Source organism: Lutjanus erythropterus, chromosome 21, assembly GCF_056507025.1.
Source record: "Lutjanus erythropterus isolate fLutEry1 chromosome 21, fLutEry1.hap2, whole genome shotgun sequence".
Classification (NCBI taxonomy): Eukaryota; Metazoa; Chordata; class Actinopteri; order Lutjaniformes; family Lutjanidae; genus Lutjanus; species Lutjanus erythropterus.
The window spans coordinates 32939634-32999633 of NC_139337.1; the positions used below are offsets into that span (position 1 = coordinate 32939634).

At 43.4% G+C, this 60000-nt stretch overlaps 3 protein-coding genes across 3 annotated transcripts in view; 2 read left to right on the top strand and 1 right to left on the bottom strand.

The window, feature by feature from the left end:
• LOC146307951 (uncharacterized) overlaps nucleotides 1-2253 on the top strand; it is a 6984-nt gene extending 4731 nt beyond the window's left edge. Inside the window, exon 5 of the mRNA XM_084747566.1 lies at nucleotides 867-2253. Within this exon, the coding sequence (XP_084603692.1) occupies nucleotides 867-2052 (1186 nt within the window). The 3' untranslated portion in view covers nucleotides 2053-2253. The remainder of the gene's footprint in view (nucleotides 1-866) is intronic.
• Nucleotides 2254-11856: 9603 nt separating this feature from the next.
• On the top strand, nucleotides 11857-40728 carry LOC146307952 (band 4.1-like protein 3). Its single transcript, XM_084747565.1, has 24 exons — nucleotides 11857-11931; nucleotides 12360-12521; nucleotides 13506-13610; nucleotides 14106-14148; nucleotides 14277-14352; nucleotides 14454-14575; nucleotides 16313-16409; nucleotides 16503-16590; nucleotides 22119-22163; nucleotides 22588-22740; nucleotides 22908-23005; nucleotides 24056-24231; nucleotides 25741-25845; nucleotides 25947-26089; nucleotides 26601-26648; nucleotides 26750-26779; nucleotides 27303-27476; nucleotides 27589-28020; nucleotides 31949-32044; nucleotides 34066-34785; nucleotides 35824-35868; nucleotides 36144-36242; nucleotides 37593-37673; nucleotides 39965-40728. The coding sequence occupies exons 1-24, from the start codon at nucleotides 11857-11859 to the stop codon at nucleotides 40073-40075; spliced, it is 3324 nt and encodes a 1107-aa protein (XP_084603691.1). The 3' UTR covers nucleotides 40076-40728.
• Nucleotides 40729-43452: 2724 nt separating this feature from the next.
• The window catches only part of lama1 (laminin, alpha 1), a 39429-nt gene continuing 22881 nt past the window's right edge, over nucleotides 43453-60000 (bottom strand). The window contains exons 36-64 of the mRNA XM_084746908.1: nucleotides 59552-59663; nucleotides 59298-59454; nucleotides 58966-59176; nucleotides 58510-58626; nucleotides 58195-58358; nucleotides 57975-58113; nucleotides 57709-57811; nucleotides 57042-57158; nucleotides 56331-56513; nucleotides 56097-56251; nucleotides 55306-55449; nucleotides 54345-54478; nucleotides 53892-54045; nucleotides 52549-52673; nucleotides 51925-52075; nucleotides 51677-51821; nucleotides 51147-51288; nucleotides 50936-51050; nucleotides 50584-50736; nucleotides 50349-50500; nucleotides 50071-50265; nucleotides 49766-49949; nucleotides 48887-48993; nucleotides 48606-48795; nucleotides 47566-47715; nucleotides 47235-47388; nucleotides 46979-47112; nucleotides 43749-43962; nucleotides 43453-43648 (exon numbers count right to left, since the gene is read on the bottom strand). Coding sequence (XP_084603034.1) covers nucleotides 43494-43648; nucleotides 43749-43962; nucleotides 46979-47112; nucleotides 47235-47388; nucleotides 47566-47715; nucleotides 48606-48795; nucleotides 48887-48993; nucleotides 49766-49949; nucleotides 50071-50265; nucleotides 50349-50500; nucleotides 50584-50736; nucleotides 50936-51050; nucleotides 51147-51288; nucleotides 51677-51821; nucleotides 51925-52075; nucleotides 52549-52673; nucleotides 53892-54045; nucleotides 54345-54478; nucleotides 55306-55449; nucleotides 56097-56251; nucleotides 56331-56513; nucleotides 57042-57158; nucleotides 57709-57811; nucleotides 57975-58113; nucleotides 58195-58358; nucleotides 58510-58626; nucleotides 58966-59176; nucleotides 59298-59454; nucleotides 59552-59663 — 4356 coding nt within the window. The 3' untranslated portion in view covers nucleotides 43453-43493. The remainder of the gene's footprint in view (nucleotides 43649-43748; nucleotides 43963-46978; nucleotides 47113-47234; nucleotides 47389-47565; nucleotides 47716-48605; nucleotides 48796-48886; nucleotides 48994-49765; nucleotides 49950-50070; nucleotides 50266-50348; nucleotides 50501-50583; nucleotides 50737-50935; nucleotides 51051-51146; nucleotides 51289-51676; nucleotides 51822-51924; nucleotides 52076-52548; nucleotides 52674-53891; nucleotides 54046-54344; nucleotides 54479-55305; nucleotides 55450-56096; nucleotides 56252-56330; nucleotides 56514-57041; nucleotides 57159-57708; nucleotides 57812-57974; nucleotides 58114-58194; nucleotides 58359-58509; nucleotides 58627-58965; nucleotides 59177-59297; nucleotides 59455-59551; nucleotides 59664-60000) is intronic.

The window sequence follows — 60000 nt, forward strand, 5'->3', positions numbered from 1 at the left end:
ATTATTACTCTGATATGTAGTTCTAAAGGTCAGCAAGGAGGTTGTAGGGGTCCTTGAGGAGAATACGCTTATGTGGTTCTTGTAGTTTTCTGGAAGGTTCATTCCGCAGTTCTAAAATTCCTTCCTGGGGAATTCTTGTGGCAAATGAAGTGGCCTGTAGGAGGTTGTAATGGTCACTGTGGAAGTCCTAGTAATCCTTTAAGAGGATCTAGCAGTCCTTCAGGAAGTTAAAATGGTCCTAATGGTTGTAGAGGCCTTAAGAAGGTTCCACTGGGCCTCTAGGGGGTTCTAGGGGTTGTTTAGAAAGCTGTACTTGTCCTTCGAGTAGGTTCTAGTGGTCCTTGAGAATGTTGTATTGGTCATTAGGGTGGTTTTAGAGGTCCTTAAGGAGGTTATAGTGGTCTATTAAGTTCCTGGGGTAAATTAAGTGGTTCCAATCTTCTCATGGGTGTTTGTTGTGGTCAGTGGGGAGATTAACAGGTTCTGGTTGTCCTTTAGGAGGTTTTTTTGGCTGTATTGGTTCTTAGGGAGTTGTAGGGGCCCTTTAGGGGGTTGTTGTGAATCATAAGGGTGTAGGGGTTGTTTGGGTGTTTCTAGAGGTAATTTCCGGTTGTTGCTGATCATTTGAATCAGGTGTGTTGGAGCAGGGAAACATCTAAAACATGCAGGACAGGGTTCTCCGGGGACCAGGGTTGGGAAACACTGTCATAGAGGGTTGTAGTGGTCCTTCTAGATGTCACAGGCTCTAAGTGTCTTTTATTAGGTTGCGGTGATCTTTTATGAGGTTCTGATAAAACAGCCTGCTGTTGGAACATTTAGCAGCTGAGGATCTGTACTCTGATTGGTTGTATTAAATGTCTCTGCAGGTATCTGTACTCTGATAGGCTGAAGGTCTTCGGTCCTCTCATCATGGGCATAGGGATCTTCCTCTTCATCTGTGCAAATGCTGTCCTGCACGAGAACCGTGACAAGAAGACCAAAGTGATCAACCTGCGGGACATTTACTCCACTGTCATCGACCTCCACAGTCTCCGCAAACCCAACGCCTCCTCCTCCTCCTCTGCCCGCCGCTCCTCAGTCAACCCCCTCAACGGCCTTGTCAACTACGTCCAATCAAAGAGTCTGGAGACCAAACCTAAGGCATACCCTGCCTCACTGCTGAGCAGGAAGCAGGGAGGAGGAGGAGGAGGAGGAGAGGGAGGAGGAGGAGGAGGAGGAGGAGGAGGAGGAGGAGGAGGAGAGGGAGGAGGAGGAGGAGAGGGAGGAGGTGGGACTTTGTTTAGGCAACCGTTGCCCAGCAGCAGCAGAGGAGGAGGAGGTGATGGAAAAGGAAGCAGCATGGTGTTTAGTATCTACCAGGAGCAGCCACATGCTCCTCTCACCCCTTCTTTCTCCTCCCACAGACTCTCCCTGCCTCCCAGCTTCAGCCCCCCCCACCGCTCCACCTGCTGGACCTCCCCACAGAAGGAGGTGCTCAGCTCCTTCACCTTACCCCTGCGCCGCCCACGACCACCTGCTCCCCGCAGGAGCCACTCGGCTCGGGCCGAAGTGGGCTGTGCTGGGGCCGTAGGAGCAGAGGACGAGAGGGGGAGGGAGTGGGGAGACCGCAGACAGGAGGAGGAGGAGGGGGAGGAGACATATGTATGTCCTCCTCTGTGCTCTTCCACTCCCCCCCGACTCAGCAGCTCCTCCAGTCTCCACCAGGAGGCACCAGGAGGCTCCCAGGCCCTACTCCTCCTTTCCTCCTCCTCCCTCACCCCCTCCCACCTGTCACTCTCTTCCCTGTCTCACCTCCTGTCCTCCTCCTCATCCACGCCCGCCGCCCCTGGTAGGAGGCGGAGCCTGCCAACCACCAGCAGCGGAGCAACAGGCTACTGTAAACTGATGCACGGCGAGGACGAATCATTTGAGTCGACTGACATGACATCATCACGTCATGTGGCATCGAGGAGTGGGGAAGTGACATCATACAGGAAGTACTCCAACAGGGAGAAGCTGAGGATGATCTCACAGGTGGAGTCTGGTCTGAGGCAGGAGGAGGAAGAGATCTGAGGATCAGGAAAACCAATCAGGAAGCTGACTTATTGATTGATCGCACAACTCTGAAGCAGGGCTGCAACCAACAATTACTTTCATTGTCACTTAATCTATCAATTATTTTCTCAATTAATCAATCAATTAATCCTGTCATCATCTTGTCAGTCGAACAATAGGTCCAAACATTTGGAGCACATGGACGTACGTCCACGTTTGGACGTACGTCCACGTTTGGACGTATTATTCAAGTCCTTCCTGTAATGATGGTCAGATTAAGAAAAGAGCCTGATGAATATAAAACTGCATCATCTGCATAAAAATGTTTATTAAAAGAGGTGATGATAAAGTTAAAGGTGATTAAAAGAAGACAAAGCCTTTAATAACCTTTCAGGTGTCACAAAATCACAACTAACAATTATTTTCATTATCGATTAATCACTTATTTTTTTTAATTACACAGTTCTACATTTATTTTCTCCAGTGTTTCCCAAAGTCCAAGACGACGTCCTCAAATGTCTTGTTTTGTCCACAACTCAAAGACAAAAAACTGACTCAAACCAATTAATCAATTATGACAATAGTTGTCAATTGATTTTAAAAATCGATTAAGAATTGATAAATCGTTACAGCTCTATTCTGAAGTCATGTGACTGTTTAATGACATCAGTGTCACATCAAGAAGGACGTGTTCTGGATGTAAAGTGACAAACAGTTGAAATGATTGTTTCCATGGAAACGACGGATCGTCTCTGCTGCAGAACGACTGTTGTTGTAGCAATAAGGAGTCTTCCAGATGAATGAATGACGACACAACATGAAATGAACTGATGAACTTTGTTTTATCTCCATTAATCAGCTGGTTGACTGACTTCCTGCTTATTAAGACACATGGGAATGTTTTTATACTAAACGATCACGTGTCGCTGTTTCACCTGTTCGTGTCGTGGTTCATATCCACAGACAAACTCTGTTTTCAAATGTTCAGAAAATGTTCCTTCAGTTTATGCTTCTGTAACTTTAACCATATAAAATGCTTGTTACCATTAATATATGTTAATAAGATAATAGAAGTGTTAATAAGAGAATAGGAAATATGTTTTTACTGTGAGGATACAAGACATTTAGAAAAGAAACTTAACAGTTATAGACTCCTTAATAATGTTAACAAACCTTACGAGTTTCTTATAAATGATAATTACAAACACAAACACACAAAACATTGGTTGAATTTACTAACTTACCCATAATGTCGTTATTAAACCCTAACTAAGCTTTTGTTGTTGCTTTATTAAGATTTCTACACACTTTATTATGCATTATTAGCAGTTCTTTGCAAAGGAAAAAGGCCTTAAAATAGTAATAATTAAAAAAGAAGATTTAAAACACTTTAGATTCATCATTCATTCATTCATCATTCATTCATTCATCATTCATTCATTGTTCAGTGTTTAAAGAGTTGATCCAGTCCACAGTGAACTGTCAGTGAGTGTAATAAAGCATTAATTAACCTTAATAAACACTGTTCACACTTTAGATCTGATGCTCTGTATGTATGTAGAAATCAACAAAAGCTTAGAAAAGGTTCATCAATGGCATGATCAATATGTTTATAATGCTTTTATAAACAATTATAAGAAACTCACAAGGTTTTCATGAACATTGTCAAACAGTCTTTAAACTGTAAATAAGTGTCTGTTTATAAATGTCTCATAATCTACCAGTAAACATCTTAATTCTTTTATTATAAACACTTATATCATCATAGTCACATATATTGATGTTAATAAACACCCTCTTATGACAGTCATATTACCTATTAAGTCAACTCAATATAAAGTGTTTCTCTTTAACCCTTTAGCTCCCACCGTTAGCACAATGTGAATATAACGTTTATTTATTTGTTTGTTTGTTTGTTTGTTTGTTTGTTTGTTTGTTTATTTTAAGATGCAGTCTCATAGAGATCAGGATCCATTTCAGAACAGAAACCAGAGAACAAACGTATAGAGTTTAAATCTGGACAGACAGATGATGTCACACGCGTCACGTTTCAGTTTCACATTAAGGAAAAAGAAAAAGGTAGAATTACAAACATTTGTTGAGGATTTCATGAAGTTCACAGCGAGATTTTAGTTTGTTTGTTGTTTCTGCTGTTTGTTTGTTGTTTCTTTTGTACAGGCGGTTCTGTCTGTAGGGTCTTCAGTGTTTGGAACGTGGAACAGCTGATGAAAACTCACAAGTGAAAATATTTTTAAAGCAGACTGAAGATTTGAGATGTCAGACGAGACAAAAGCTGGAGGCGAATCCACTGCCTGAAAATGTAGATTAGAGTTTGGAGTGGCAGTGAATTATAAAAGGATTATTGTTGTTGATTATTCCTTCAAATAATTGCTTAATTTTTTTGTCCATGAAATGTAAGAAAATAGTGAAAAATATTGATAATTGTTTCCCAAAGTCCTCAAAGATCTTCAGTTTCCTGTCAGAGAGGAAAGAAACCAGTAAATATTCACATTTAAGAAGCTGAAATCAGAGAATTTGGACTTTTTTTAAACTAAAAAATGACTCAGAATGATTCATGAATTCCTCCTGTCACAACCTTTTCACTTGAAAAAGACGCCCGCATGTTTGATCAATGATAAAATCATAATGAAGTAAAACTTTACGTCTACATTCAGTAACTATCAGTTTGTTTTAGTTCAGACTGGCTGTTAAAGGGTTAAATGACTGAACCCATTTCATTTGTACCCTGCAATGAATAAAGTGTGACCCTGAACGTTACGTGACTTGTATCTGTCAGCGTGAACCTGATGACTCTGATATAATCTGAGGTGTTAAACTGTGATGAACTGTTTGTTGTTGTAGATGAAACATGAGCAGGACTTTGACTGATTTCCTCTTGAAGTGAAAGTTGTAGCTTCACGACGTCTTCCACCGAAAACTAAACCTGCTTCAACTAAACAGCACAGAGTCCAAACAGCTGATGACTTTTTCCTGAAGGTTCTACAGTCGGCAGGTTTTCACTCTCTGCTTTCTTCAAGTGTATCTGTGATATTTTTCATCAATAAATCAAAATAAAGCACATGAAGTTCAGCTTTGTTGTCACATCTTTGTCCTGTCGTTCTCAGTCTGGTCCAACACTCATCACTGACCTCCAGCTTAAATCAACCTCAAACTGAACCGCCATATTGCACGCCAACATTTGGCGTCGCCTGTTTGACCCAAACCATATGACCTCCTCTCTACCTGGGACACCATGGAGACCTGCAGGTGAACACAATCACATTAACTGCAAAAATGTTTCTGATACATTAAATAATGGAATATATTAAATAAATATTTAGAGGGATGTGGATCCAGAACAACAGTTAAACCACTTCGGACAGACGAACAGTCGCACAGACAACCTCCATGTCCACCATGCAGGTCTGTAGACAAAGAAGAAGAGGACGTGAGACAGTAATCTAAAGTATTAATCTAAAGTATTAATCTAAAGTATTAATCTAAAGTATTAATTTAAAGTATTAATCTAAAGTATTAATTTAAAGTATTAATCTAAAGTATTAATCTAAAGTATTAATTTAAAGTATTAATCTAAAGTATTAATCTAAAGTATTAATTTAAAGTATTAATCTAAAGTATTAATCTAAAGTATTAATCTAAAGTATTAATCTAAAGTATTAATCTAAAGTATTAATCTAACCCTGCAGCGAAATGTGTCCAAACGTGGAACACACACCACATGTTTGGACACATTTTCCAAGTGACAAGATTGTGGCCAATTTAATGGATCAATAAATCTATTTGAGTAATTTTTCCATTTTAAAAAGTCAGAAGTCAAACTGAACATTTAGAAATTAAATATATTAAAAATATATTTCTGAGGAGCTCAGTGACAATGTTCTCCTCATCCTGTCTGTCTGTCCACCTCTGCTAATCTAAACACAACAAGTCCCACAATCCTCTGCAGGGGGAGCCTGTCATAAGCAGCCGAATACCCCCCCCGCCCCCCCCCCCCCGCCCCGCCCATGATTGACAGCTGTGATGATGTTGAGGCAGGCGTGTGTGTGTGTGTGTGTGTATGGGGGGGGTTTAATCTCTGTGGGCGGGGCTTGATGTGTCAGAGTAAAGATCACTAATCCATCCAGACAACAGAGTGGACGAGAGACACAGACAGACAGAAAGAGGAATAAAACTACAGACGTCTTCATCATCATCTTAATCATCTTCATCACTGACAGCTCAACACCTGCACAGGTAAAACATGTTTCTGTATCCCGTCAGCTCAGTGTGTGTGCAGTGATGGTCCAGGTTGTCTGATTTGATCTGTCCTCCATCATCATCATCTTCATCATCATCATCCTCACATGTTAAATCTGTCATGTGTGTCACGTTTAAACCAAAATAAGAATCAGTGAACTTATTTAAGGATCACGATTTTACAAAACTGTGAATCAGCACTTTGGAGCTTCAGTTCAAACAAACAGGAACGTCACTGATATGTTCATGTGTCGTTACACTGTGTCTCTGTCGTGTTACACACAGTGTTTAGTGTTTTTGTCGTGTTACACACAGTGTTTAGTGTTTTTGTCGTGTTACACACAGTGTTTAGTGTTTTTGTCGTGTTACACACTGTGTTTAGTGTTTTTGTCGTGTTACACACAGTGTTTACAGTGTTTTTGTCGTGTTACACACTGTGTTTAGTGTTTTTGTCGTGTTACACACAGTGTTTACAGTGTTTTTGTCGTGTTACACACTGTGTTTAGTGTTTTTGTCGTGTTACACACAGTGTTTTTGTCGTGTTACACACAGTGTTTACAGTGTTTTTGTTGTGTTACACACAGTGTTTTTGTCGTGTTACACAGTGTTTACAGTGTTTTTGTCGTGTTACACAGTGTTTACAGTGTTTTTGTCGTGTTACACAGTGTTTACAGTGTTTTTGTCGTGTTACACACAGTGTTTACAGTGTTTTTGTTGTGTTACACACAGTGTTTTTGTCGTGTTACACACAGTGTTTATAGTGTTTTTGTCGTGTTACACACAGTGTTTACAGTGTTTTTGTCGTGTTACACACAGTGTTTTTGTCGTGTTACACAGTGTTTACAGTGTTTCTGTCGTGTTACACACAGTGTTTACAGTGTTTTTGTCGTGTTACACACAGTGTTTATAGTGTTTTTGTCGTGTTACACACAGTGTTTACAGTGTTTTTGTCGTGTTACACACAGTGTTTACAGTGTTTTTGTCGTGTTACACACAGTGTTTACAGTGTTTTTGTCGTGTTACACACAGTGTTTTTGTCGTGTTACACAGTGTTTACAGTGTTTCTGTCGTGTTACACACAGTGTTTTTGTCGTGTTACACAGTGTTTACAGTGTTTTTGTCGTGTTACACACAGTGGTTTTGTCGTGTTACACACTGTATACACTGGATTTGTGTTACAAACTGACCTCTGTCCTCTCCTTTGTGTTGGTTTGTGTCTCATGTTTGGACACTGTCACGTCTCATGTCCATAAAAAGCTGTTAATTTACAAATGAAAAATGAAATGAATATCATGTCTTCTTCTTCTTCTGCTGTCTGGATCAATCACTTCCTGTCTCCACTATACCGGTGAGTAACACACACACACACACACACACACACACACACACACACACACACACACACACACACACACACTCGATGCATTTCCAACCTCTAATCCTAACCTGATTATGCACTCATAGAAATAAAGGTTCCAAATTGGTTCTTCCTGAAGGTCTGAGCTTCTAATCCAAACCATTTCCTTTGGAAGAACACTTTTTTGAAGGAATGGTTCTCCAAGGGTTCTGGGTATGACTAAGGGTTCAAATAGAACGCCTTTTCCATAAAACAGTTCTTCAAGCATTGTAACAGTCCTTGAAGAACATTTTCAACTTTGTACCAAAATATGAACTCTTCTCGGTGGAACCTGGATTGTGGGTTCTAGATGAACCCTTGCAATATAATTGGGTTTTCAATAGAACACTTTGGTGGGTCCTACTAGGGAGAACTCTCCTTTAGACCCTGTCACCGGGGGTTCTGGGTAAAACCATTCATAGATGTTTCTAGGTATAACCCTATTATTTTGGTGGAACCTTCATAAAAAGTTTTAGTTAGCCCCTTTATTTAAATTAACGTAACCCTAAACTAAACCTAATCCTACACCCTAATACTAAAACCACAGAAGTCTTTATTTGATTTTATTTGTGTATTAATTTATTTATTTTGAACATTTAAAATAAAGTAAAATATTTATGTATGTATAAAAACAAACATAAGCATCTGAAGCCTGAACAACAACAACAACAACAACAACAACAACAACAACAAACATCACAGAATATTAGTTTTTATTTAAATATCAATATAAATGATTGTGAAGAGGCAGCTGTTAGTGGACTGAACTGGATTACTGTGGTCTAAACCAGTGTTCCACTGTCCTGTTCCTCAGGTTCCCCTGTCCTGTTCCTCAGGTTCCACTGTCCTGGTCCTCAGGTTCCACTGTCCTGTTCCTCAGGTTCCACTGTCCTGGTCCTCAGGTTCCACTGTCCTGCATGTTTCAGATGTTTCTGCTCCAACACACCTCAAATGATCAGCTCATCATCAATGATCAGCTCGTCGCCTGATAACAACCTGATCATGTGACTCAGGTGTGTTGGAGCAGAAACATGCAGGACAGTGGAACCTGAGGAACAGGACAGTGGAACCTGAGGACCAGAGTTCAGAAACACTGGATTAAACATCAGTCAATAGATTTCTAATTGGCAATAAATCGATGAATGATTAATCATTAATGTTTGCTGCTGCACCATTTTGTTTTTGTATGTCTTTGTTTTCATTGGCTTGTTTCTGATCAGATCACCTGATTGGCTACTAAAATGCAGATGAAAGGTTGGGATATTAATTCAAATTGTACTCAGTACTCAACTATGATTTTGAAAGTAACTAAGTAGATTACATGCTGAAATGAATACTTAAGTACAAGTAAAAGTACAGACTTGAAAATCTACTCATAAAAGGACACGTACCCCAAAAAAACTACTTAATTACAGTAATTTGAGTATTTGTAATTAGTTACTTCCACCCTGAACTCCAGTATGACCAGTAATCAGTAATCCTCCCACAACAGCTGTGCCTGTGTACTTTACCACACACAGTACTACATGTACTGCAGTATTTAATACTTCATTCATTACAGTACGTCTGTGGCTTTAACACAGACAGCTGTCTCCGCGCCGTGCGTGATGACGTCATCGCCCGGCCTCCGCCGTGTCGTAGAGCGAGATGACGTAGTAAAAAAAAAAGTGGGGGTCTGTCACAGGGAGGAAGAGCGCGAGCGTCCTGCACGAGGACAGGTAAAGATCAGAGCTGATGTTTGATTATTGATCAGTGATCAGACTGATGATCAGTGTGAGTCTGTCGATCAGCAGAGATTCTCTCTCTCTCTCTCTCTCTCTCTCTCTCTCACACACACACACACACACACAAAATGATGCTGTGTGTGTGTCTGTTGCAGCGGGGTGTTTCCTGCTGCAGGACGACAAAGACTCACACTCACACTCACACACACACACGCTGCTGCTGCAGTGTGTGTGTGTGTGTGTGTGTGTGTGTGTGTGTGTGTGTGTGTGTGTGTTCGGTCTTCATCTGATAGAAACTAATATTGATCTTTGAATGTTACTATATTATTTATTTATGACTGAATTTTCCTGTGACGTCGGGTTAACTGTCACCTCACGGTTTGAGACTGATAAAGATCACGTGATCAGATCAATATTATTATTATTATTATTATTATTATTATTATTATTACAGGTTAAATGTTTTAGAAGAAGTTCTGAGGTGATCACATGACTGATAGGTGAATAAAACAGTTCAGTATTTTGATCTTCATGTAAAAATAATTTCATATTAATGTTGAATTTATGATGTTAGATTATAATTATTATTAATAACGATCAGATCGGCTCGGTGCCTTTTATCTGCAAAATGAGCAAAAGTGTCATTTTTATTGCAGCTTCATATCTTCAGTAAAAACTTTGTGTTGCCGTGGAAACAATTTCAAGTCAAAGAAACAGACAATCTAATCAAACTATTTTAGTGATAAATTAGTTTTAATAACCTTTTTAAGAAAATTCCGAAATTCTCTGATTTCAGCTTCTTAAATGTGTTAAACATTTTCTGTCATTCTATGGACCAAATAACTAATCAATTATTTTATGAGCCAAATAATCAATCAATTATTTTATGAGCCAAATAACTAATAAATTATTGGAGAAAATTATGGACAGATGGATCAATACGTCTTTCCTGTAACAGTTATTTTACAGGAAAGACTTACAGACAGGATCAATACATCAGTTAATCAAGAAAATAATCAAGAGATCAATCAACAATGAAAATTATAATAATCATCATCCTGTCTGAATCCAAACCAGATTACATTAGATTGTCTCTCAACCCTAATCCCCCCCCCACTCCACCCTCTCTGTTACTATGGGAACCCTTCACCTGACAGCTGGAGAGGTCAGTGGTGATGACATCATCAGACTGTGACAGTTGCTCACAGAGGATTTTAAAACTGATGCTGTGTTCAAGTACGACTGTGAAATCTGAGTTTTGTGAGTGTGGCTCGTCCTCAGTGACGATCTGCTGTGATGTTTCTCACTGGAGAACCGATCAATAATTAATAAGCTAATGTTAGCTTGTTAACATTACAGTTAAGTTTGAGAGGTGAACGAACTGAAGTTAAGTGAGCTAATGTTGCTACATTTATGTTAACAAGCTAAACTAATGTTAACTTGACTTAACTCAACTTTAAACAGATGAGTTGTTTACTGCAACGCCAGGATCACATGACTGAGGCCACTAGCAAACATGCTAGCAAGTTAATCTGCTAGCATGTTTGCTGTTGACACACTTCCAACAGAACTCAGTGGTCACGCTGGCATAAGGCTGTTTTAGCGGGGTAACATGAATGCTATCAGCTCGGTCATCTTGCTAGCTGGCGAGGTATGCTGGGCGTCCCGTTAGCAGGACGACACATCTCCGAAAAGTTCGGAGTAAAATCTGAAACTACGCGCTACGTGATGAATCGACCACAGATTCTAAGTTTTAACGTCGACATTCTCATAAAATAATCTTAAATTTACATTCTGTGATATTAAACAGTAGTATTTCGACACTTGTGGGTTTCCTCCTCTGCCATTGTTGTTATGAAATGCATTCTGGGATACGTGGCTGCCACAAGTCCACACAAGTCACCACCCGATCCATCCTCGATAAAATGGGCGGGGCAACAACACATCCGGGTATTTGACTGTAGTTGGCGAGATGCAAACTTTTGAACTGGAACAGTACTTGGACTGAGACTGATGACGTTTCTCAAGAACACAAGAACAGAGAAGAACACAAGAACACAAGAACAGAGAAGAACACAAGAACACAAGAACAGAGAAGAACACAAGAACACAAGAACAGAGAAGAACACAAGAACAGAGAAGAACACAAGAACACAAGAACAGAGAAGAACACAAGAAAACAAGAACAGAGAAGAACACAAGAACAGAGAAGAACACAAGAACACAAGAACAGAGAAGAACACAAGAACACAAGAACAGAGAAGAACACAAGAACACAAGAACAGAGAAGAACACAAGAACAGAGAAGAACACAAGAACACAAGAACAGAGAAGAACACAAGAACAGAGAAGAACACATACTGAGGAAGAGTTTTCCACTTCAGGAGACAATCATCATTAATCTCCATGGTAACTGTGTTGTCACTGTCTCTCAGGTGCATCACCATGATGACAGAGCCAGGTGAGCCACAGGAGGCCCAGTGTTTCCCTGAAGCCGCCGCCCACTCCACACCTAAACAGGTAAACAAATCAACATGTGACATCACATCCTGCAGCCTGACCACCATCAAACAATAGAAGAAAAAGAAACAATAGAGGGAAGACGTGTCGTTCATAGACTTTCCTATAATTAGTTTAGCAGCTGCAACAATTAATCAATCAAGAGATGATTAATCAATCCTTAAATTAATGAATTAATGAACTATTTCAATAATCAATAATTCATGTTGAGTCACGTTTTAATAAAAAAGATCAAAATTGGATCTTATGACAGTCATTAACAGTCATTAAGAGTTCTTAACAGTTGGTGACGTTGACTGTCGTTAACTAATAATTAATCCACATCCACAACTAACTGATGAATCAAGAGAATAATCAACAGATTGATCGACAATGTAAATAATCATTAATTGCAGCACTAGTTTTTATTATGATTCCTCCGTCCTCAGGGAGGGGAGGGCGGGCCATCCTCATTGGCTGAGGACTCGACGAGTCACCTGTCGTCAAGCAGTCGGATCGCTCGCTCTCCGGCCAGAAACCCACTGAGCTTCAGGACGATGCAGACCAGAGTGTCTCTGCTGGATGGCTCGTTGTTCACCTGCACCATTGAGGTGAGACGGGTGGAGACGAGTGGAGACGGGTGGGGACGGGTGGGGACGGGTGGTGACTGGTCGGGACAGGTGGAGACGGGTGGGGACGGGTGGAGACGGGTGGAGACGGGTGGGGACAGGCGGGGACGGGTGGAGAAGCGTGGAAACAGGTGGAGAAGCGTGGAAACAGGTGGAGACGGGTGGGGACGGGTCGGGACAGGTGGGGACGGGTGGGGACAGGCGGTGACGGGTGGGGACAGGCGGTGACGGGTGGGGACGGGTCGGGACGGGCGGTGACGGGTGGGGACAGGCGGTGACGGGTGGGGACAGGTGGTGACGGGTGGAGACGGGTGGTGACGGGTGGAGATGGGTGGGGACGGGTGAAAACAGGTGGAGAAGCGTGGAAACAGGTGGAGACGGGTGGGGACGGGTCGGGACAGGCGGTGACGGGTGGGGACAGGCGGTGACGGGTGGGGACAGGCGGGGACGGGTTGGGACAGGCGGTGACGGGTGGGGACGGGTGGAGACGGGTGGAGACGGGTGGTGACGGGTGGGGACGGGTGGGGACTGGTCGGGACAGGTGGAGACGGGTGGGGATGGGTGGAGACGGGTGGAGACGGGTGGTGACGGGTGGGGACGGGTGGAGACAGGTGGTGACGGGTGGTGACGGGTGGGGACGGGTGGGGATGGGTGGTGACGGGTGGGGACGGGTGGAGACAGGTGGTGACGGGTGGGGATGGGTGGTGACGGGTGGGGACGGGTGGAGACAGGTGGTGACGGGTGGGGACAGGTGGGGACAGGTGGAGACGGGTGGAGACGGGTGGGGACAGGTCAGGACAGGTGGAGACGGGTGGAGACGGGTGGGGACAGGTGGAGACAGGTGGAGACGGGTGGAGACGGGTGGGGACAGGTGGTGACGGGTGGAGACAGGTGGGGACAGGTGGTGACGGGTGGAGACGGGTGGAGACGGGTGTGACAGTTTAACCTTTTCTTTTGGTGTGATAGAAACGAGCACGAGGTCTTCAGCTGTTTGAGACGGTCTGTGAACACATCAACCTGCTGGAGAGAGACTACTTCGCTCTGTCCTTCAAAGATGCAGACAACAACAAGGTACCTGTCTGTCTCTACACCTGTCTGTCTGTACCTCACCTGTCTGTCTGTACCTCACCTGTCTGTCTGTATCTTCACCTGTCTGTCTGTACCTCACCTGTCTGTCTGTATCTTCACCTGTCTGTCTGTACCTCACCTGTCTGTCTGTATCTTCACCTGTCTATCTGTACCTCACCTGTCTGTCTGTCTCTTCACCTGTCTGTCTGTCTCTTCACCTGTCTGTCTGTACCTCACCTGTCTGTCTGTCTCTTCACCTGTCTGTCTGTATCTTCACCTGTCTGTCTGTCTCTTCACCTGTCTGTCTGTCTCTTCACCTGTCTGTCTGTACCTCACCTGTCTGTCTGTATCTTCACCTGTCTGTCTGTCTCTTCACCTGTCTGTCTGTCTCTTCACCTGTCTGTCTGTACCTCACCTGTCTGTCTGTCTCTTCACCTGTCTGTCTGTCTCTTCACCTGTCTGTCTCTTCACCTGTCTGTCTGTCTCTTTGTTTTGTAGAACTGGTTGGATCCAGCCAAGGAGATGAAGAAGCAGGTCAGAGGTTAGTAGCCCCACCCCCCTCTCTCTGGGGGTGGGGAATTAAAATTTGGATCCTGATTGGTCCATTTTGGACAGTAGATTGTGGTCGTCAGGTAAACTGGTTAAATGAACGGATGAACTGTCTGACAGGTGTTCCCTGGAGTTTCTCGTTTAATGTGAAGTTTTACCCTCCTGATCCCGCCCAACTCTCTGAGGACATCACCAGGTAGTTTCTCTCACCTGTCAATCAAAGCTTAAGACAGCTGTTTTCACTCATCTGTACACTAAAAACAGGTGATGTCTTTCTGTCTGTCTGTCTGTCTGCAGGTACTTCCTGTGTCTCCAGCTCAGACAGGACATCGTTTCAGGTCGTCTTCCATGTTCGTTTGCAACTCACACGATCCTCGGCTCCTACACCGTCCAATCAGAACTGGGAGACTATGATCCCGGTACTGAAACCTCGCTACACCCTGCAGAACTCTGTCATATCCTACACCTACTCTACTCTACTGTACTCTACTCTACTGTACTCTACTGTACTCTGCTGTACTCTACTGTACTCTACTGTACTCTACTGTATGTTACTCTACTCTACTCTGCTGTACTCTGCTGTACTCTACTCTACTCTACTCTACTCTACTGTACTCTACTCTACTGTACTCTACTGTACTGTACTCTACTGTACTCTGCTGTACTCTACTGTACTCTACTGTACTCTACTCTACTGTACTCTACTGTACTCTGCTGTACTCTACTGTACTCTACTGTACTCTACTCTACTCTACTGTACTCTACTCTACTGTACTCTACTCTACTGTACTCTACTGTATGTTACTCTACTCTACTCTGCTGTACTCTGCTGTACTCTACTCTACTCTACTCTACTGTACTCTGCTGTACTCTGCTGTACTCTACTGTACTGTACTCTGCTGTACTCTACTGTACTCTACTGTACTCTACTGTACTGTACTCTACTGTACTCTACTCTACTCTACTCTACTGTACTCTACTGTACTCTGCTGTACTCTGCTGTACTGTACTCTACTCTACTGTACTCTACTGTACTCTGCTGTACTCTACTCTACTGTACTCTACTCTACTGTACTCTACTGTACTCTGCTGTACTCTACTGTACTCTACTGTACTCTACTGTATGTTACTCTACTCTACTCTGCTGTACTCTGCTGTACTCTACTCTACTCTACTCTACTGTACTCTGCTGTACTCTACTCTGCTGTACTCTGCTGTACTCTACTCTACTGTACTCTGCTGTACTCTACTGTACTCTACTGTACTGTACTCTACTGTACTCTGCTGTACTCTACTGTACTCTACTGTACTCTACTCTGCTGTACTCTGCTGTACTCTACTGTACTCTACTGTACTCTACTGTATGTTACTCTACTCTACTGTACTCTGCTGTACTCTGCTGTACTCTACTCTACTCTACTCTACTCTACTGTACTCTGCTGTACTCTGCTGTACTCTACTGTACTCTACTCTACTGTACTCTGCTGTACTCTACTGTACTCTACTGTACTCTGCTGTACTCTACTGTACTATACTCTACTCTGCTGTACTCTACTCTACTGTACTCTACTGTACTCTACTGTACTCTACTGTACTCTGCTGTACTCTACTGTACTGTACTCTACTCTACTCTACTCTACTGTACTCTGCTGTACTCTGCTGTACTCTACTGTACTGTACTGTACTCTACTCTACTCTACTGTACTCTACTCTACTCTACTGTACTCTACTGTACTCTGCTGTACTCTACTGTACTCTACTGTATGTTACTCTACTCTGATCTCTGAAGTTCACTCAGGTTTTGTCTGCAGTGTCTCATCCTAACTAGAATAAACAGGGTTCTTCAGCAAAGGAGAAACCTTGTCAGTTCTGGGTAGAACATTTTACAACCACCTGTCTGTCTTCCTGTATATAACCTGTGTGTCTCTGACCACCTGTCTGTCTTCCTGTATATAACCTGTGTGTCTCTGACCACCTGTCTGTCTTCCTGTATATAACCTGTGTGTCTCTGACCACCTGTCTGTCTTCCTGTATATAACCTGTCTGTCTCTGACCACCTGTCTGTCTTCCTGTATATAACCTGTGTGTCTCTGACCACCTGTCTGTCTTCCTGTATATAACCTGTCTGTCTCTGACCACCTGTCTGTCTGTTGCAGATGACTGTGGCTCAGAATATGTCAGTGAACTTTGTTTTGCTCCAAATCAAACCAAAGAGTTGGAGGAGAAAATCATGGAGCTGCACAAAACATACAGGTTCTCATTATTAAACAGTACAGAAGCTGACATGTTCTAAACGTTCTAATGAATGAAACCAAACTGAATGACTGGTTGTGATTGGTTGTTTAGAGGGATGACACCAGCTGATGCAGAGATGCACTTCCTGGAAAATGTAAAGAAACTTTCCATGTATGGAGTCGATCTTCATCACGCAAAGGTAAAAAAACACAGAACACAAAGATACACAGAAAATTAAAGTAATAAACATTCAGAAACACACATAAATACACAGTATACACACACACACACACACACACACACACACACACACACACACACACACACACACAGTTTAAAGCAGGATTTCAGTGTAAATATTCAGTGTTTAGTTTAATTGTTTTGATCATTCAGATATTTTCTAGTAAAACATTTAATAGCTTGACTGGATATTTTTATCTGTACTTCAGTTCATCCTGTAGTCAATAAGAACATTTCACATAAAATATTTGAAACATTCACACTGATATTCGGTTGAGGACAAATCGTGTCAACTTTGTTATTCATGAAAATAATATAAATCTACAGGTGAACATTTTGTCTGTCAGCAATAAAACTGCAGACGGTTCAGTTGTTTCTGGCCATAATTTTAATTTGCGATATCTGAAATAGTATTTTATTGGTATAATATGATTTATATTTCTAAAATTACATGATGAATACGTGTTGGAACAGTTAGATTGTAGAAGAATCCAGAATGTTCATCAGAAATATAAATGTAGATAAATGAAAAGTTTCTGACTAAACCGTAAAGATCCAGTCGACATGTTGAACATTAAATCACTTGTAGTGTTTAATGTAGTTTTTTTTACACGTGTGGCTTCATTAAATGTTACATGAAGATGTTGAGTTGTATTTCTTCATCATCATCCTCATCGTGTTTGTTTGGGTCTGGTCTGTATTCTTATTCCTGTTAAATTAACAGCCTTTTGTTAGTTGGTTTTTGGGTTTATTGGTGGTTGTGTTGATGCTGCAGTTATGGTTTGTTTCCTTTTTTCATAAATTATCACTTCTGCCCGACAGTCTTTGTGTTGGTTTGTGTTTTTAGTGCTGCATTAAGTCCAAATTCTCTGATTTCAGCTTCTTAGACGTGAATATTTTCTGGTTTCTTTCCTCTCTGACAGTAAACTGAATATATTTGAGTTATGGACAAAACAAGACGTTTGAGGACGTCATCTTGGACTTTGATCAACATTTTCTGGCATTTTTGTGGATCAAACAACTAATCAATTAGTGGAAAAAATATTGCCAGATTGATCACTGGTGTTATGGCCTCCATCCAAAAAGAAATATGGTCACTAGGGGCAGGAGGCTGCAACATATAAAATGAGGATGCTGCACCAAAAAGGTTCTGATTTAACCCACAAGCTTTATTACAAAACAACAACACAACTTAACTAAAGGGAAACAAAAGGGCTGGAGGTCCAGGACAAAAGGAACAAAAGAAGGGGAGACGCTGGGACGACAACGCAACGGACCGTCGCTCCCCGCGTCTCCCAAAATCTACCTACGACAAACGTAAACTCAAAGTAAACAAGAGATGGATAACTAAACTACCAGCAGTCTCCAGCACAAACTAACTCAAACTAACACAAACTAACACAAACTAACACAAACTAACTCAAACTAACACAAACACAAACTAAAACAAACTAAAACAAACTAAAACAAACTAAAACAAACTAAAACAAACTAAAACAACAAACTCCCAACACCTAAATGTACAAGGAGAAAAAAAAGAGGATAAAAGTCTCCTCACTATCTGTTCTGTTGTTTGACAGACTCGTCTCTACTCTCTGTCCCTCGTCTCTACTCTCTGTCCCTCGTCTCTACTCTCTGTCCCTCGTCTCCCTCGTCCTCTCTCTACCTGACTGCTGACTGCACTCAGGTAGAGAGAGAGAGAGAGAGAGAGAGAGAGAGAGAGAGAGAGAGAGAGAGACTGCAATCAATCAAGAAAATAACTAACAGATTAATTGACAGTGAAAATAATTGTTAGTTGCAGCCCTAGATTTCAATAAATACGTTTATTATCCCCACAGACCTGCAGAACTCCTCTGGAAAATATATTTATTGATGAATAACTTGCAGTTGTTTATTAATGGATCCGTTAAAACTTAATTTATCCTCTAACAGTTTTTAAATTTGGTAGGTTTTTACTTTGATCACGTAGTTAACAGAGACAGAGAGCTCAGAGTGTATCAGCTGATGTCCTGCTTTCTGATCAATCACCAATACATGACCCACTTCCAGCCCACGATCAATCATCTGTGTGCGTGTGTGTGTGTTTGTGTGTGTGTGTGTGTGTGTGTGTGTGTGTGTGTGTGTGTGCGTGCGTGTGTGTGTGTGTGTGCGTGCGTGTGTGTGTGTGTGTGTGTGTGTGTGTGTGTTTGTGTGTGTGTGTTTGTGTGTCTGTGTGTGTTCAGGGTGACAGTAGTGATTTTTCCATCATGGCTGTTATCCATTGATTCAGTCCCTCAGTCAGAATGAATTTCACTCTGACTCAGATGAGTAACAGGCAACGACAAGCAACGACAAGTAACGATAAGTAACGACAAGTAACAACAGGCAACGACAAGTAACAACAGGCAACGACAAGTAACAACAGGCAACGACAAGTAACGATAAGTAACGACAAGTAACAACAGGCAAGGACAAGTAACGATAAGTAACGATAAGTAACAACAGGCAATGACAAGTTACGACAGGCAACGACAGGCAACGACAAGCAACGACAAGTAACGATAAGTAACAACAGGCAATGACAAGTTACAACAGGCAATGACAAGTTACGACAGGCAACGACAGGCAATGACAAGTAACGATAAGTAACAACAGGCAATGACAAGTTACGACAGGCAACGACAGGCAACGACAAGCAACGACAAGTAACGATAAGTAACAACAGGCAATGACAAGTTACGACAGGCAACGACAGGCAACGACAAGCAACGACAAGTAACGATAAGTAACAACAGGCAACGACAAGTTACGACAGGCAACGACAAGTAACGACAAGTAACGACAAGCAACGACAAGTAACGACAGGCAACGACAAGTTACGACAAGTAACAACAGGCAACGACAAGTTACGACAGGCAACGACAAGTAACGACAGGCAACGACAAGTTACGACAAGTAACGATAAGTAACAACAGGCAATGACAAGTTACAACAGGCAATGACAAGTTACGACAGGCAACGACAGGCAATGACAAGTAACGATAAGTAACAACAGGCAATGACAAGTTACGACAGGCAACGACAGGCAACGACAAGCAACGACAAGTAACGATAAGTAACAACAGGCAATGACAAGTTACGACAGGCAACGACAGGCAACGACAAGCAACGACAAGTAACGATAAGTAACAACAGGCAACGACAAGTTACGACAGGCAGCGACAAGTAACGACAAGTAACGACAAGCAACGACAAGTAACGACAGGCAACGACAAGTTACGACAAGTAACAACAGGCAACGACAAGTTACGACAGGCAACGACAAGTAACGACAGGCAACGACAAGTTACGACAAGTAACGATAAGTAACAACAGGCAACGACAAGTAACGACAAGTAACGATAAGTAACAACAGGCAACGACAAGCAACGACAAGAACGAAAGGCAACGACAAGTAACGACAGGCAACGACAAGAACGACAGGCAATGACAGGCAACAACAAGTAACGACAGGCAACGACAAGTAACAACAGGCAACGACAAGTAACAACAAGTAACAACAGGCAACGACAAGTAACGACAAGTAACAACAAGTAACGACAGGCAACGACAAGTAACAACAGGCAACAACAAGTAACGACAAGTAACAACAGGCAACGACAAGTAACAACAGGCAACGACAAGTAACGACAAGTAACAACAGGCAACGACGAGTAACGACAGGCAACGACAAGTAATGACAAGTAACGACGAGTAACGACAAGTAACAACAGGCAACGACAAGTTACGACAGGCAACGACAAGTAACGATAAGTAACGACGAGTAACGACAAGTAACAACAGGCAACGACAGGTAACGACAAGTAACGACAGGCAACGAAAAGTAACAACAGGCAACGCCAAGTAACAACGAGTAACGACAGGCAACAACAGGCAACGACAAGTAATGACAGGCAACGACAGGTAACGACAAGTAACGACGAGTAACGACAAGCAACGACAGGCAATGACAAGTTACGAAAGGCAACGACAAGTAACGACAAGTAACAACAGGCAACGACAGGTAACGACAAGTAACGACGAGTAACGACAAGCAACGACAGGCAACGACAAGTAACGACAGGCAACGACAAGTAACAACAGGCAACGACAAGTAACAACAAGTAACAACAGGCAACGACAAGTAACGACAAGTAACAACAAGTAACGACAGGCAACGACAAGTAACAACAGGCAACAACAAGTAACGACAAGTAACAACAGGCAACGACAAGTAACAACAGGCAACGACAAGTAACGACAAGTAACAACAGGCAACGACGAGTAACGACAGGCAACGACAAGTAATGACAAGTAACGACGAGTAACGACAAGTAACAACAGGCAACGACAAGTTACGACAGGCAACGACAAGTAACGATAAGTAACGACGAGTAACGACAAGTAACAACAGGCAACGACAGGTAACGACAAGTAACGACAGGCAACGAAAAGTAACAACAGGCAACGCCAAGTAACAACGAGTAACGACAGGCAACAACAGGCAACGACAAGTAATGACAGGCAACGACAGGTAACGACAAGTAACGACGAGTAACGACAAGCAACGACAGGCAATGACAAGTTACGAAAGGCAACGACAAGTAACGACAAGTAACAACAGGCAACGACAGGTAACGACAAGTAACGACGAGTAACGACAAGCAACGACAGGCAACGACAAGTAACGACAGGTAACGACGAGTAACGACAGGCAACGACAGGCAACGACAAGTAACGACAGGCAACGACAGGCAACGACAGGCAACGACAGCCAACGACAGTCAACGACAAGAACGACAGGCAACAACAAGTAACGACAGGCAACGACAAGTAACGACGAGTAACGACAAGCAACGACAGGCAATGACAGGCAACAACAAGTAACGACAGGCAACGACAAGTAACAACAGGCAACGACAAGTAACGACAAGTAACAACAGGCAACGACAGGTAACGACAAGTAACGACGAGTAACGACAAGCAACGACAGGCAACGACAAGTAACGACAGGTAACGACGAGTAACGACAGGCAACGACAAGTAACGACAGGCAACGACAAGTAACAACAGGCAACGACAAGTAACGACAAGTAACGATAGGCAACAACAAGTAACGACAAGTAACGATAGGCAACAACAAGTAACGACAGGTAACCAGCAGCCTGTTTGGATCAGTTTCCTGCTGAGTCAGCAGCAACACATATTTTAGACACTTGATACTTTAGACACAATGTCAGTTTAAGTGTATGATCTATCAATCTATCTATCTATCTATCTATCTATCTATCTATCTATCTATCTATCTATCTATCTATCTATCAGTTCTGTTAGCATGGCTGTCACTTTATTGAGTGGTGTGTTAAATTCTCAGATTTAGACAAGCTGTTCTTTTCTTTTTGTTCTGTCTGTCTGTCTGTCTGTCTGTCTGCCTGTCTGTCTGTCTGCCTGTCTGTCTGAATGGAGTAGATGGTAGGAAGCCGCTTTGATTGCTTGCCTTCAGCTAAGTCAGAGGTAAGATGGTTTCCTCGGTGTGTTTCTGTGTCGACTGTGTGTGTTCTCATACAAACATCTTCATGTCATTGTCATTACTCCACATGTCTGAAAATCTCTCAGCTGTTCTTACATTACCCACAATCCACAACTGCCCTCCCATGCCATGACCCCATCCACCCGTTAAATCAGTATATTAAGAAATAACAGCTATTAAAAGATTGATTAGCTGGTAGATACAAACAAATATGGCTGCTCGCTGTGTCGGAGCCGTCAGTTTTCACATGAAGTGAATAAAGGTTCACATTGTGTTTAATGGGGTCGTCCAATCAAATCAGCCGAAACTGAAACCATTCAGTTCTAGACATTCATGAGTCCATGCTGTGTGTGTGTGTGTGTGTGTGTGTGTGTGTGTGTGTGCGTGTGTGTGTGTGTGTGTGTGCAGGACTCGGAGGGCGTGGCCATCATGCTGGGCGTGTGCAGCAGCGGCCTGCTGGTCTACAGAGACAGACTGAGGATCAACAGGTTCTCGTGGCCAAAGATCCTGAAGATCTCGTACAAAAGGAACAACTTCTACATCAAGATCCGCCCTGGAGAGGTGACACATTTTATTGATCAAGAAATTAATCAACAGATTGATCAATAATGAAAATAAGTATTACAGGAAAGACTTGAAAAATAGGTGTATAGGTCAAAGTGATCAGTATCAATCAATCATTTTTCAACCTTTGATCATTATCATTATCAATCTCTGTCTATCTACAGTTTGACCAGTTTGAATCTACTATTGGTTTCAAGCTGCTGAACCACAGAGCAGCTAAGAGACTGTGGAAGGTGTGTGTGGAGCATCACTCCTTCTTCAGGTCAGTGAGTCTGTCCTGTTTATTTATTTATATATTTATATTATTTAACATTTAACACACAAGATGCAAATTACATCATAATGAGACACAACTTATGTCAAAATGAGCCCAAATAAGGAAAGATGTTCCTTTAGTCATATCTGTCATTCATAGATCAGTCTGTCAGTTAGATCGGTGAGCATAAATCCAGTTACATCCTTCCTCTCCCTCCTCCTCCGGCTAAGGAGCTGACTCCTCCCCTCAGCTGTCGAGCTGCTGCTCCAGCAGACCAGCAGAGTCATGTGGGTCTTTTCCACTGACGCTGCTCTGATTTGGATTTGCATCACCACTTTTATCGTGCTGAGCTGCACCGAGCCGCAACCAAGCTGGACCAGCTCTGAAGTGGGGCCAAAGTGAGACTGACTCGTCTCCAACAGGATTGCAGCTGCAGGGACTCGTCACCGTCTGCGGTCAAACCGGGACAAGCCTCCTTCTGTCCTCCTGGAACAAACAAATGTTATGATACTGAGAGCAGAGAGAAAGACATTCTTAAAAAGGAAACAATAACATGCACAATTTTTAAATTGTAATGAAGTAAAAACACTAATACCACAATGTAAAAATACTTAAATAAAGACTGTGAGTATTTTTCCATCACAGCAGGTCAGAGATCAGTGTTTCAGTGAATAGTTTTATTTATGGCGCCCGCCACATTAAAAACATCGACACCACGACATGAACAGATTTTAGTAATCAGATTACTCAAATTACTCGAGGAATGGTTTCAACCCTAAAATTAATGTCTTCTCTCTAATTTTCACATTTTGCAAAGTCAGCCCGCGGGCCGGACTGGACCCACTGGCGGGCTGGTTTTGGCCCGCGGACCGTACGTTTGACACCCCTGTGTTAAACAGTCTGAGGGCATAAAGTGGAGGTGGAGAACAGGTTGCCACTGTGAAGCGACTTCAAACCAGTTAATGCACACTTACCCACAATTCATTATGTCTCAGTAACACAGCATGATGTCATAACCGACTGTCCCACTCCTGTCCTCCCCCTTCTGTCTCGCAGGCTGATGTCTCCAGAGGAGACGCCAAAGAAGCTACTGACTCTGGGTTCAAAGTTTCGGTACAGTGGACGGACTCAGATTCAGAGTCGCAGAGCTAGTGCTCAGATCTCCAGACCTGCACCGCATTTCCCACGATGCATCAGCAAGAGGAACATGCTGAGCCGCAGCCTGGATGGAGGTACTCAAACTGATCATACTAGTCCTGGTCCTCGTAGAGTTACTGGTCACCTGTTTTCATAGTTCTTGTCCCAGTAGTATTCTGGCCCAGTTTTAGTCCTGGTCCCTGTAGAAGTACTTATCCTGTTTTTACTTGTCCTTGTTCTTTGTTCATACTGGTCTTAGTGGGAGTCCTGGTCCCTGTAGAAGTACTTATCCTGTGTTAAATAGTCCTTGTCCTTCATTCATACTGGTCTTAGTGGGAGTCCTGTCTCAGTAGCGCTGGCACTGGTTCCAGTAGTCCTACCAGCCACCTGCACTGGTTTTTGGGAGCTCAGGTATTGATCAGTTCTTTGTTCTACTTGTTGGTGACCAGAGTTTTTGATTGGTCCTCAGCTTCAAGGGGCACATCCTCTCTGATTGGCTCTCCAGCCATCACAGCGTCCCCCAAAGCCAATGGTGGTACACACGCAGGTAGAGCTCATTACTGCAGTAGTAGTACTGTAGTAGTACTGTTATATGATTGGCCAGAGGTCTGAATGCTTCACTTTATTTAGCTTGGTGGGGAATGCTGCGTCCTGATTGGCTGGAGGGGCTCTGCTTCATTCAGATACATCAGGGATTGACTGTGTACATTTCTGTCCAATCAGCTCCTCTGTTTCTGCTGATGTAATCATGTAGTCAGACCTCCGCCCTGTCATCAGTGACATCATATATAAAATATGGACAGAGAACTTCAGTAGCCTGTTATGTTTCAGCAATTTAAAACTGCTCAACAGGAAGGAGGTCTGACTGACTGACATGAGCATAATTAGCATCTTTAGCATAATTAGCATTGTTAAACTTGTGAACTTATCTGTGAATATTGTTAGCTTTGTTAGCATTACATTATGTTTTAGACATAGCCATGTTAGCATTGTTAGGTTGGTTAGCACTGTTACCTTTGTAACCATTATTAACACTGTGCTTTAGCTATAGCTGTGTTAGCATTTTTAGCTTTGTTGGTACTGTTAGCTTTGTTACTTTTAACATTGTTTTTAAGAAATAAGTTTGTTTGCCCTATTAGCTTTACTAACAATACATCATGTTTTAGAAATAGCTTTGTTAGCATTGTTAACATTGTGTTTCAGAAATAGCTCTGTTAGCACTGTTAGCATGGTTAGCTTGTCACATTGTTAACAATGTGATGTAGGATAACATAACAGGTCATATATTTTATAATGTCATAATAACATGTAATAACAGGTCATGGCTCCGTGATGATTCTGAATGCTGATTGGCTGATTGGCCCAGGCTGCCTTGCATGCCCTCTAAGCACTGATTGGCTGAATATGCCGTTGCCTTGGCAACGAGCAGCCATGACGCTTTGCTGCTGATGAACATGAGGACAGCTTGGCTGACAGCATCATAGTGGTCGCTATGGTTACTGCTGCTGCAGCTGGCTGACAGTTGCTATGGTTACCTGCTCTATGGTCATTGACATCTCAGCTGATGTGTGTGTGTGTGTGTGTGTGTGTGTGTGTGTGTGTAGACATGGGTTCGGGGCTGTATGGAGCGTCCAAAGCCATTGCCGTTAGTGACCTCATCACCACAGTGACACCTGAGAGGAGGACAGAGGAGAGGAGGGAGGAGCAAGGTACAGAAAACAACCAATCAGGGGACAAACATGAGACCAGCTGACAGAAGCTAAATGACGCCTCCATCTGTCTCCTTGTCTCTCATCTCTTTGTGTCCTAGTGGAGGAAGTGCTGGTGATGGAGGACGTGGTGCAGGAGAGGACAGAGGAGCAGAAGGAGGAGGAGGAGGAGGAAGAGGAGGAGACCAGAGACACAGAGGTGTCTCAGCAGAGTCCTGCAACTCCTCAGAAACAAGACACCAAGGTAACAAACACCTGTCCCACCTGTCTCACCTGTCCCACCTGTCCCACCTGTCTCACCTGTCCCACCTGTCCCACCTGTCTCACCTGTACCACCTGTCTCACCTGTCCCACCTGTCTCACCTGTCCCACCTGTCCCACCTGTCTCACCTGTCCCACCTGTCCCACCTGTCTCACCTGTACCACCTGTCCCACCTGTCCCACCTGTCCCACCTGTCTCACCTGTCCCACCTGTCCCACCTGTCCCACCTGTCCCACCTGTCCCACCTGTCCCACCTGTCCCACCTGTCTCACCTGTCCCACCTGTCTCACCTGTACCACCTGTCTCACCTGTCCCACCTGTCTCACCTGTCCCACCTGTCCCACCTGTCTCACCTGTCCCACCTGTCTCACCTGTACCATCTGTCCACACATATAGATATAAAAGTTGAAGGTTTTCAGGAAAGAAAAATCTAAGTGTTGTTCTGTTTGTGGTGTTTACTTGTCACACTAAAGGTGTGTTTGTTTGTGTTCAGACTGAGCTGACTGATACAGCTGTGGACGGAGACCTGACGGCTACTGAGGTACTGAACACCACCAGCATAAAATACATGAAGTGGTTACCAGTATGACACTACTAATGGACCTGTCTGTCTGTCTGTCTGTCTGTCTGTCTGTCTGTCAGTCTGATCAGGATGAGGACTTGAAAACTCAGGTGAGACACGTCTCAGTACTCTGGGTTTGACCAACAAAGATCAGGCTTCTATAATCAGATTAGAGTTTAGCAAAACTACTTTTAAAATTAAATCCAGATTTAAAATTAAGCAGTGCCCTGTTACAAGTAAATCAATCAATCAATCAATAGATAGATAGCTTTAATTAATCACTGTTAGGACCCTGTAAGTATGAAAGAGAAGCAAAACGTTTCAGTTGCTCTTTATTCCCTGACAAAACGTCACATTATTAACGATCTAATTAGCTGAAGGGCAACAAAACAAAAGGTCACATCGTTTCGTGGCTGAAGTCATGTCGCCGAGTTATTCTGGTCATGATGACTCAGAAACTAATTTGTCGTCCTTTGATAAAATGTTGGTTGAATTAAAGGATCAGTGTGACTAAACAACAGAAGACAAAGACTGTATGTCAGCAGCTGTCAGACTGTTTTAAAGAAGAAGAGATGCTGCATCTTTTAAACTTGAAGCAGGTTTTTCAGCGTCAGTGTTGCTTCTGTCCTTCAGGAGACACTGAGTCCAGAGGAGCAGAAGCCTCAGAGCACCATCAGTGATCTCAGACGCTCCTTCTTAGAGGGAGGAGGAGGAGGAGGGATGACAGAGTGGGACAAACGTCTCGCCTCCTCACCTCTGAGACGAGTCGACGACTCCCCGATGATCGAACCGCTGGAACCAGACAAGGTGAGCAGAGACTAACGACCTCACCTGTCCTCCTCACCTGTCAAATGATTGGTTAATCAGTCAGTGTGTGTGTGTGTGTGTATGTTTGATGTTGCTGACCTGTGCACTCCAGGAGGGCGGGGTCATAAACCAAGCTCCCTCTCAGCCAATCAGAGAGAAGGGCTACACTGTGGGGCGGAGCTACGACACTGCCTCCGGCAGGGTCGTCACCATGACGACCAGGGACGACATCTCTGATGTTACCATACCAACTGGGAGTATTGAGATTGGCAGGCAGGTCAGAATCATCCCTCTGTGCACTGCTGATGATGTCACCACAAGGGCACCATTAATCACGATTCGCGAGGCGAAGACGCCAACTTCGCCATCTGAGCCGCTGCCCTGCATCTCTGACATCATCAGTGATGTCATTAGTGGGGATGACACCAGAGGAGGCGGAGTCAGAAGTCTAGATGTCCATGGGGGTGGAACCTGTGTGACCTCACTGGCTGAGCTAAACCCCACCCCCTTGACAGGCGGGACATCACCCTCCATGGCTAGAGTGGTACGCTGATTGGCTGGTTGGTTGTTGGCATGGAAACAAGCATGAGGAGCACAGCACAGCAGCAGTGACACATTAACCCCCGCAGGGCTGAAACAGGAGTTCAGACTGAACATCTGAGCTCCAAAAATCTGCAGGAAGCTGATAGGTCAGGTGGAGACCAGGTGACCTGTTCATGTGACTGTCAGTCACCGTTTAGGGATTTAAGGAGATTGGCCGCAAATTTGTGTCCTTTATTTGTCTCAAGTTCAACCTTTAATTTAAAAGGGGTCACATCCTCAACCAACAGGAGACGAAACTGTCCAATGTTCGTCTGTGTGACTCCGGTTCCCAGGTATCCTGAGTCAATGCTAACCGAACTAACAGCAGTTAGTGGTTAGCTACACTGTTTTAGCAAGAAGCTATCTGTCCGTCAGGAACAACCTCGGTACTCGTCACATTCGCTGGGAGGCATTTCTGTGATCAGACAGGAAACCAGAACATATTTGGTCCATTATCATGATAATGGACCAAATATGTTCTGGTTGCATTAGCATGATAATTAATTAATTGTTTTGTGTCTTTTTTATTTTAAGAGAAACAGTCCAAATTATTTGATTGGGAATATTTTCTGGTTTCTTTCCTCTCTGACAGTAAACTGAATATCTTTGAGTTGTGGACAAAAGACATTTGAGGACGTCAGTTTTACACTTTTATCATTTTATAGACCTACTAATGGACCAATCAAGAAAATAATCAACATATTAATGTACAATGAAAATAATAATAATAATAGTTTCAAGAAAGACTTGAAAAATAGGTCCAAACATGTGAAGCACAAGGACAAATGTGTCCATGTCCTCTTTCTTTGTCACATCGTCTTACATCTGTTATTTTCATCGTTCTTTATCGTTTTGTTACATCTTTGTTTGTTTTTTGTCTTTTTAATTGTTGGGTCCTTTTGTGTCTCTTACATTGTTATTTGTCTTGTTTTGTGTTCTTCGTCTTTTGTTACTTTTTGTTTGATCTGTTAGGGTTAGGTTCTTGTTACGTTGTTCTTCCTTTAATTCAGTGTCTGTTTTCCACCACACTTGAAAAACAAGTTTAAATATGTGGAGAAGATGGACGTACACGTATGTCCGTACGCTCCACGTGATATTCTTCAACTGATAAGATTGTGACAGGATTAATTGATTGATTAATTGAGAAAATGATTGACAGAATAATCAACACTGAAAATCCTTCATTGCAGTACTAATACATATGTAATAAAAACACTACAACATTGATTTTGTCCTCATGGGAACTTGAGTGATTGGTGAGAATCAGCCTTCATGTGTCTCCACCTGCAGTGATCAGTTTGTCCAACAGGAGGCAGCATGGAGCTGCAGCGTTCAGTTTAAACTCCTCTCAGCTTCTCCCTTCACCTCGTCTCTGATGCCATTTTGTTTCTCTTCCTCCTCTCATCAAAATGGTGCAAAGGGAGCAACATTGGACTTTCTTTGTGTTTTTGTTTTCTCCTGTTTTTGATTGGCTGCTGAAGCAGGGCGTGGGGCTGTTTAAGTTTTACTGCTCTTCACTACCTGTCGGTCAACCTTTGTTTTGATAAGTTACTTTGGCTTTAATGCTTTTGTCCCTGTTTGGGCCTCAGTGTCTGAAAGCAGCTGCACATCTTTAATCCTCCAATCAGAGGCGTGGACTCAAAGTTACGTGACTTAGACTGAAGATATGAAGGTGACACTACTGAGTTAAACTGACTAATATAGATCATTTCAAAAGGATAGACCAGATGGTAAACAGATGATTTAACTGATGTAATTAAGTTGAGTCGAGTTACTATCCATCCATGCTTCCATTTTAGCAAGCTAACCAAGTTTATCCATCCAGAGAAATAAAATCCCTTCAGTGAGTTCTGGGTCGAACCAAGGGTCTCCTCCCAGTTGGACATGAATGTCCAAAGGGAGGCACCTGGGAGGACCCCGATCACATGAAGAACCACCTCAGCTGGTTCGTTTCAACATGAAGAAGCAGTGGTTCTCCTCTGAGCTCTTGTCTTGAGGGCTTAGTCCAGACACCCCACCGAGGAAACTCATTTTAGCCGTTTGTATCCACAATCTCATTTGTTCAGTCACTACACAAAGTTTGGGACCACCAGTGATGACTGGAACCGAGATTGACTGGTAAACCAAAGCTTTGCCTTTTGGTTCAGCTCCCTCTGAACCACAACAGTGAGTTGCTGCCCCAAGTAAAGCAGTTTGCAGCAACTGCTGACTCTCATTCCAGCTGCTTCAAACTCAGCTGCACACCAAACCAGTACATGAAGGTCATGGTCTGATGAAGCCAACAGAACCACATCATCTCCAAACACTGTCCTCACCCTGGCTGAGCCTTGAGTGAGTTGAGCCAGAAATCAGTATTCAATTCAAATTCACCCAACTCACCCAAGTTTTGGGCCTACAAGACTGATATGACATGACTGATAGCCAACTAACCTTCAAGGTCCACATGACCTCAGTTTGGCCATTTTCCCTTCTACAACATCAATGTATGCATCAAATTCAAAGTGCTGACACTTGCCTATAAAACAGCAACTTAAACAGCCTACTTGAACTCTCTCATTCAGGTCTACACTCCTTCCTGCTCCTCGCGCTCTGCCAATGAAAGATGCCCGATTCAACCACCACAATGGGGCCCAAAGTTGCTACCTAGACAATGTTGGAATGAGCTAAACCATGTTCCATCAGGGAGTCTGTCAGTCTTTAAGAGAAGACTGAAGACCCAGCTCTTTTATGAACAACTATACACTTGATTGACTGTATATTAAAAATAAATTAAAATAAAATTCATATTATGCCACTAGTACTGCCTGTAGGCGATCAGATCCCTGCTTGTGTTGTATCAGCTGTCAGATGTACATTGTTTTGGATAAAATGCTAAATGAAACTGTAACATTAAAAGATCACAAACAGAAACGGAGCCCTGGAAGAGTCCAATCCCCACTGAGAACGTTTATCTTTCTGTTGAGGACATGGACACAGGTCTCCCTTTTGATTATACAAGAACCTGATGGCTCGTAGCATACACTCCCGCAGCACCCCCTGCAGGTTCCCCTGGGGAACACGGTCATCGGCCTTCAAATCCATGAAAAAACAAGCCTCCTTTGCAGCACCCAAAGTAAACTTTTCTGGGGAGACCTAGCAGTGTGATGCCCCAAGAACTGGGGCATTGGGTCAGTCATGTTCAAGAGTGTATTTGATGTCAGCAGTTCTCCCCCTCAGCTGAGCAAAGTCTTGTCTTCTCTTCCTGAAGCATTGAACTGGTTTCCATAACTTCCTTGAGGCCAACTGAAAGTCCTTCTGACCTCCTGGGTGTTTCCTCATTTCCTTTGTGTTTCGTGTCTCATACTTAATATTTACAGATCAGGAACTTACTTCCATCACAATTAATAATCCCTGCTGCACATGAGTCACCTGACAGCAGCAGATCGCTGCCTGTCTGATCCCAGTAGAACACAGTAGAACACAGTAGAACACAGTAGAACATTACAGTTAACTGTAATAGAATGACAATGGGTGCATCTACTGATCAACTGAAAACTCTAAAACCTGTTTGAAACAGTTACTGCAGCCCACCAGCTACCAACAAACACTGGTTAGTAATTATGGACTAATTACTAACAGATCTCCACGCCCCTTCGTTCACACCTTCTGTGGTCATGTGTCCTGCATGGCCGCCGCTTGGCTGTCAGTTTCTACAACAGACTGACTTTAAACTCTTCTTACTTAAATCTTTGAAGAAATCAAAGATGTGGCAGCAGTTCGATGGTCCAGTTTCTGTCTCTTGTTTACTTGTTTCTGATTCTATTCTTTGTTTTTTGTTTGTATGTTTGATTTTGTGTGTGTGTGTGTGTGTGTGTGTGTGTGTGTGTGTGTGTGTGTGTGTGTGTGTGTAGCCCAAACCTACATTTGATGAAATGTCTCCTGAGTTGACTGCTCTGCTGAAGTCGGCCAGAGAACAAAAAACCTTCAGAGAACACAACCTGCTGAAGGTGCCCATCTGTCTGTCTGCCTGTCTGTCTGTCTGTCTGTCTGCCTGCCTGTCTGTCTGTCTGTCTGTCTGCCCATCTGTCTGCCTGTCTGCCTGTCTGTCTGCCTGTCTGTCTCTCTAACTGTCTGTCTACCTGTCTGTCTGTCTGTCTGCCTGTCTCTCTAACTGTCTGTCTGCCTGTCTGTCTGCCTGTCTGCCTGTCTGTCTGCCTGTCTGTCTGTCTGTCTGTCTGTCTGCCCATCTGTCTGCCTGTCTGTCTGCCCGTCTGTCTGTCTGCCTGTCTGTCTGTCTGCCCATCTGTCTGTCTGTCTGTCTGTCTGTCTGTCTGCCCATCTGTCTGTCTGCCCGTCTGTCTGTCTGCCTGTCTGTCTGTCTGTCTCTCTAACTGTCTGTCTGCCTGTCAGGACATGGGACTTTGTGGACACTTTAGCGGTGTGCATCATCTCGCTATCAGAGAGAAAAGAGAGACAGAAAGTGCAGCTGTTACTGGAGTATTGATTAGAACTGTACCAATTAATACATTATTAATCAATTATTAAATGAATCAACTATTTTAATTGCCAAGTTAATTGGTTTGAGTCATTTTTTAAGGAAAACCTTTAAGTCCACCTTCTGGTTTCTCACTCCTCTCTAACAGTAAACTGAATTTCTTTGAGTCGTGGACAAAACAAGAAATTGATTGGTGATTGATCATTAGTTGAAAAATAGGTTAGATTAATAGGTTGGCTTTCATTATTTTCTGACATTTATGGACCTACTAATTGATTAATCAAGAAAAAATTGACAGATTAATTGGTAATGAAAACAATACTTATATGACTATAGGTCCAAACATGGAGCACATGGACGTCTGTCCCCTTGTCCTCTTACATCATCATGTCTTGTTAAATTTTTCTTAACTTGCGATGTTGTTTTTCTTTTTACATTTTGTTTCCTCGTTTTTCGCCTTTCTATGTTGTTTTTCCTTTTTATCATCATTGCATCTTCTTGCATCTTTTATGTAGTTTGTTGGTGTTTTTTGTCTTTTTACATAGTTTTTTGTATTTACATCTTTCTTTCTTCTTGTTACGTCATTTTTCCTTTTTTCAGCACACTTGAAAAATAAACAACACAGAATAAACATATTTGGACATATTTTTCAACTGACAGAAATTTGACAGGATTCATTCATCAATTAACGGAGAAAATAATTGACAGGGCGCCGCTGTACCTCAGTTGGTAGTTTGAGCAACATGTATCTGTCCGTCCTCTGCAGCGTCGTCTCTCTCTGTCATATCTTCAGCTGTCGTATCTAAATAAAGGCAAAAAACCCAAAATAATCTTAAAATAGAAAATAATTGACAAATTAATTAACAATATAATCGTTAGTTGCAGTTCTTGTATTGATACTATGAAAATTAGTGTTAAACACTGAAATTTCGTATTCAGTATTATATTTATCAATATTATCAATATTTTTGACAACACTACATGTGTAGCTTGTTCTGACATGTTCTCTTGCTTCCTCACTCTGTTAACTCAAACCAGGGTTTAGACCTCAGGTCAGCAGAACACAGAACACCATCCACAGGACAAACCAGGCTGAATGACCATTATGAAATGGGATGATTCACTTTTTTTTTTTTTTTTTTTTGAGGTGAACATGAAGTTGGTGAGGTAAATGGTTAGAGTACACAACTACTATGTAAACTTGTGTACTCATGTGACACACCATCAAAAAACTGAGATTCTTTCTGTTCGTACCAAACATTGTCAGATAGAATCAGGTACAATCAGCAAACTTTCAAACAGTTCCAACACTGAAGCAACTCACCAGTGAAGACTCCCAGTAATCAGCTGATCTCTATTCAGCTGTATCTGTTTTTAGTTAAATGATGATTGGTCGATAACTGTTTACTGAACCCTGGTGAATATTACAGCTCAGCACTGGTGAAACCTTATTGGTCACTGTGCTGTAGCTCTGTGCTTCACACCTGTTCACCTGACTAATTTGGCCTTGTTTCTCTCAACTTTCTGTTTCAGACATCAGAGAAGGTGGAGACAGTTTTCTTGATGACAGAGCCATGTGACCAGGACCAGCCAATGGTGGACCAGCCTCAGGTAGCAACAGGAAATCTTGTGGGCCTGCCTCCTTGTAACCCCCCACCCCCTCCACCAGGTGTCTGTATGGCACATGCTGATGATGTCATGGAGGAATGGGCCAGTGATGATGACAATAGCAATGCTAATGAGGCTAACCAGGCTAATAGTCAAGCAGGCAACCTTGAGCTCAGTGATGATGATGCCAGTGTTGATGAGCCTAGTAGCCAGGCTAGTGATGATGATGCTAGCGATGCTAGTGAAGATGCTATCAGCGTGTTAGCACAGGCAGCAGTGGAGGAAGCCATGGAGGCTGCAGTTAGACAGGCAAAGAGACCAACTGCTAATGATGGTAATCAGGAAAGCACTGATGGTACCTCTACAGTTAGCCACGATGAGCAGGAGCTAACTGGCATGGAGGCTAACAAGAGACCCAGACCCTGTTCTGTTCTGGACTCTCAACCTGCTGGGAGTCTGTCTCAGCGTTTCCATGATGATGAGGACTCTGAAGACTCTGAGGAGGATGAGGGAGGCTGGTGTTTTGGAGAAAACTCCCCTCCTCCCTCTTTACCCCACCCTGCCTCTAGGTGTTCCCCCTGCTCGGCCAATCAGAGACAGCCGTCCAACCACAGTGATGACGATGATAATGATGATGATGATGAGGTAGGAGGTAACATGAGTGAAACCTGCCCCAGTAAAACCTGCCCCAGAGAGACCTGCCCCAAAGAAACCTGCCCCAGAGAAACTTGTCCCTGTGAAATCTGCCCCAAAGAAACCTGCCCCAGAGAAACTTGTCCCTGTGAAATCTGCCCCAAAGAAACCTGCCCCAAAGAAACCTGCCCCAGAGAAACCTGCCCCAGAGAGACCTGTCCCAGAGAAACCTGCCCCAGAGAAACCTGCCCCAGAGAGACCTGCCCCAAAGAAACCTGTCCCAGAGAAACCTGCCCCAGAGAGACCTGTCCCAGAGAAACTTGTCCCTGTGAAATCTGCCCCAAAGAAACCTGCCCCAAAGAATTCTGCCCCAAAGAAACCTGCCCCAGAGAAACCTGCCCCAGAGAGACCTGCCCCAAAGAAATCTGCCCCAAAGAAACCTGCCCCAAAGAAATCTGCCCCAAAGAAACCTGCCCCAGAGAAACCTTGCCCAGAAAGACCTGCCCCAAAGAAACCTGCCCCAGAGAGACCTGCCCCAGAGAAACCTGCCCCAAAGAAACCTGTCCCTGTGAAATCTGCCCCAGTAAAACCTACCCCAGAGAAACCTGCCCCAAAGAAACCTGCCCCAAAGAACCCTGTCCCTGTGAAATCTGCCCCAGAAAGACCTGCCCCAAAGAAACCTGCCCCAAAGAAACCTGTCCCTGTGAAATCTGCCCCAGTAAAACCTACCCCAGAGAAACCTGCCCCAAAGAAACCTGCCCCAAAGAACCCTGTCCCTGTGAAATCTGCCCCAGAAAGACCTGCCCCAAAGAAACCTGCCCCAAAGAAACCTGTCCCTGTGAAATCTGCCCCAAAGAAACCTACCCCAGAGAAACCTGCCCCAGAGAAACCTGCCCTCTCTGCTGGTGATGTGAAGGCAGTGCTCGATCTCGATATACAGATTTCAGCTGATATTGATCGTGTGTAGTTATATATATATATATATATATATATATATATATGTATATGTACTAAGTATAACAGTAAATGTTCTCTGTGCGTTCCTGTCAGGAGGTTCCCGTGATGAGGAAGACTCTCACATACGAAGCTCCAGGGGTGAGCATGATATTAATAAAGGAACAGATGGTTTTTACTGTCATTCATATCAGCACTGATAATGAAAAATAATCAATCAATAATTAAAGTGATGATTATTTGTCTCACAGAAATCATCTACAGTACATTTAACTACAATTAACAAATGTTTTTTAATTTGTGATGCACACCTGCATGTACAAAAACATATCAACAGCAGATCAATCATGTTTTAGAGTATTGATTAGTGTGTGTGTGTGTGTGTGTGTGTGTGTGTGTGTGTGTGTGTGTTTCAGAGCCGTGTGGACTCTGATCCTCCTGCAGGTTTACTGCTAAGCTCACACACCTTCACTGCAGAGACCTCCAACACCACCACCACCACACACATCACCAAGGTAACGCCCGTAACCATGGAAACACAGTAGAGCTGCAACAACTCACAATTAATTGATCACAATAAAAAAAAAGTCTAAATTATTTGATTGTGAATATTATTCAGATTAATTGCCAATAAAAATAATCATTAGTTGCAGCCCAAGTATTGATACTGTGAAAAATGAATATTGAAAGTATCTCAAATATTCAGTATCAACATTTATCAGAATATCAATATTTTTGACACACTTGCCAATAAAATGGATTCCATTTACAAAAACAGTTTGACCAACTGTCTCTGTCTCTCTGTTTCTTTGTCTCTCTGTTTCTCTGTTTCTCTGTCTCTGTTTCTCTGTTTCTCTGTTTCTTTGTCTCTGTTTCTTTGTCTCTCTGTTTCTTTGTCTCTCTGTTTCTTTGTCTCTGTTTCTCTGTCTCTCTGTTTCTCTGTCTCTCTGTCTCTGTTTCTTTGTCTCTCTGTTTCTCTGTTTCTCTGTCTCTGTTTCTCTGTTTCTCTGTTTCTTTGTCTCTGTTTCTTTGTCTCTCTGTCTCTCTGTTTCTTTGTCTCTCTGTTTCTCTGTCTCTCTGTTTCTCTGTTTCTTTGTCTCTCTGTTTCTTTGTCTCTCTGTTTCTCTGTCTCTCTGTTTCTCTGTCTCTGTTTCTCTGTCTCTCTGTTTCTCTGTCTCTCTGTTTCTCTGTCTCTGTTTCTTTGTCTCTCTGTTTCTCTGTCTCTCTGTTTCTTTGTTTCTCTGTTTCTCTGTCTCTCTGTTTCTCTGTCTCTGTTTCTCTGTCTCTCTGTTTCTCTGTCTCTCTGTTTCTCTGTCTCTGTTTCTTTGTCTCTCTGTTTCTTTGTCTCTCTGTTTCTCTGTCTCTCTGTTTCTCTGTCTCTGTTTCTTTGTCTCTCTGTTTCTCTGTTTCTCTGTCTCTCTGTTTCTCTGTTTCTCTGTTTCTCTGTTTCTGTCTCTCTGTTTCTCTGTTTCTTTGTCTCTCTGTTTCTCTGTCTCTGTTTCTCTGTCTCTCTGTCTCTGTTTCTTTGTCTCTCTGTTTCTTTGTCTCTCTGTTTCTCTGTTTCTCTGTCTCTCTGTTTCTCTGTCTCTCTGTTTCTTTGTCTCTCTGTTTCTTTGTCTCTCTGTTTCTTTGTCTCTCTGTCTCTCTGTTTCTCTGTCTCTCTGTCTCTGTTTCTTTGTCTCTCTGTTTCTCTGTCTCTCTGTTTCTCTGTTTCTCTGTCTCTCTGTTTCTCTGTCTCTCTGTTTCTTTGTCTCTCTGTTTCTTTGTCTCTCTGTTTCTTTGTCTCTCTGTTTCTCTGTCTCTCTGTTTCTCTGTTTCTGTTTCTGTTTCTTTGTCTCTCTGTTTCTCTGTCTCTGTCTTTTCAGACAGTAAAAGGAGGAATTTCAGAAACCAGAATTGAGAAGAGAATCGTAATTTCTGGAGACACAGAAATTGACCATGACCAGGTGACTGTTAACTTGTTACAATAAAATGTTACAGACATCAGTAAAAATATCTGTGAGACAGAAAATAATGAAAACAAACAGGACTGACAGGAAGACATGTGGATTTACCTGGGACAGACCTGTACATACCTGGGGCCTCATTTATAAAACTGTGTGTAGGATTCATGTCAAAGATGACACACGGACAAAACACTGGACGTGTTTATAATCCAGGTTTAACTTTATACATGGATCAGAATGTGGTACAACCTTTCCAAGCGTCATATTATGTCCATAATTACTTATATATGGTCAGTGAAACGTACAGTGTCTTGCAAAATTATTCACCCCCCTTGGCATTTTTTGTGTTTTGTTGCCTCACAACCTGGAATTAAAATTGATTGTTTGAGGTTTGCTTCATTTCATTTATAGAACATGACTACAACTTTGAACTTTTTTATTGAGAAGCAAACAACAAATATGAGAAAATAACAGAAAACTTCAATGTGCATAACTATCCACCCCCTGAAGTCAGTATTGTAGATCCACCTTTTGCAGCAATTATAGCTGCAAGTCACTTTGGATAAGTCTTGAGCTTGACACATGTAGCCACGTGGATTTTTTCCCAAAGCTGCTCCGACTCCTTCAAGTTGGATTTGTTCCACTGGTGAACAGCAACGTTCAAGTCTGACCACAGATTGTCAGTTGGACAAAGGTCTGGGCTTTGACTCGGTCATTCCAACACATTTTAATGTCTCCCCTTTAACCAGTCCAGTGTTGCTTTAGCAGGATGCTTAGGGTCACTGTCCTGCTGGAAGGTGAACCTCCGTCTCAAATCACTGACAGACTGAAACTGGTTTTGCTCAAGAATGTCCCTGTATTTAGCACCATCCATCTTTCCTTCGGTTCTGATCTCCCAGTCTGTTCTTGGGGTGATAAGATGTCAGACATAACGTGAGTCTCCCACATGCCTTTTGGCGAACTCAAAACATTCTTTCTTACTTTTATCTTTAAGTAATGGCTTTTTTCCGGCCACTCTTCCATAAAGCCCGGCTCTGTGGACTGTACGTCTTATTGTGGTCCTGTGGACAGATAGTCCAGTCTCTGCTGTGGAACTCTGCAGCTCTTTTAGGGTTACCTTTGGTCTCTGTGTTGCCTCTCTGGCTAATGCCCTTCTTGCCCGGTCCGTGATGTTTGGTGGCCAGCCCTCTCTTGGCAGGTTTGTTGTGGTACCATGTTCTTTTCATTTGATGATGATGAATTTGATGGTTCTCCGGGGATCATCAAAGATTTGGATATTTTTTTATATCCCCATCCTGACTTGTCTGGAGAGCTCCTTGGTCTTCATGGTGTCTTTTTTTTTGCTTAGTGTTGTTTTAGCCTCTGGATCCTTTCAGAAAAGGTGTATATATACTGACAGATCATGTGACACTTAGATTGCACACAGGTGGACTTCATATATATATATATATATATATCATTTCACTTCACCAACTTAGACTATTTGGTGCAGATCCATCACATAAAATTCAGATTAAAAAACATTTACAGGTTGTAATGTAACAACATATGTAAAAAGCCCGGGGGGGGGGGGGGGGGGGGGGGCACTGTAGCTAATTAATATTTACTCATACTGACTGCATGAAGACAATCATGGCAAATGCTTGTTGTTGCTTGTGTTACATCATTTTCTTCTTGTTATGTCATATTTGTCTTCTTCCGTCTTTTATGTTTTGTTAAATCTTATGTTGTATTTTTCTTGTTTTGCTGCGTCGTGTTACTTTACAGTTAATGTTGTGGCTCTAACCTTGTGTCCACATAGAGACTGGATCTCTTGTCCACTTGTACCTCCTGAACATTTTCTAATTCTTAGTCACTGGTGAAAAGGTTCTATGGATTTCGTCATAATAATAATAATAAAATAATTCCAGCAGGACAATAATAATGACTTTTTATTTGGTTCTCGTCTCGTCGCTTATAAAAGCTCTGAGAACATTTATTAATGAACTGCTGACTAGTGAGCTGGTTTGTTTATCGAAACATATTTGATACCTGAGAACGAAAAGTTGACTGCTGCTCTTTTTCACACCAAAGTCTGATTAGAAACTGGTGAAATAGCATCCTGTGTATAAATGAGGCCCCTGGATTGTGCCAGGACAGACCTGGTCAGACCTGTCCTGGGTCAGTTCTGACCTGGACAGACCTGGTCAGACCACTCTGACCAGGTCTGTCCTGGGTCAGTTCTGACCTGGACCCGGACTTGGACGTGGACCTGGAACGACCAGGTCGTGATGCTCATGTCTGTCTTGAAGGCTCTGGCAGCAGCACTCAGCGAGGCGCGGCGGCAGCACCCTGAGCTGTCCGTCACGCGAGTCGTGGTCCATAAAGAAACAGAGGTCTCTCCTGATCATGTGATTGATTAGTGACATCACAGGTAACAGGCGGAGTCTTCGACTGGATGCTGATTGGCTGACTGGTGCATGACAGCGTTGAGTTTGCATGTTATAAAGACAAACACTGAACAACCAGCAGCTCTCAGGCTCTGATTGGTCAGGAGGAGAGAGGGAGGGCTTCTGATTGGTTGGAATGTTTTGGAGGAAACACAGAGGACAGGGTAGATGTGTGGTGATTGGCTGATGATGAATGTGGCAAAATAATTGGACTGAAAGTGTGTGAGGAGGAAATACATATTGATTATTCACCTAATCAGTGATCAATCAAGTGATCATGGTCAATGTTGACCATAAATGCTATGCTAACATGCTAACATGCCGTGTTAACATGAATTATTTTTCGTGTCCGGTGTGATTGTGGCCCCGCCCCCAGCTGACTCAACAGATCAGTTCATCTTCATCATTAGAGGACATTAACATGCTAACATTCCTGACCATGCTTCGATGTAGACCTGCATCATTTAATCAATTAATGGATTATTGATTGACTATCAAATGAAGTCATCACTGATTCATTGTTTTTAAGAAACAAAGTCTAAATTCTCTGATTCTGCTTCTTAAATGTGAATATTTTCTGGTTTCTTTACTCCTCTCTCACAGGAAACTGAATATCATAACTAATCAATTAAAATAATCTACAGATTAATCAATAGTAAAAATAAATATTAAAGGGAGGACTTGAAAAATAGTGCAGGGAGGCCAAAAATCCAGAGTCCAAAAGAGCAAAATCAAAAAACAAGCATGAACTGACAGACACTCAGGAACTAAAGAGGGAAAACAGGTGAAACATCACAATCAAAAAGAACAAAGACAGGAAGTAAAGACTGGACACATGAGGGAGAAGCAAGACTACCAAAATAAAACAGGAAATCAACAAAAATCCAAAACCATGACACAAACATGTGGAACACACAGATTAACATCTGTCTTCTTTTTTCATCTCGTTCTTTTTCATTATTGTGTCCCGTTACAACTTTAACATAATATTTTGTTATGATGAAAACAAAATCCTTTTTCATCTTTTTCATCATTACATCTTATTACATCTTTAACATCATTTTAAAAATCTTATTTAATCTTTTTTGTTGTTTTTCATCTTGTTACACTATTTTTTTTTATCCCTTTAACATCTTTTATGTCTTGTTATGTCATTTTTTGTCTCATGTGTCATTACTTTGTTTTTTGTGTTTCATCTTGTTATGTTGCTTTTCCTCAACATATTTGGAAAACAGGTTGGACCTTTTGTACAACTGACAGGATTATCACTGGATAAATTCATCGATTCACTGAGAAAATGATTGACAGATTAAGCAACAGTGAAAATAATCATTAGTTGCAGCTCTGCCTCGCTGTTGTGCTATGCTAACATGCTAATTAGCATGAGCATTGGGTTCTTCTGGCTAGCTTAGCCTTGCCTCTCCCCGGTGGTCACATTTACTTCCCCTGAAAAAAATGGAGCTCAGCTATTGGTCCGACATCACAGCTGAGTCGAGGCTCCGCTAGAATCACTGGACTGAATTACTCTGAAATCTGATCAAGAAAAATTAAAGTCTAAAAATAAAGTCTGAATCAAATGTGACTCAAATCAAATCTGAGCATGAAGTTACTTTTCATTCTGTCCGTCTGTCTGTCCATAGTCTCTGTTCTGTCTCTTCTTACAGCAGCTTCTGTCTCTCTTTCAGGACTGACTCCAGAAGCCTCTGCTGCATTATGGGAGTTGTAGTCCAACTTACAGAACCAACAAAGACACTGTTTGCAGCGACACCCAGTGGACATGAATAGAACTGAGGATTCACACACGCATGCATGTACATCAGTACGTACACAGCAGCACCTGTCTGTCTGACCCGGGGGGGCGGGGTCAGTGGTTGAGTTAGCTTCAGAACAGTTAGCATTAGCTTAATTGTGATTAGATTTAGTTGAAAGCTTCATGCAGGTATTTTTTATTACTTTAAAGAATAAAGTACAACACACACAGGTGAGAGGCGGGCAGGAGGTGCTGCTGTGATGACAACAACATGTTCCCATAGCAACCAGACAACCTGAGCCGGACAACCACAGATAGATTTTCACCACAGATTAAAACTTGACCTGTTACTGCATCTACTTCCTACTTAAACAAGCCACACCCCCACGCACCCACCTGACACCCTGACAGGTTAAAGAAGGCGTCTGATTGGTTGATTGACTCAGGTGTATTTGCTCCTGACTGCAGCTTTATGAAACATTCAGCAAACAGTTTGCATCACATTTGACAGATCTGCTTTACTGTCTCACTTCATTCTTACCTGTCTCCTGGTATGGTCACCTGACTCTTACCTGTCTCCCCTGCTGGGCTCACCTGCTTCGAACTTGTGTCACCTGGTTATGTCACTTGACTCTTATGTTATTCTGACAGTCTGGTGCAAACTGTTTCCTGTCTGAAATGTAAAATAGCATGATTGCTAGTACTGTACCCACTCACTGTATAGCAGCTAAAATTCAGCTCTGTATTTACCCATAATGCAATAGTAAATTCTCATCTCACCATGGAAACCCTCGCTCTGGATTATTTTAGTCACTCTCTATGTATTTATTGGTTTTTGTGTCTGTTTGTTCATTTATTTATTTATTTATTTATTTATCTTAATTTGTCTGTAATCGCAGACTGAACAGTCATATTCATAAATCCTATTTTATTTCATTTATGATTAATTCAAACTTTGTGAATGTGTCTTTACCCACTAAAGTCAAGTAAAATGATCAATAAATGTCATTACTTTCTGTCTGTACCCACTGAACTGAAATAAAATGATCAATAAATGGCCTGATTGTTTTTTTCTTCTTTTTTCTTAACAGATTAAAGTTGAAGAGTCGAGACAAAAATGCACACGTAGTTTCAGGATTTAGTGAGTTTTCAGTCCCTCACTCACTGAGTTCATGTCACGCAGTCGTCACCTGAGTCACATGATCACACGGTTCTGCACTTTCAGGTTATTGGATCAAAGAGGATCAATAAAACACTCCTTTTATAATTCAGTTAATATTTCTGCTAACAACAAATTTCATGGTAAGTGATGATGTGAAAACAGGCAGAGAGAGAGACAGGCACAGAAAGACAGGCAGAGAGAGAGACAGGCAGAGAGAGAGACAGGCACAGAAAGACAGGCAGAGAGAGAGACAGGCACAGAAAGACAGGCAGAGAGAGAGACAGGCAGAGAGAGAGACAGGCACAGAAAGACAGGCAGAGAGAGAGACAGGCAGAGAGAGAGACAGGCAAAGAAAGACAGGCAGAGAGAGACAGGCAAATCAGTTCTGAGATGATCTTTATTGATTCATGTAGAAACTGATCAAAGTAACACGTTTCACACTAACAACATGAACCAGCTCGGAGTTGTCCTGGGTGTTGCTAGGCAACAGGACAGGAGTTGGGGGTGATGCCCAACAGGAAGAAGGCAGAGCTCAGTTCCAGAGCATCAGTCAGGTGAGACTTAATGAGCTGCAGGTTCCTCATACAACCTCTGAACCTGGAGGAGGTCGACAGGCAGTTCTGCTTCACACCGACTGTAACAGAGAGAGAGACAGACAGGGAGACAGAGAGACAGGTTAGTATCAGCCCTAAAGCTTTTCTTTACGTTTGACAGAGTTGACAGTCATTGCTCACCTGGATAGCCTCCCAGGTAAACAGGGTTGTTGGTCTCAGCAGAGGTGGATTGTGGGTAAGGGTTGGCTGTGGTGTAACTTTGCCCGTCAACACTCAGACTCAGGGTGTGTTTGGTCTTTCTGGCCAGCAGGCGGTGCCACTGTCCATCACACACCACCTGACCAATCGAACGCACTGAGACTCGACCCGCCCCGTTATTGACATTAAACACCACCTGAGGAAAAGCACAGGAGAATCATCATGGACAGGTGAGGGTGTGTCCATCAGTCAGCTGACCAGCAGAGCGACACTCTGTGCTGTGATCAAGGAGACGTCGACACCAAAGAACACGAGTCAAGAAGAACTCGTCAACCATGTTCGATAATATGAATTGATTGTATTTAAACATGTTTCTGTCACCATGTAAGAGACACGCAAAGATGCAATACAGGAAAAAACTGTTTATATTCTAACCTAGTGAATAATCTGAATTTCAAAGCCATGTCAACATTATAACCAAGTTCCAACAGCTACCTGCAGCTAGATTTCTTTTCCTGGTCCTGAACAACAACTGACACTAAAATTTATGATGCAGTTTATAAAGAGATTCCCAGGTGTTTTGTCCAGTTTGTCCATGTTTAGGTTGGATTTTTGAGATTTGCACCCAAATGAAATCCCTGAATCTTTGAGTTTTAGAAACACCCAAAAATTGTATTTCAAAAATTGTTGAGCAAACTTTAAAATTAATTGAAAGTGAATAATGGTTAATATTTCATGTTCCCAAGTGCAACCATTTAATTTTCAAGCACTCAAATACTGACAAATCAGGTTCACAGCTCATGTGAAAAATTTGACTTAACTATGTTAAGCATATTTAAAAAACAAAATGAAAAATGTATGAACAAAGAAGGGAGGGAGGGTTTGCACAAACAGATCAAACACTGATGGAAGAGTCTGTAATGTAAACAAGATTATTAGAGGAATACTGTCTTTTTTGAAATAAGGGCAAAGAGAAAATAGTGTGTGTGACAGTCGTCACTGTCCTCATACATCAAAAGTCTGCAGTGTCTTTATCAGTGTTCCTGAACTCTGGTCCTCAGAGACTCACTGTCCTGCATGTTTCAGATGTTTCTGCTCCAACACACCTGATCCACATGATCAGCTCGTCATCAATGATCAGCTCGTCATCAATGATCAGCTCGTCATCAATGATCAGCTCGTCATCAATGATCAGCTAATCATCAATGATCAGCTCGTCATCAATGATCAGCTAGTCATCAATGATCAGCTCGTCATCAATGATCAGCTCGTCATCAATGATCAGCTCGTCATCAATGATCAGCTAATCATCAATGATCAGCTCGTCATCAATGATCAGCTAGTCATCAATGATCAGCTCGTCATCAATGATCAGCTCGTCATCAATGATCAGCTCGTCATCAATGATCAGCTCATCATCAATGATCAGCTAATCATCAATGATCAGCTCGCCATCAATGATCAGCTCGTCATCAATGATCAGCTCATCATCAATGATCAGCTAATCATCAATGATCAGCTCGCCATCAATGATCAGCTCGTCATCAATGATCAGCTCGTCATCAAGCCTCTGCAGAAACCTGACAACAACCTGATGATGTGGATCAGGTGTGTTGGAACAGAGAAACATCTGAAACCTAAAACCTTCACCAGTTTGATCCAGAACCAGCGGATCCACAGATGATGTCATCTCCACTGTCCTCATAATTAAAGACAAAACCCAGCACAGAATTCATCCTTTCATTATTAATGAATCTGTTTGTAATCCATGTTAAAATATGACACAAATAAGAATAAATAGTTGAATAAAAGCTGCATAAATAAGTTTGAAAGTTAAAGTGATTTATTTAATGTCAATTAATTCATCAGCGTTAACGTCGCTGCCCCTTTAAGGGACGCAGCACGTCAGTGACGCAGCACGTCAGTGACGCAGCAGCAGAGACTTGAGGGAGAAAGCAGAGGAGGAATCGGAGAAAACGAGCGGTGATTAATTAACAGAAAAAGCAGTGAAAAAGTCGATAAAACGGTTGGAAAACATAACTTACCTGGTCGGGAACTGACGGGGGTTTTTTGAGGACTAAACCACATCGGTTTTTGGTGAGTTTTGTGTTTATTTTCATGCATTTTCACCGTGTTGTACTTTTTCTTCCTCTGGCGGAGAGCTAACGCTAAAAACGTAGCTGTTTACAAAAGAATTGCTCCGTCATGAACTGTTTACCAGTTAATATTTTGGGTTTATGAAGACTGTGAATGTTATAAAAGTGTGTGTTAGTTGTGTAAATGAAAGATTTGTGTGGTAATTAGTGCGGGAGCCGTGAGATAAAAGAGACGCTCCGCTGCCATTTTCAGTTGGAAAAAACACCGTAGCAGTAACGTTACAGCTCCGAGACTGTGAAGCATTTATTTGTGTGATTTAAGGATTTAAAAAGAGTTTTATTGTTTATGGCCTGTTACACAGGTCGGTTTTTCGCTTGGTCGGAGCAAGGATTTGTCTGTGAGGGCGCGCACATCCACAGACGGGATTCAAGATGGCGACCCACACCTTCAACTCATCTTCTCCATCAGTGAGGAGATCCTCCTTCATGTGGTAACTCGCTGCCAGAGCGGCAGGAGAGAACTGGAAAAACGGAGAACTGATTGAACTATTGTTTTTTTGGACTGAATTGAACTGAAACTTTTCATTGAACTGAACACTTGAATTCACATTTGGACGTGAAACTTAAATTTAAAGTGTCATACTTTTATTTTCATATGATTATATTTTTTGAATGTGGTTTGAGTAACTGTAACTAAAAGAAGGGAAAAAGTTAACTCAGGAAGAAAAATAGGAATCTTAAAATAGGTACAACCTAGGAAAAAGAGACTGGTCTAATTAAATTAGATTAGCTTTACTAAAATAACTTAGGTGAACTAAAGAACAAAAAAAAGAGTGAAATACTTTTTTTTTTTTATACCTATCTCATTATTGGGAACCTGCAGGGTATTTTTTGTTTCATGTTCTAATTGCCGGCCTTTTTTACGTAAAGTAACGGGCTCTGGTGTAATTATTCTTGATCCCCGCTCCTTAGAGCCTAGAACTGGTCCAGTGGCGCAGTTAGTGGTGTGATACTGGTGCTACATGTTGTATTTGACACTACCAGAGGGAAAGACACACACACACACACACACACACACACACACACACACACACACACAGTTAGCTCTCTGCTCACCTGTCCATTGATCATCTCCAGTCCAATGGCATCGACCTTCGCGCTGCTGATTCCCAGAAACACTCCTTCAGATTGGCTCGTTCGAAACTCCAGAGACACTGACACATCAGAACCGACCTTATAACCATCACGCACTGAACACACACACACACACACACACACACACACACACACACACACACACACACACAGGTTAATCAGATTACATTCATCAGATTACAGTAAGGTTTATTTTGTGTCATGACATCGGACTCACTGAGCGCAGCATATCCACTGCCGTTAAAGTAACTTCCTGTCTGGTCACTGGTGAAACAGGAAGTGACATCATGCTGCAAGGCCGGCTTGGACAGATCCAACATGGCGCCGTTCAGACTGATAGATCGAATGCAACCTGGAAAACTGCTGCTCACCTGAGAGACGCAGAGACGAGCAGCGCAGATGAGCTCACAATCTTGTCGGTCAAAAAATAAAACCAAAAATAAAGTAACAGATGTGAGGATGAATGAAGCTCCTTTTTTTCAAAGTCTTTCCTGTAGCAATTATTTTCATTATTGATTAATGTGTTGATCATTTAATTATTGTCGTACGTTAATCCTCCTGGTGGCGTGTGTGTGTGGCAGTCCTCCCAGGTACAGTTTGTTGTCCACGTCCAGCTGGTTTCCTTTCACTGACACCGAGTCCGGACTCGAACTGTCGACCGACACGGACAGAGAGCGCCGGCCGACTTCAGCGCTCACCTGACAAACAGGCAGGTAAAACATAATTCATTCATCAGTTTCAATCTGCTTGATGTGTGTGTGTGTGTGTGTGTGTGTGTGTGTGTGTCTGTGTGTCTGTGTGTGTGTGTGTGTGTGTGTGTGTGTGTGTGTCTGTGTGTGTGTATGTGTGTGTGTGTCTGTGTGTGTGTGTCTGTGTGTCTCTGTGTGTGTGAGTGTGTGTGTGTGTTTGTGTGTGTGTGTGTGTGTGTCTGTGTCTGTGTGTGTGTCTGTGTGTGTGTGTGTGTCTGTGTCTGTGTGTCTGTGTGTGTCTGTGTGTGTCTCTGTGTCTGTGTGTGTCTCTGTGTCTGTGTGTGTCTCTGTGTGTGTCTCTGTGTGTGTGTGTGTGTGTGTGTGTGTCTGTGTGTCTGTCTGTGTGTGTGTGTCTGTGTGTGTGTGTGTGTGTGTGTCTCTGTGTGTCTCTGTGTGTGTGTGTGTGCGTGTGTGTGTGTGTGTCTGTGTGTGTCTCTGTGTGTGTGTGTGTGTGTCTCTGTGTGTGTGTGTGTGTGTGTGTGTGTGTGTGTGTCTGTGTGTGTGTGTGTGTGTGTCTCTGTGTGTGTGTGTGTGTGTGTGTGTGTGTGTGTGTGTGTGTGTGTGTGTGTGTGTCTCTGTGTGTGTGTGTGTGTCTGTGTGTGTGTCTGTGTGTGTGTGTCTGTGTGTGTCTCTGTGTGTGTGTGTGTGTGTGTGTGTGTGTGTGTGTGTGTCTGTGTGTGTCTCTGTGTGTGTGTGTGTGTCTGTGTGTGTGTCTGTGTGTGTGTGTCTGTGTGTGTGTCTGTGTGTGTGTGTCTGTGTGTGTGTCTCTGTGTGTGTGTGTGTGTGTCTCTGTGTGTGTGTGTGTGTGTGTGTGTGTGTGTGTGTTAAAGTTAACTCACAGTGTGCCACTCGCCATCATTAATGGCAACAGATGAAGTGACAGAAGCAGGTCCTTTCCCCAGGTCAGCTGACATCATCAGCCTCCCTGCTGTCAGTCTGAGGACGATGAAGTCCATCTGTTTGGAGTCGGAGAGGAGGAGGATCAGCCCGTCCAGAGCTCGGCTTCGAACAGACAGTCTCACCGCCACACTGAAGACGAGGACAGACGCCACAGCAGAGAGTCACACAGCTGGTCACAGAGCCCCACCCACACCACCCCCCAGTCGTCATGGAGACTCACCTTCTTCTGACAGTGTTGGGGTTGATGATGAAGGTCATGTGACTGTGTTTGGACAAACCAAACTGAGCCGCTGATGGCAGAAAGGTTGGCTCTGCCTCCGACAGACACTGCGTCACACACAGATCAATGACCAATAATCAAAAACACTGTTCATTAACTAACAACATGAAACAATAATCAATAACACTGATCAGTAACTAACAACATGAAACAATAATCAATAACACTGATCAGTAACTAACAGCACTGCTCAGTAATCAACAATCAAAAGATGCTGACCACTAATTTAATAATCACTGATCGATAAAGTTTAAACATATTTGTTACTATTATTATTAGCAAATAATCATCGGTCATTAACATGCATATTGATTACATGATCAGTAAATAGTAAGTAATTACGTATTGATTACCTTTATCAATAATCAATAATAAAAGCACTGCTTACTGTTGTCAGCAACAAATAATGGAAACACACACTGACCAATATTCAATAGCCAAAGATCAATATCATTAAAAACATAACCACTTATCAATTATCATTTCCATGAAGTATTGATTACTTTTACTTACTTACTTTTACTAATCAAATATTTCTTTCAGTTAGCAATAATAACTATGACTGCCATTATCAATAATCAACAATCAGTGACAACATTTTGATTAAAGTTATCAATCATCAGAATAAAATCCTGATTATAGTAAATAATAAAAGATCAGTTTCAAACTTTTGATCACCATTATTAGTGATCACCAATAGAAATATTGTTTATAATCAAGAATTAAAATTATGATTGATTACCATTATCCATAATCAATAATCAGTAGTAGACATACTGATTACCGTTATCAATAATCAGTCATAGACACGTTGATTACCGTTAGTGCTCCCGGTGTCAGGGCACTCAGGCGTGTGGGCGGGGCTACGGGCAGGTGGGCGGGCTCATGAGTTGGTTCTACATCATGGTCATCAGGTAGCACCGCCCCCCTCACTCTCTCTTCCAATAGACAGCTGTCGAGGTCCGCCCCCTCATACCTCAGAGCTCCTGATAGGTCAACAAGCCTGATGACAGCAGCAAATCAAACGGTTAATCAGATCTGACAGAAAACTGTGTGTGTGTGTGTGTGTGTGTGTGTGTGTGTGTGTGTGTGTGTGTGTGTGTGTGTGTGTGTGTGTGACTTACGCTCCTCCCACCACCAGGTGTTGGATGCAGCCTCTGAACCACCTGGACACTTCCTGTAATCTGACTGGCAGACGAGACTCCTCCCCTAAAGGCAGCCCACCAATGAAGAAAGAAGTAGGAGACAAACGAGAAAATCCACCTGGCAACAGAGGGACGGACTTCACATGTTCCTCATCCACCTGGACAGACAGAGACCTGAGAGACAGACATGTTATCAGTCAGATGAGACAGGTGAGTAAGGTGAGTAAGGTGAGACAGGTTGCCATGGTAACACATACTTTTTGTTGCTGGTGATGATCACAGAGTGTTTTGTTCCATCACTGAAGGATCCTCCATCAGATTTCACCACCATCACCCTCCGAGTAGCCCCGCCCACCTCGCCGAGCTCCACCTCCAATGCACCTGAGAGCAGGTGGGCAGACAGGAAGTGCTGCACACAGAAAATAATAAAGGTTACATGATGGAAAGAACAACACCTGGTGCACAGGTGTGTCACATGATTGTGTATCTCACCTTTCTCTGAGCTCGTTCATCACTGAAAGCAGCCAGCAGGACTCCTGATTCGTTGTTGGTGGAGAAGGAGAAGAGAAGCTCCTCCTCCTGACCAAGTGACGGTGGAGAGATCTGAACGAAGCCTCCGGACAAAACTGACACACTCCGCACTGCCTGCGATCAATGAAGGGGATCGATTATTGATTTCACACGTCCACCCACCATGTACGACACTGTCTGATTGATCAGTACTTATCACTGTATTATTACCTGTGTACATGTATATCAAATATCTGTGTTAGTACTTTGTGTACATGTACAGTATGTGTCTTAGTACTCTGAGTACATGTATATACAGTATGTGTATTAGTACCTCGAGGACGCAGCCCTTTCTGACTCCAAATGCATCTCTCAGAAGGTCAAAGTTGGACCGAGCGATCTCCACATTCTTTATACAGCCCACATATGACCTTGAGACCACCTGTCGCCTAGCAACCAGAAAGACAGGTATAAACAGTCAGGCAGATAGGAACAGACGGATAGACACACAGGTGTATCCATCACCTGTGACATCATAGACTCACCTGATCGGTCTGGAGGCAGGAAGACCTCCGATGTAAATGGGATCGAGGTCAGAGCGGTTCAGGTCAGAGGCTGTTCCAGGAGACTCCGCCTCCAACACCTCCTTCTCTGATGATTGGTCAGCTGCCATGATGGACAGGTAACCTGCACATACAATAGTGCCATCAGAAACTTCTACCAAATACTGCAGTACTAGTACAGTATCTGTATTACCAAATACTGCAGTACTAGTAGCACCAAGTAAACATCCTCAGGTAGAAAATCCGTTAAAACTGACTGATGGATACATCTGAGTTTAGCCACACCCCCCCCACCTGTTAATTTGCCCCTTTGCAGGTGATCTTGTACCTTACTCCAACAGTAGTAGTAGTATTGTAGTAGCAGTAATAGTACTGTAGTAGTACTGCGGTGGTACTGTAGTAGTAGTAGTAGTAGTAGTAGTAGTAGAAGTAGTAGTAGTAGTAATAGCAGTTCTGTCGTAGTACTGTAGTAGTGTTGCAGTAGCACTGCAGTAGTAGTACTGTAGTAGTACCTTTACGTTTGCTTCTCTGCAGGGTGATTTTGTACCACACTCCAGTGTTGTACTTCCTGTTGGACTTCAGGATCAGGGCACCTGAGCCGAGGTCAAAGGTCAAACGGATATGCCCTTCCACCAGCTCCATGGACAGGAAGTCCCTCTGCAAGAAAGAGGAAGTGATGTCATGTCCACAATAAGAGCCTTAACCAAAAGTGTGTGTGTGTGTGTGTGTGTGTGTGTGTGTGTGTGTGTGTGTGTCATACAGTGTTGTTGGAAGCCAGGTACAGCAGTAATCCGCCTGGCGACAGCGTTTTAAACAGCAGGACAATTGAAGTGGACGTTGCTCGCAGAGACTTCTGAACCAATGAGAATCCAGATCCATCAAAGTGGAAGGATGTCTCCTCTGCCTGGGGACTGAGAGACAGACAGGTGGAGAGAAAGACAGGTAGAAAAGTTTGACCTATTCAGAATCTGCAGATTTTTGTTGAACTGCAAGAAACACACTGCAGTCTTGGTAGGCGGGGTCAGTTAATGTCCTCTCCTGTCGTCCTACAGGTGTGTTGTCAGTCGTGCAGGTGTGTTGTCAGTCGTGCAGGTGTGTTGTCAGTCGTGCAGGTGTGTTGTCAGTCGTGCAGGTGTGTTGTCAGTCGTACAGGTGTGTTGTCAGTCCTACAGGTGTGTTGTCAGTCCTACAGGTGTGTTGTCAGTCCTACAGGTGTGTTGTCAGTCGTACAGGTGTGTTGTCAGTCCTACAGGTGTGTTGTCAGTCGTGCAGGTGTGTTGTCAGTCGTGCAGGTGTGTTGTCAGTCCTACAGGTGTGTTGTCAGTCCTACAGGTGTGTTGTCAGTCGTACAGGTGTGTTGTCAGTCGTACAGGTGTGTTCCTACCTGCTGAAGCAGCCTCCACACTCTCCCTCTCTGCTGTCATAGTTCCACAGTCCAATGTTTCTCTCGTTGAGCGATGCTTCACCCAAACAGCCCTGGAAGGTTGAGGATCGCAGCATTGTGGTGCTCTGACATCACACACAGACACACACACACAGTTATCACTTGTTCACCCTCACACACACATACACCTGATGTGTGTGTGTGTGTGTGTGTGTGTGTGTGTGTGTGTGTGTGTGTGTGTGTTACCTGAGTGTGTGTGTGTGTGTGTGTTACCTGAGTGTGTGTGTGTGTGTGTGTGTGTGTTACCTGAGAGTGTGTGTGTGTGTGTGTGTTACCTGAGTGTGTGTGTGTGTGTTACCTGAGTGTGTGTGTGTTACCTGAGTGTGTGTGTGTGTGTGTGTTACCTGAGTGTGTGTGTGTGTGTGTGTGTGTGTGTGTGTGTGTGTGTGTGTGTGTGTTACCTGAGTGAGTGTGTGTGTGTGTGTGTGTGTGTGTGTGTGTTACCTGAGTGTGTGTGTGTGTGTGTGTGTTACCTGAGTGTGTGTGTGTGTGTGTTACCTGAGTGTGTGTGTGTGTGTGTTACCTGAGTGAGTGTCTGTGTGTGTGTGTTACCTGAGTGTGTGTGTGTGTGTGTGTGTGTGTGTGTGTGTGTTACCTGAGTGTGTGTGTGTGTGTGTGTTACCTGTGTGTGTGTGTGTGTGTGTGTGTGTGTGTGTGTGTTACCTGAGTGTGTGTGTGTGTGTGTTACCTGAGTGTGTGTGTGTGTGTTACCTGAGTGTGTGTGTGTGTGTGTGTGTGTTACCTGAGTGAGTGAGTGTGTGTGTGTGTGTGTGTGTGTGTGTGTGTGTGTGTGTTACCTGAGTGTGTGTGTGGTTGTGTGTGTTACCTGAGTGTGTGTGTGGTTGTGTGTGTTACCTGAGTGTGTGTGTGTGTTACCTGAGTGTGTGTGTGTGTGTGTTACCTGAGTGAGTGTGTGTGTGTGTGTGTTACCTGAGTGTGTGTGTGTGTTACCTGAGTGTGTGTGTGTGTGTGTGTGTTACCTGAGTGTGTGTGTGTGTGTGTGTTACCTGAGTGTGTGTGTGTGTGTGTGTGTTACCTGAGTGTGTGTGTGTGTGTGTGTTACCTGAGTGTGTGTGTGTGTGTGTGTTACCTGAGTGTGTGTGTGTGTGTGTGTGTTACCTGAGTGAGTGTGTGTGTGTGTGTGTTACCTGAGTGTGTGTGTGTGTTACCTGAGTGTGTGTGTGTGTGTGTGTGTTACCTGAGTGTGTGTGTGTGTGTGTGTGTTACCTGAGTGTGTGTGTGGTTGTGTGTGTTACCTGAGTGTGTGTGGTTGTGTGTGTTACCTGAGTGTGTGCTCCCAGTCCTCCGATGTGTATCACCGTATTTCTGTCAATGTCTAAAACTCGGGACAGTCCTGGTGATGTTGCTGTTACTGCCGGCAATGGAGGCGACTCGGAGTCAAGCTGATGGACTGACAAAGAGCCGTGGGCACCAAACCTGCCGACATCATGACATCATTGTGTGACATCATCGCATACTTGACATTCAAGGTTATTGGTACTATCTTTGGATGCAGGTGGTCCTGTTCTGTTCTTGATTTAGTTTAGAGTAGTGGTGATGGATGTAAAAGGGATCTGGGGGTAAATACTCCGTGGGTTAAATGTTTACCTGTACACCCTCACCTGTTCAGGCCTCTTTGACTAAACTGAGGAAGTCCATGTGATGTGATCAAAAGCTCCTGAATGAGCAGCTGTTTCTCACACAGTGTGACATCATGACGACAGGTGTGTATTTACCGCGTAGCGTTGATTCTGGTCCATTTGTTGTTGGTGATGTCCAGTTCTGGAAAGTGCAGCCTGGTGCTGCCTGAACCCACATCCCAGAGCAGAGACACCTTCCCATCATGCATCTCTACTGCCAAGTAATCCACCTGATGTAAAGAGAGAGTTTGTTTACTACTACAACAATACTTAAAGTATACTACAACTTAACCACAACAATTCTACAACTATAATACAACTATATTATAACAATACTATAAAAATACTAATGTCAGGAGAGGATTTCTGTAGACGAGGAGTTACAGCAATCCCGAGTGTCCCCGAGTGTCCCCGAGTGTCCCCGTGTGTCCCCGTGTGTCCCCGTGTGTCCCCGAGTGTCCCCGTGTGTCCCAGAGTGTTCCCGAGTGTCCCCGAGTGTCCCAGAGTGTCCCCGAGTGTCCCCGTGTGTTCCCGAGTGTCCCCGAGTGTCCCCGTGTGTTCCCGAGTGTCCCCGAGTGTCCCCGAGTGTCCCCTGGTGTCCCCTGGTGTCCCCGTGTGTCCCCGAGTGTCCCCGAGTGTCCCCGAGTGTTCCCGTGTGTCCCCGTGTGTCCCCGAGTGTCCCCGAGTGTCCCCGAGTGTTCCCGAGTGTCCCCGAGTGTTCCCGAGTGTCCCCGTGTGTTCCCGTGTGTTCCCGAGTGTCCCCGTGTGTTCCCGAGTGTCCCCGTGTGTCCCCGTGTGTTCCCGAGTGTCCCCGAGTGTTCCCGTGTGTTCCCGTGTGTTCCCGAGTGTCCCCGAGTGTTCCCGTGTGTTCCCGTGTGTTCCCGTGTGTTCCCGAGTGTCCCCGAGTGTCCCCGTGTGTTCCCGTGTGTTCCCGAGTGTCCCCGAGTGTTCCCGTGTGTTCCCGAGTGTTCCCGAGTGTCCCCGTGTGTTCCCGAGTGTTCCCGAGTGTCCCCGTGTGTTCCCGAGTGTTCCCGAGTGTTCCCGTGTGTTTGAGTACCGTGGTGTTGCTGCCCAGATAGAACAGCAGGTTCTCCGTTCTGCTCGTCTTCAGGATCAGACTCAGACTGTTGAAATTACTGGACTCAATCTGAGGTCTGTAGGAGCGAACGCAGTTTCTGTCCGCTGCCACCGCCACCTTAATCTGAGGACATCATCAGTGACATCATAAACATCATCATCATCATCATCATCGTCATCGTCATCATTCAAACATACAGATGCTGAAATGTGAAGTTCATCTGCTGTTTTGTGATGTGTGTGTGTGTGTGTGTGTATTTGTTTGTGTGTGTGTGTGTGTGTGTGTATTTGTTTGTGTGTGTGTGTGTGTGTGTGTGTATTTATTTGTGTGTGTGTGTGTATTTGTTTGTGTGTGTGTGTGTATTTGTTTGTGTGTGTATTTGTGTGTGTGTGTGTGTGTGTGTATTTGTGTGTGTGTGTGTGTGTGTGTATTTGTTTGTGTATGTGTGTGTGTGTATTTGTTTGTGTGTGTGTGTGTGTGTGTGTGTGTGTGTGTGTGTGTGTGTGTGTGTGTGTGTGTGTGTGTATTTGTTTGTGTGTGTGTGTGTGTATTTGTGTGTGTGTGTGTGTGTGTGTGTGTGTGTTTGTGTGTGTGTGTGTGTGTATTTGTTTGTGTGTGTGTGTGTATTTGTTTGTGTGTGTGTGTGTGTGTGTATTTGTTTGTGTGTGTGTGTGTGTGTGTGTGTGTATTTGTTTGTGTATGTGTGTGTGTGTGTGTATTTGTTTGTGTGTGTGTGTGTGTGTGTGTGTGTGTGTGTGTGTGTGTTGTACCGAGGCAGCCTGTCTCCTGGCCTGGTCGATCAACTCTCTGATATCAGACAGATTCCTGCTCAGTGTTTCTCCCAGCATGCTCAGTGGTTTGATCCGGTCCATGAGACGCTCTGTGCGATGCTCCGCCTCCTTCAGCTTCTGCTGTGCCTCATTGGCTGTTCACATAGGAAACAGGAAGTGTCAGCAGCTCTTCAGTGTATTTGTGTCTTTGACCTGATGCACTCGTGGACTAACCTGCAGAGTGTGTGCGAGTCACCAGCTGGTTGGTCTCCCTCACTGTGCTGTTGGTGTTTATCACCACAGAAGACGAGTTCTGCAGCCGCCGTCTGAGTGTGTGCAGCCGCTGAAGTGCGTCCTGCAGGCCGGCGTGTGCCGCTGCAGCCTGGAGCTGAGCCCGGTGCAACGCGGCAGATGAACCTGGACCAGCAACACATCAACACATCTTCAATACATCCATACAGTCATTGTCGTAGATTTTATCTTTTGCCCAAACATCAAAGGCAGAAAGTCCCCAGGAGTCGATACGTCAAACAGTGAAGAAGAATGAAATGAAGAAATAATCCGTCTTTAAACTTTCACAGAAACACACAAAGTCTGAGAGCTCAACTCAGCACCTTCTGTTCCCACCAGCTCAGGGATCCCTGATTACACTTACGTCTTCTCCACTCGGAGAGACAAGACAAACATGTCTCTGACCTCAGTTGCCATAGGAACACCATCAGGTTGTTCCCTTGTTTGTCTAAAGGTAAAGACAGATGTGTCTGTCATTATGTCTGTTAAGACTTAGCGTAGACCTCTCAGTGACTTCAAGGCGTCAGTATGACACCTAAAATTGGAAAATTCCCTAACGATCATATATTAATACATTCATACAGTTGTATATTAAAGTAACTGTATATGAATCTGTTCAGTCATGTTGGACGAAGCATGAGGCACCTGTCTTACCATCAGAGAGACTCTGCAGCTCTTTAATTGGCTGACGGAGAAAGAGGCTGAAGTTATGGACGCTGTCTCTGACCAATTCCAGTCTGCTGGTTACCATGGAAACATTAAGCTGCAGCTCTGGGAGACAGACAGACAGACAGACAGTTAGAGACAGATGGACAGCAAGACAGTTGGACATGAACCTGGCTGAATGTTTGTTGTGTGGATGTGAGTTCATTGGCTGATGGTGAAAAACAGTAGGTGGAGTTAATCCTGCAGTCACTGCTACTAAATCATTCATTCATTCATTCAATGAGTGATTTTGGGGATTTCATTGGCTGCATGAAACACCAGTCAACAGCACAGTCTGTTCTGATTGGCTCTGTCTTTACACGAGAAAGGAAAGGTGGGTTCTTTCTGTCAGCTTGACTGTGATTGGCTGTTGTGTTGCTGTGGACAGAGAAGGTCAGAGTACAGAGGCCATGTTTCAATTCCAGGCACAGATGGATGTAAGAGCAGGATTACGGTTAGTCTGCTGGTTTGTTTGTGCATTTTGGATTGAATATGTCACTGGTCTCGACCAACCGGGCCGTTGCCAATGAGTCACATGATGCTTGATGTTACCATTTATTTAATCAGTTTCTGGTTTGATCGTCACACAGGAAACACGTGAAAAATAAAAACAGACCTTCAGCTGTCTTGTTGATTCGTCGACTTTCTTCTAAAACAGCTGAGCTGATGTTCAGTTTTGCACGGCCGTCCTCTGACAGTGGCTCCTCTGATTGGACCGTCTGAAACACACACACACATTGACAGGTGGTCTTTGAACCTGACTCAACATGTGATGTCACCCAGAAAAACATTGCATTGGCCAGTCAGATGGTCTAATTCATGACAAATCATCTGAGGACACACACACACACACACACACACAGAGTCTGAACACAAACTCACCATGTTGAAAGCGAGGGAGGCAGAGATGTGACCGAATGAGGCGACCTGCTGGGCGGAGTCTACTCGCTCTTTGATATCACTGTCGAGCTGAACTAGTCGGCTGCCGTTCCGAGACAAGTTACACACTGATGACAGAGAGCTGAGAAGAGAGAAAGTTTTACTTCACTGGGCCTGACACACACACACACACACGCACACACACACACACACACACAGTTACCTGTGCAGGGAGTGGGCGTGTCTTTGCAGCAGGTGTGCATGGTTTTCTGCATGGTAAACATTCTCCAGAGCATCTGTCCTCTTCATTCCAACAACTAGAGTGTCCACCTGTTTCCTCAGCAGGGGGCGCCACTGATCCAGCTGCCCACTGAACACCTCCACCTGCTGCGCACACACACACACACACACACACACAAACACACACACACACACACACACACACACACACACACACACACACACACACACACACACAGGTGAGGTGGAGGTGATGAGATGATGTCACTGTCAGTACTGTGAGAGTTGTGAGTCTTACTGAGGTGGAGTTTGTTAAGTCCTCCGTCAGGTGGACGGTGTTGTCCAGCAGCAGCTGACTGTCCTCCATCAGTCCGTCCACAGAGACGCAGTCAGCACTCAGGTTCTGATGCAGAGACTGAAAACACACACACATCTTATATTACATTTATGACTCATCACTTTCACTATTAATAACTTTAAGGACAAACAGGTGTGTGTGTGTGTGTGTGTGTGTGTGTGTGTGTGTGTGTGTGTGTGTGTGTCTGTGTTTGTGTGTGTGTGTTTGTGTGTGTGTGTGTCTGTGTTTGTGTGTGTGTGTGTCTGTGTTTGTGTGTGTGTGTGTGTGTGTGTTTGTGTGTGTGTTTGTGTGTGTGTGTGTGCGTGTTTGTGTGTGTGTGTGTGTTTGTGTGTGTGTGTTTTTGTGTGTGTGTGTGTGTGTGTGTGTGTGTGTGTGTGTCTGTGTGTGTGTGTTTACCTGGTAGCGGTGCTGCAGAGTGTGTGTGGTGTCCAGCAGAATGTGTGTTTGTGTGTTTTGTTGTTCAGCCTCATTCAGCCATATGTGTGTGTGGTGAAGCATTTCCAGACCAACAGTTATGGAGGCAGACAGGGGGCGGAGCCTGTCGTTAACTGCTGCCCTGCTGGACAGGAAATCTGTCTGCACAGAGTGGATGAGAGACTGTGCCAGACTACAAAAGAGAGAGAGAAACATCAATTAAATTGATAAAAAACGTAAACACAAACACACCTGAGCTCCTGATTGGCTGAAGCATTAGCAGGTAACATGTTGTTAATTAAACACAAACACACCTGAGCTCCTGATTGGCTGCAGTGTTGCTGGCAGTTAGGTTGACAGCTCTGATGGTTTCCAACATGGACTCCACCTCCTCCAGCAGACGTGTCTGATTGGCCAAGCTGAGCTCCTCCTCTGATGTGTGGTTCAGGAACCCGCCCACTTCCTGGAGTGCTGAACATTTCAGATTTTTTTTATGCCATCTTATTGTCATTACAGATGGTTGTGATGTCACTCATGATGCGTTAACATTGCTGTTGTTGTGGTTTACCCTGGATGCTGTCTTGAAGGCCGCTGATGTTCTCCAGCAGCAGTGCACCCTGGGAAAGGCTGACATTGGTGGACCTGCCCACTTTCTCCAGGTTGTTGGACAGACGTGTGACCTAACAAGTACAGACAGTTTTTTATTCAACTCACAGTCGTCTGTAGTTTAATGTTAAAATGTTACTGCAGTGTTTTGATGAATGTATTGAAGTAATGAAACTGTTTACAGATGATACTGTGCTATATATTTTTTAATATAAAGTGGTGAAAGACATACTAAAATATATTTTACTTGAGTAAAAGCAGGAATACTACAGTGTAAAAATACTCTCTTACAAGTCAAAGCCCTGAAGTGTTACTTCACACACAAGTATTGACAGAAAAATGTATTTAAACTACCAAAAGTAAAAGTTCTCATCAGGTAGAATGACTCTTTTCAGTGTTATATTAATATAG

What these genes read in the sequence shown, in the direction of transcription:
- LOC146307952 (XM_084747565.1), top strand. Translation starts at nt 11,857, where the DNA reads ATGATGACAGAGCCAGGTGAGCCACAGGAGGCCCAGTGTTTCCCTGAA. An exon ending in GATGAAGAAGCAGGTCAGAG is followed by an intron (nt 14,149 to 14,276) that starts GTTAGTAGCCCC and finishes ACTGTCTGACAG; the next exon opens with GTGTTCCCTGGAGTTTCTCG. An exon ending in ACTGGGAGACTATGATCCCG is followed by an intron (nt 14,576 to 16,312) that starts GTACTGAAACCT and finishes TGTCTGTTGCAG; the next exon opens with ATGACTGTGGCTCAGAATAT.